At 52.3% G+C, this 54,306-nt stretch overlaps 2 protein-coding genes and 1 pseudogene across 22 annotated transcripts in view; 2 read left to right on the top strand and 1 right to left on the bottom strand.

The window, feature by feature from the left end:
• Nucleotides 1-414, top strand: part of FLYWCH2 (FLYWCH family member 2) — a 16,744-nt gene extending 16,330 nt beyond the window's left edge. For all 5 annotated transcript variants that reach the window (XM_054455534.2, XM_054455533.2, XM_054455532.2 and 2 more), the window contains exon 4: nt 95-414. In XM_054455534.2, coding sequence (XP_054311509.1) covers nt 95-195 — 101 coding nt within the window. In that variant the 3' untranslated portion in view covers nt 196-414. The remainder of the gene's footprint in view (nt 1-94) is intronic.
• Nucleotides 415-13,252: 12,838 nt separating this feature from the next.
• On the top strand, nt 13,253-52,283 carry FLYWCH1 (FLYWCH-type zinc finger 1). 17 transcript variants are annotated; one of them, XM_054452935.2, is made up of 13 exons: nt 13,259-13,477; nt 15,470-15,583; nt 16,466-16,535; nt 26,715-26,811; nt 30,934-31,027; nt 31,723-32,108; nt 32,491-32,970; nt 35,354-35,806; nt 35,941-36,204; nt 39,349-39,612; nt 40,410-40,682; nt 42,212-42,272; nt 51,161-52,283. In XM_054452935.2, the coding sequence occupies exons 6-13, from the start codon at nt 31,796-31,798 to the stop codon at nt 51,198-51,200; spliced, it is 2,148 nt and encodes a 715-aa protein (XP_054308910.2). In that variant the 5' UTR covers nt 13,259-13,477; nt 15,470-15,583; nt 16,466-16,535; nt 26,715-26,811; nt 30,934-31,027; nt 31,723-31,795; the 3' UTR covers nt 51,201-52,283. The 17 variants fall into 17 exon arrangements, with proteins under 17 accessions (XP_054308915.2, XP_054308918.2, XP_063511026.1 ...); XM_063654949.1 differs by having other exon boundaries at nt 16,486-16,535; XM_063654956.1 differs by lacking the exon at nt 26,715-26,811 and having other exon boundaries at nt 13,256-13,477; nt 32,494-32,970; nt 39,352-39,612.
• On the bottom strand, nt 24,498-25,123 carry LOC129015274 (large ribosomal subunit protein uL23-like; annotated as a pseudogene).
• Nucleotides 52,284-54,306: the final 2,023 nt, after the last annotated feature.

A 54,306-nucleotide genomic window follows, 5' to 3' on the forward strand; every position in this document is an offset into this window, starting at 1 on the left:
TGGGGTGAGAGTGAGGCCTGGTAGACCCCCAACAGCCAACCTGAGCCCTCCCTTCTCCATTGACACCAGCCTGATCCACCCTCTTCTCTTGTAGGCGCAGACAGAACAGAAGACAGTGGATTAGCAGCGGGGCCTCCTGAGGCTGCCGGGGAGAACTCTGCCCCCTGCTCTGTGGCACCTGGCAAGTCCCTGTAACCTTGACAACAGGTGCATCCTCCCAGGCCACCAAGCCAGCCATAGGCTTTTCTCTGTCCACAGGGCTTCTGGGGCCCAATCGGTGAATCTTTGCTTTCAACATTGTGTAATTGCTTTCTTCTTTTTTTTTTTTTTTTTTTTTAGATCAAGTATAAGTTACTTTTGTAAGCAGAAAAATACTTTCAAACAAGAATAAAAGAAGCTGTTCGCTAGACCCCATAATGGGCAGGTTTTAAACATTCCAGGCTTCTGGGTCCTTTGAGGCTCAGCTCTGATGCCACCACCCCTGGGTCTCCCCACCCCCCCACCCCAGCCCTTACTGGGCCCTTCCAAAGTACCCCTTAGTCACTGCCGTCGCTGACCCAAGTCTTGCTTCCTCCATGAAGCCTCCCAGACTGACAGCTCCCAGGCACTAAGGGAGCTCAGGCTTGCTAAGAATGGTAGCTCCAGGATTCTGCTGAGGGAGAGGTAGGCCTGCAGCTCATGGGTGGGTTCAGGGAGGAACCTGACAAAAGCACATGCGGCCTGCCTGTCACGTTCTTTCCAGGAGGTTTGTGGGTTGAGGGAACCTGAGTTCCTGCCCTGGCCCCCTGGGTGTGCCCCCTGCTGGAGGGGAGATGAAGGAAGCACAGCTACCCTACTTGAGCTCCCAAGTCAGCGAGCCTCCAAGAGGCTTCCCATGAGTCCTCATTCTTTGAAAACTGCCTCTGGGCTCAAGGCAATGTTAGGGTGTTTGTTTGTTTGTTTGTTTGTTTTGAGGCGGAGTTTCACTCTTGTCGCACAGGCTGGAGTGCAGTGGCACGATCTGGACTCACTGCAACCACCGCCTCCTGGGTTCAAGCGATTCTCTTGACTCAGCCTCCTGAGTAGCTGGGATTACAGGCGCCCGCCACCATGCCCGGCTAATTTTTATATATTTAGTAGAGATGGGGTTTCATCATGTTGGCCAGGCTGGTCTGGAACTCTGGAACTCAGGTGATCTGCCTGCCTCGGCCTCCCAAAGTGCTGGGATTACAGGTGTGAGCCACTGCTCCAGGCTTGTTCCCAAGTACTCTTGGCTATCTGTTCTTGTCAGATGTTAAGGACACCTGAGGATGTCAGGGCAGGACGTTTCGGGTGCAAACTCAAGAAGTGGGAGTGAGGACAAGGAGGCCGGGGTGGGTCAGAGGGCAGGGTCACTGTGGGGCGCCTCTGCCCTGTACTCAGTGTGGCACCATCGGGCCCCTCCTGCTGTTGCCTGGGAAGCCTTACCCGGCAGTGAGGGGTGGCTGTGGAGCAACAGGGCCGGGAGCGGGGGAGCATTTTTGGTGCCCCCTTAAGTGGAGTTGGGGGAACAACAAGGGTGCACCTGGGCCTGAGTCTTTCAGTGGCGCTGGCAGTCGGCCAGGAGGGAGATGCATACTGGGGAGCTGGAGCCTGCATGCTGGGCCTGGCCACATCACTGTTTTCCTCACCCTCTGGTTTTATTTTGAAACATTTGGAGCATAAAAGTTGCAGGAGCACTCAGTGCATACTGTGTAGCCCTGGCCTGGGTTCCCCGGCTCTCCTTCCCTCTCTCGCTCCTCTTTTTTCTGTCTCCCTCCCTCTGTCTCTCCTCCACACAATTCTCTTTTGCCAGACCATCCAAATGCAGGCAGCAGACTCCAAAACCATTCTGCCTCCACCTCTGAGCACACCCTTCCCAGTCATAGCCATGTTAACGCGAGTGTGCCTGAGAGGATCGCCGCTGGTTCCGTGGTGTCACCCAGCATCATCCACACCACATCCTAGTGAGCAGTGAGGACAAAAATGGCCAGGTTAGGACCCCATGTTGCCTTTTTTTGCCACCCATATCCCGGAGCCCCTCTCCTGTTCTTTATTTTTTATTTTTATTTATTTTTTTTTTTTTGAGACAGGGACAGGGTCCTGCTCTGTTGCCCAGGCTGTAGTGCACCAGAACTTCCAGGCTCAAGCAATCATCCTCCCACCTCAGCCTCCTGAGCAGCTGAGACTACAGGCAGGCACCACCAGGCTTGGCTACTTTTCTGAGTTTTTGAGGAGATGGGGTCTCGCTGTGTTGGCCAGGCTGGTCTGAAACTCTTGGGCTCAAGCGATCTTCCCATCTCGGCCTCCCAAAGTGCTGGGATTATACGTACAAGCCACCGTGCTCAGCCCAGTGTTAGCAATTTGATATTAAAATTGAAATAATAGGCCAGGTGCAGTGGTTCATGCCTGTAATCCCAGCCTTCAGGAGGCTGAGGCGGGCAGTCCAGCTGAGGTCAGGATTTCAAGACCAGCCTGGCCAACATGGCGAAACCCCATCTCTACTAAAAAAAATACAAAAATTAGCCAGGTGTGGTGGTGGGTGCCTCTAGTCCCAGCTACTCGGGAGACTGAGGCAGGAGAATGGCTTGAATCCGGGAGGTGGAGGTTGCAGTGAGCTGAGATCACACCACTGCACTCCAGCCTGAGTGACAGAGTGAGTCTCCATCTCAAAAAACAAATAACTGTTTAAAAAATTGCAATTATGGCCGGGCATGGTGGCTCACGCCTGTAATCCCAGTACTTTGGGAGGCCGAGGCAGGTGAATCACCTGAGGTCAGGGGTTGGGGACAAGCCTAGCCAACGTCTCTACTAAAAAATACAAAAAATTGGCCAGGCGTGGCAGTGGGCATCTGTAATCCCATCTACTCGGGAGGCTGAGGCAGGAGAATCACTTAAACACGGGAGGTGGAGGTTGCGGTAAGCTGAGATCATGCCATTGCACTCCAGCCTGGGCGACAGAGTGAGACCCCATCTCAAAAAAAAAAAAAAAAAAAGCAATTATGGATATCCATTCACATTTTAAATCCAAACATAAATTTAAAAACATTAATTTTTTAAATTAAATTGAAAATTTTAAAAATTCTGCCACTTTCTTGCTCCTTTACTTCCTGGGGACTTTGATGTACAGGCCCAAGCAGGGTTCCCGGGATCTAGTAGTAAACAGGTCACAACCCCATCCCCCGCAGAGCCACAGAGGAAACATACAAATCCCTGACTGATGAGTCTATGAACCTGAGGCTAAGGGCCACCGAGGAGTCTGGGTGCCCCAGGGTGTATGACAGAGGCCAACCCAGTGGGGGCCAGCCTGGGCAACATAGTGAGACCCTGACTTTACAAAAAAATACAAAAATTAGCTAGGTGTGGTGGTGCATGCCTGTAGTCCCAGCTACTGGGGAAGCTGAGCCAGGAGGATCACCTGAGCTCACCTATAGTCCAGCTACTCAGGAGGCTGAGGCTGGAGGATTGCTTGAGCCCAGGAAGTCAAGGCTGCAGTGAGCCATGATGGCACCACTGAGCTCCAGCTTGGGTGACATGATGAGACCCTGTCTAAAAAAATGTATAGAAAGTGGATTTTTGGAGGAGGGGGTTGCAATAGGAGCTTACTTAGTTCACTCCATGCATCGACCTGGTATTGCAGTAGCTCCAAGAACAGTGCACCCCTCCCATATGTGTGGTTGCTGAGTGTAGATGTCATTAATTTTAATTTTGAAAAGGAGAGAAAAATTACAAATTACCTCCAGTAATTCCACTACTTAGAGGTAAATTTAAAATATATATATATTTTAGAAAATTATTTTTTATAAAATATATTTTTTATAAAATTTAAAAATGTGTGTATATATTATATATAATATATATGTTATATATATTATATATGTATTATATATATAAAAAATATATACATATAAATTTATATATATATATTTAGCCAGAGTTTTGCTCTTGTTGCCCAAGCTGGAGTGCAATGGTGTGATCTTGGCTCACTACAAACTCTGCCTCCTGGGTCCAAGTGATTCTCCTGCCTCAGTCTCTCCAGTAGCTGGGATTACATGCATGCACCACTACACCTGGCTAATTTTGTATTTTTAATAGAGACGGGGTTTCTCCATGTTGATCAGGCTGGTCTCGAACTCCCGACCGCAGGTGATCCGCCCGCCTCAGCCTCCCAAAGTGCAAGGATTACAGGCGTGAGCCACCGCGCCCAGCCAAAAAATACATATTTTTAAAATTTTTTTATTTTCAGAAAATCAAGATGATGCCACACATTTGTTGAGACAGAGTCTCGCTCTGTCGTCCAGGCTGGAGTGCAGTGGGGAGATCTCGGCTCACTGCAACCTCCGCCTCCCGGGTTCAAGTGATTCTCCTGCCTCAGCCTCCCGAGTAGCTGAGACTACAGGCGCGCGCCAGCATGCCTGGCTAATTTTTGTATTTTTAGTAGAGACGGGGTTTCGCCATGTTGGCCAGGCTGGTCTTGAACTCCTCACCTCAAGTCATCCTCCTGCCTCGGCCTCCTAAAGTACTGGGATTACAGGCATGAGCCACCGTGCCTGGCCCACATATGTTTTTTCATAATGTGTTACAAATGTCCTCCCTCTTATGAATGCTGCACAACATTCTTTTTGCTGCTTGATGCCCACTGCAGGGATGCGTGAAATCCACCAGCTCCAATGGCCAGACACATCCCAGTTGCTTCCAGGTTGTAAGCAATCCTGAAATAGCCTCGTATGTTCCTAGGACAGAGTTCTAGAAGTGAGATTGCGCACTGGAAGAATGCAAGTTACATTCAACCCACGTCCTGCGAATGCCAAACTCTCAGGCATTTGTCAACACCTGGTTTTATCATCAAGAAGAAAACAGTAATAACGCATCCTCCGCTTGGCCCTTGCATGCACAGCCTCTGCGCTTTTCACCTCGAGGTCTCATTTTCCTTGGACAGCACCGAGCACTGGGCAGGGCCTCATCCGGGTTCAGGGCCGGAATCTGGAGACCTTCTGGCCGATGCTCCTGACTGCCGGGAGAGGGAGCGCGCGGACTCAGCGGCGGCCCAGCAGCCTCCTCAGGACCCAGGCAGTGCTGGCAGCCAGGAGTGCGGTTCCGCCCCGCAGCCTCAGTCCCGCTCCGCCCACCCGCCTGACCCCCACCCGGGCTCCTTACGGCCCAGACACCGGCTCTAAGGTGCCTTCTGCAGGGATGGGAGGTGGGCGACTGGGAGGGGTGGAGGGGGCCTGTGTGTTGACCCTGCGGGTGGCAGCCGTTGGGAAATTGCAATGGGGTCCACTCTGTCGCTGCCCAGGGCGCGAGCCGCAGCCTCTCCTCCCGTCTCGCCTCCTCCGACAGGCGCCCGACTCGGACACACGGCGTCCCTGTGGTTACCACATCCACTGCTTTTTCGTCTCCTCACCCCACCCCTTAACATAAACTCGACACCAGGGAAGGCATCTTGGACGATTTTGGTCCCCGAGGGTCCCAGTGCGAAGGGCAGGGAGAGAGGGAGCGGTGTGGTGCAGGGGGATACAGAACGCGGAGGACACCTGGGGGCTGAGGATGCGGGGACGAAGAGCGCGCGGAAGAGCCGAGGTTCCGGAGTTGCGGGGTGCGGATTTCAGAGGAACCGCAGGGGATGTGGACGGACTCAGGGAAGGAAGGGGTCCCAGAGAGGACGCGGGCGGTTGCAGGACTCAAGAGGTGCGGGACGCAGGAGGCCGTGGGTCGTGAGGGAGCCCAGGGCACCTCGACATGGACCCGCCAGACCTGTGGCTCCTCCAGCGGCCGCTTTAGAGCGAGAGGAGGTGGGCAGGCCGTGAGGCGGGTCTCCCAGGGAGGAGCGGCGCCCTCCCCGAGCCAGCCGAGGACGCGCAGCCAGAGGAGGGTCGGGCGGGGAGAAGGGTGCGGGCGGACCGGGGCGACCCCGGGGTGTTAAGAGAGCCGCAGTGAGCCCAGGGCACGGTGCTGGGACCGCTCTGGCCGCCGCCGCCAAGCGTCACAGGAAAACAGCAACCAGGACCCCGCGGCTCCTGGCGCTTGGAATCAGCCTGCTACCGCACCGCGTTGCTGGAGAATGTGTCCTCGGCGCGCCGAGAGCCAGGGAGGGACAGCGGGAAGGGCGGGGCCCGTGGGCAGGGGAGGGACCAGTGGGCGGGGACCGAATCAATTCGCGAGGGGTGAGCCAATGGTCGAGGGCTAAACCAATGGGCAAGGCCTGGACCAATGGGCGAGTGCTGGATATCAATGAACGGGGGCTGAACTAATGGGCGGGGCGGGGCCAAGGGGCGGGGCGGGGCCAGGGCTGGGCCAATGGGCGTGGCTGGACCAATGGGCGAGCGACGGCCTAATGGGCAGGGCGGGGCCAAAGGACGGGGTCTGAGCCAATGGAAGGGGGCGGTACCAATGGGCGGGGCTGAACCAATGGACGGGTTGGACCAATGGCAAGGGCTGGACCAATGGACGAGGGATGGGCCGGGGCTGGACCAATGGCCACGGGCTGGGCGGTGGCTGGACCAATGGGAAAAGGAGGATTTCGCCTCGTGGAATGCTCAGGGGATGAAAGGAGTATTCCTTTGTCCAGCTTCTGCTTTGACATAATTTCTCACCTACAGAAAAGTTGCAAGAATCCCAAAAGGAGGCTGACTGGGGTGGCTCACGTCTGTTTTCCAGTGCTTCGGGAGGCCAAGGCGAGAGAATTGCTTGAGCTCAGGAGTTTGAGACCAGCCTGGGGAACATAGGGAGACCACGTCTCTAGTAAAAATTAAAATTAAGACCGGGAGGGGTGGCTTACGTCTGTAATCTCAGCACTTTGGGAGGCCAAGGCGGGCGGATCACCTGAGGTCGGAAGTTAGAGAACAGCCTGACCAACATGGAGAAACTCCGTCGCTACTAAAAATACAAAACTAGCCGGGCGTGGTGGCGCATGCCTGTAATCCCAGCTACTCGGGAGGCTGAGGCAGGAGAATCGCTTGAATCTGAGAGGCAGAGTGCAGGGACCAGCCCCACAGGGTTGGTGGGTCTCTCCCCGTGTGCGGCGACGAGAGAGTGTCGAAATAAAGACACAAGACCAAGAGATAAAAGACAGCTGGGCCCGGGGGACCACCCCCACCAATGCGCGGAGACCGGTAGTGGCCCCGAATGTCTGGCTGCGCTGTTATTTATTGGATGCAAAGCTAAAGGGTCAGGGTAAAGAGTGTGAGTCATCTCCAATGATAGGTAAGGTCACGTGGGTCACGTGTCCACTGGACAGGGGGCCCTTCCCTGCCTGGCAGCCGAGGCAGAGAGAGAGAGGAGACAGAGAGAAAGACAGCTTACGCCATGATTTCTGCATATCAGAGACTTTTAGTACTTTCACTAATTTTCTACTGCTATCTAGAAGGCAGAGCCAGGTGTACAGGATGGAACATGAAGGCGGACTAGGAGCGTGACCACTGAAGTACAGCATCACAGGGAGACGGTTAGGCCTCCGGATAACTGCGGGCGAGTCTGACTGATGTCAGGCCCTCCACAAGAGGTGGAGCAGAGTCTTCTCTAAATTCCCCCGGGGAAAAGGAGACTTCCTTTCCCGGTCTGCTAAGTGTCCTTGACACTTTTCGCTACCGCTAGACCACGGTCCGCCTGGCGACGGGCGTCTTCCCAGACGCCGGCGTCACCGCTAGACCAAGGAGCCCTCTGGTGGCCCTGTCTGGGCATAACAGAAGGCTCACACTTGTCTTCTGGTGACTTCTCACCATGTCCCTCCAGCTCCTATCTCTGTATGGCCTGGTTTTTCCTAGGTTATGATTATAGAGCGAGGATTATTATAATATTGGAATAAAGTAATTACTACAAACTAATGATTAATGATATTCATATATAATCATATCTAAGATCTATATCTGGTATAACTATTCTTGTTTTATATTTTATTATACTGGAACAGCTCTTGTCCTCGGTCTCTTACCTCGGCGCCTGGGTGGCTTGCCGCCCACAGCAGAGGTTGCGGTGAGCTGACATCGCGCCATTGCACTCCAGCCTAGGCAAGAAGAGCGAAACTCCGTCTCAAAAAAAAAAAAAAAAAAAAAAAAAATTAAAAAATTAGCCGGGGTGGTGGTGCGCACCTGTAACCCCAGCTACTCGGGAGCCTAAGGCGGAAGAATCGCTTGAACCCAGAGGCAGATTTGCAGTGAGCCGAGATCGCACCATTGCACTCCAGCCTGGCAACAAAGCGAGAGTCCGCCTCAAAATAATTATAATAATAATAATTGCGGCCGGGCGCGGTGGCTCACGCCTGTAATCCCAGCACTTTGGGAGGCCGAGGCGGGTGGATCACAAGATCAGGAGATCGAGACCATCCTGGCTAACACGGTGAAACTCTGTCTCTACTAAAAATACAAAAAATTAGCCGGGCTTGGTGGCGGGCGCCTGTAGTCCCAGCTACTCGGGAGGCTGAGGCAGGAGAATGGCGTGAACCCTGGAGGTGGAGATGGCAGTGAGCCGAGATCACACCACTGCACTCCAGCCTGGGCGACAGAGCAAGACTCCGTCTCAAAAAAAAAAAAAAAAAAAAAAAAAATTGCGGTGGTCTCAATGATGTAAAATTAAAGATAGTCATTCATTTTCACAAAGATTGACAAGAAAGATGACAATTGGAAACTCAAGAGACCCAGAGGTGGCAGAAGAATATTGAAAAGGAATAACAGGCAGGACGCAGTGGTTCATGTCTGTAATCCTAGCACTTTGTGAGGCCGAGGCAGGTGGATCACCTGAGGTCAAGAGTTCGAGACCATCCTGGCCAACATGGTAAAACTCCGTCTCTACTAAAAATACAAAAATTAGCCGGGAGTGGTGGCGTGTACCTGTAATTCCAGCTACTTGGGAGGCTGAGCCAGGAGAATTGCTTGAACCAGGGAGTCGGAGGTTGCAGTGAGCCGAGGTGGCACCACTGCACTCCAGCCTGGTGAAAGAGCGAGACTCCGTCTCAAAAAAAAAAAGAAAAGAAAAGAAAAGAAAAGGAAGAACAAAATTGGAGGACTCCACTCTCGGATTTCAAAATTTACAAAGCAACAGCAATCAAGACAGTGTGGTACTGGCATAATAATAGATACATCTGGCTGGGCACGGTGGCTCACGCCTGTAATACCAGCACTTTGGGAGGCCGAGAGGGCAGATCACCTGAGGTCAGGAGTTCGAGACCAGCCTTGCCAACATGGTGAAACCCTGTCTCTACTAAAAATACAAAAATTTAGCCGGGCGTGATGGTGGGTGCCTGTAATCCCAGCTACTTGGGACCCTGGGGCAGGAGAATCACTTGAGCCCGGGAGGTAGAGTGCAGTGAGCCAAGATCGCACCATTGCACTCTAGCCTGGGCAAGAAGAGCAAGACTCCGTTTCTAAATAAATAAATAAGTAATAGATACCTCAATGGAATAGAATCAAGAATCCAGAAACAAACCACATTTATGATCAATTGGTTGTCAACAAGGGTGCCAAAGGTAGGGCGCGGTTGCTAGCACTTTGGGAGACTGCGGTGGGTGAATAACTTGAGTCTAGGAGTGTAAGACCAGCCTGGGCAGGATAGGGAAGCCCCGTCTCCACAAAAAATATACAAAAATTAGCCGGGTGCGGTGGTGTGCACCTGTAGTGCCAGCTCTTGGGAGGCTGAGACAAGAGGATCAATGGAACCCAGGAGTTTGATTGCGGCTGCAGTGAACTGTGATCTCACCACTGCACTCCAACCTGGACGACTGAGGGAGATTCTGTCTCAAAAACCAAACCAAACAAACGAAGAAACAAAAACAGCATCCTGGCCCGGCATGGTGACTCATGCCTGTAATCCCAGCACTTTGGGAGGCCAAGTCGGGCGGATCACCTGAGGTCAGGAGTTTGAGATCAGCCTGGACAACGTGGTGAAACCCCGTCTCTCCTAAAAGTACAAAAATCAGCCGGGCATGGTGGCGCACGCATGTAGTCCCAGCTATTGCGGAAGCTGAGGCGGACAATCGCTTGAACCGGAAAGCAAAGGTTGCAGTGAGCCAAGATAGCGCCGTTGCACTTCAGCCTGGGCATTGCAGTCAGACTCCTCTCAAAAAAAGCTGGGGAGGGGGCTGGGCGCGGTGGCTCACGCCTGTAATCCCAGCAATTTGGGAGGCCGAGGCGGGCGGATCACGAGGTCAGGAGATCGAGACCACGGTGAAACCCCGTCTCTACTAAAAATACAAAAAATTAGCTGGGCTCAGTGGCAGGTGCCTGTAGTCCCAGCTACTCCGGAGGCTAAGGCAGGAGAATGGCGTGAATTCGAAAGGCGGAGCTTGCAGTGAGCCGAGATGGCGCCACTGCACTCCAGCCTGGGAGACAGAGCGAGACTCCGTCTCAAAAAAAAAAAAAAAAAAAAAAAAAAAAAAAAAAAACCGGGCGTGGTGGCAAGTGCCTGTAATCCCAGCTGCTCAGGAGGCTGAGGCAGGAGAATCACTTGAACCCGGGAGGTGGAGGTTGCAGTGAGCTGAGATTGTGCCACTGCACTCCAGCCTGGGCGACAGAGCAAGACTCCATCTAAAGAAAAAAAAAAAAGTAATTAAGTTCTGCTACTTTTTTTTTTTTTGAACAGGGTCTTGCTCTGTCGCCCAGCCTGGAGTGCAGTGGCATGAGCGCAGCTCACTGCAGCCTCCAACTCCCAAGCTCAAGTGATCCTTCCACCTCAGCCTCCTGAGTAGCTGGGACTACAGCGCATCACCACATCCAGCTAATTTTTTCTTGTTCCTCTTTTCTTTTTTTCTGTAGAGAGAGTCTCACTATGTTGCCTAGGCTGATCTGAAACTCCTGGGCTCAAACGATGTTCCTGTCTCAGCTTCCCAAAGTGCTGGGATTACAAGCAAGAGTCACTGTACCCGGCCAACATGGATGAACTCTGAAAGTGCTATGCTAAGGCTAGGTGAAAGAAGTCAGTCAAAAGAGACCACATATTTGTTGCATGATTTCATTTATATGAAATGTGCGGAATACGCAAATCTATAAAGACAGAAAATAGATCATAATACTTAGGGCTGGGGTGATTAGCAAATTGGAGGGTGATGGCTAAAGGTTTCTTCTTGGAGTGATGAAGTTTTAAAACTGACTATGGTGCTGTTTGCACAACTCTGTGACTATACTAAATATCATTTATTTGTACACTTTAAATGGGAGAAATGCATGGTATATGAATTATATTTTTAAAGCTCTTGCCAAAAAAAAAAAGTAAACTGATTGTGTGTTAACATAGTTTTATGAAAAAGTACAATATTTTCCCAAAGAAATTTAGTGAGAAGAGTGACATAGTTATACATTTTTGCAAATATCTTTGTTGCTGGCTTAAAAGACTACTGGCTCTCATACCTGCTTCTACATTCAATGTGTTACATCACACGTCATGCAGACTTTGGAATACTATGTAATATTTCTGCCTTTTTTTTTTTTTAGACACAGTCTCACTCTGTCGCCCAGGCTGGAGTGCAGTGGCGCCATCTCAGCTCACTGCAACTTCCGCCTCTGGGGTTCAAGTTATTCTCCTGCCTCAGCCTCCCGAGTGTGGGTGGCATGCCACCCAGGCGCCGAGGCAAGAGACCGAGGACAAGAGCTGTTCCAGTATAATAAAATATAAAACAAGAATAGTTATACCAGATATAGATCTTAGATATGATTATATATGAATATCATTAATCATTAGTTTGTAGTAATTACTCTTTATCCCAATATTATAATAATCCTCGCTCTATAATCATAACCTAGGAAAAACCAGGCCATACAGAGATAGGAGCTGAGGGGACATAGTGAGGTGTGACCAGAAGACAAGAGTGCGAGCCTTCTGTTATGCCCGGACAGGGCCAGCAGAAGGGCTCCTTGGTCTAGCGGTAACGCCAGCGTCTGGGAAGACGCCCGTTGCCGAGCGGACGGTGGTCTAGCGGTAGCAAAAATTGTCAAGGAACAATACCCGCTACTTAGCAGACCGGGAAAGGGGGGCTCCCTTTCCCCGGGGGAGTTTAGAGAAGACTCTGCTCCTCCACCTCTTGTGGAGGGCCTGACATCAGTCAGACTCGCCCACAGTTATCCGGAGGCCTAACCGTCTCCCTGTGATGCTGTACTTCAGTGGTCACGCTCCTAGTCCGCCTTCATGTTCCATCCTGTACACCTGGCTCTGCCTTCTAGATAGCAGTAGAAAATTAGTGAAAGTACTAAAAGTCTCTGATATGCAGAAATCATGGCGTAAGCTGTCTTTCTCTCTGTCTCCTCTCTCTCTCTGCCTCGGCTGCCAGGCAGGGAAGGGCCCCCTGTCCAGTGGACACGTGACCCACGTGACCTTACCTATCATTGGAGATGACTCACACTCTTTACCCTGACCCTTTAGCTTTGCATCCAATAAATAACAGCGCAGCCAGACATTCGGGGCCACTACCGGTCTCCGCGCATTGGTGGGAGTGGTCCCCCGGGCCCAGCTGTCTTTTATCTCTTGGTCTTGTGTCTTTATTTCGACACTCTCTCGTCGCTGCGCACAGGGAGAGTCTCACTGACCCTGTGGGCTGGTCCCTACACCCGAGTAGCTGGGATTACAGGGATTACAGGCGCCCACCACCACGCCAGATTAATGTTTGTATTTTTAGTAGAAACGGGGTTTCACCATGTTGTCCACGCTGGTCTCGAACTCCTGACCTCAGGTGATCCACCCGCCTCGGCCTCCCAAAGTGCTGGGATTACAGGCGTGAGCCACCGCGCCCGGCCCAGGTATTTTTTTGTTGTTGTTGGCTTTCTGATGTAAGAAAGAACTGTCCCTTCTCCCCCGTTGACTTATTTCCATCAGTTTGGACTCGTATCGTAGTCAAGGTTATAATCCGTTGCTATCATTGTTTACTTGAATGTCACACTGGTTCCGCTCTGGGGTAGGGTCACTGGGGGCGTCAATGAGATGCATGAGAATCGCCTTCCCACGGGGTCAGGAAACTGACACGCCCAAGGGTGCATCTCAGCAAACGCTCCGCTTCCTGCGGGCAGCCTCACATACTGGGGACCGTCCTGAGGTCTCAATTAAGCGCCCCCTACTCCAGCCCCTTTACGCCAAGAGCGTCCTGTCCAGCTCCCCCATCCTAGCTCCGCCCCTGGACGCCTCCGTCCAGTCTCGGGATGGCCCCGCCTTTTCCGTGAGTTACGTCCCCGCCCCCATGCGCTGATAGGCCAGGCCTGCGGCTCGGCGCCGCGCAGGGAAGACCCGGAGGAGCGGATTTACCTAAGGAACGGGCCGCGCGGTCTTGTTGCGCATGCTCTGAAGGAGCCCGCCTGAGCGTTCCGCAAGGCCGGCTCCCCCGCGGGGTCGCGCGCGCGGTCACGGGGCTCGCTCCCGAGGGGCAGGTCGGGGCTGGGAGCGGGAGCCGGGGTCGGGGTGGCGGCGGCGGCCTGGGCCGCGAGGTCGACGCCCGCTGCTGCAGCGGCAGAGGCCGAAGGACCTGCCGCGGCTCTGTCGCCGGAGAGGGAGGGCCCCGCTGCCGTCGGTGAGGACAGGCCCCTGCGGGCGGGGAGAGTCCCGCGTCCCCGGCGTGGACGCGCCCCCAGCCCGGCTCTCCCGGGGGTCCCGAGGGCTGCGGGTGCCGGGGAGGGGGTCTGCGTCCCGGCCCTCAGGCAGCCTCCTGTGGGGTCTCCCGCGATTCCCTCCTTGCTCCTCGCCCCTCCATCCCCACCCCCCCGTCCCCTGGCCTAAGCCCGACACCCCCACATCAAGCATCCCCGCACTGGCCCGCGGTTCCCTGGCGGTGTCCGCCCCGCCCAGCGCTGCCTTCCTGGACCCGCAGCATCAGCCCCGTCCCACGGTTGCAGCTCAGGCGGTCCCAGTGACCTTGCAGTTTTGCGGCTCGGGACGCACCCCACTCCCGCTTCTGACCCGATAGATCTCCAGTGACGGCTTTCGAATTTTGTTGACCCACAGCCGACACTGAGAAATGCCTTTTACGCGTGTACTCTGTGCCTGTGGGTCTGGATGACTGAAGCACAAGTTTAAAGGGAGACGCTTGTTTAAGCTCACATGACGCAGCTGGATCTGTTCGGATTAAATTCCGTTCCATTCTCTTCCACCCCGTTCCAAAAGGCTGCTGCTAACCCATGGAGCCTGCACATAACGGGTCTGACGTAGTTGAAACCCTCGCTCTAAACCCTGCCTGTTGTTCCTTTATTCCTTGTACTGGGAGGAAGCTGGACTCCCATAGTCAGATAATCATGTGCAAACTCCAATTCCAAAGAAATGGCTTATTTTTATTTTCACATTTCTGCTTTCCAGGGCCAATATGATTTCCAGGGCTTGATCTAGATTTCCTCGTGTGAGTCTATCATGTTTGTCTTGTTCCTTTCCCAAGTGCTACTGGCGGGACGTGTGGAAGGAACGAGGCTGAGGTTGGGGCTAGATTGCGGAGCGTTTATGACGCCCAGCTGATGATGCACTAAGGCTGGAGATGGAGATGATTTAATTGGGGAGAGACATGCTGAAAGTTAAGCTTTAGGAAGAGTGGCTTGTCAGCACCCTATGTGGAGAATTGGAGTGGCTGCTTGCCAAAGCTGGCAAGATCGTTCAGAGGCTTTGGTTTAGGCTAAAGAGGTCGTGGTAAGGGATGATGTCCTGAGGTGGTGGGAGTGGAAAGGAGAGGGAAGATTGGTATATCAGGCATAAAGGGAGAGAGATTTGAGGACGTATTAGGCTATGGGAAGGAGTAAATAAACTTATATTATAATAGAGGGTGATTGGGGAATACCGGGCTGGGGGGGTCTCATTGGCCAAGCTCTCCCTTTCTTTGCCCTCTGATTTCTAAGTTGCTTTGGAGCTGTGGCTCTCGGGCAATTTTGTACCCCAGGGAACATGCTGCAGTGTTGATGGTCACAACGTGTGGTAGGGCATGACAGTGGGATCTGGCAGGTAGAGACCGGGGATGCTGCTGAACACTCCACGCTGGACAGGACAGCCGCCCACAGCAGAATCATCCGGCCCAAAATGTCAACGGTGCTGAGATTGTGAAGCTCATTTTCAGAGTAAATTTTAATTATCTGGGCATCTCTGCCACCTTCAACCTCTTGAGGAGGAATGTCTGTGTGCACCCACTGAGCGTGTGATGTCATTTTAGTGGTTCATGTCCGAGGCAAGTGAACCTCCAACGCTCATGGTTCAGTTGTGGGTAGGTGGGAGGTGGGTAGACATTGGAGTCATCCAGGAGCTTTTAAAAAAAAAAAATTGTAGAAATGGGGGGGCAGGTCTCAAACTCCTGGGCTCAAACAATTCTCTCACCTGAGCCTCCCAAACTGCTGAGATGACAGGTGTGAGCCACCGTGCTACCGGCCCATTCAGAAGCTTTTTAAACAGAGGGCCTTCCCTCCTCCCGCTCCTATCACTCAGGACCCCTACTGCACCTGGATGCAGAACGCCTTGTTCTTGTGTAATGGTCGACAGGTCATGGAATAATTTCACTTGCAGTATTTCATTTGCCACTTTTCTTTCTTCACAGGTGAAACCAGCCCAGAGAAGTTACGGGATTTGCCCCTGGGTCTCCTGCCCAGCAAGCCAGCGCTGTGACCCAGGTGTGGGGGATGATGGTGAAACCTCTCACTCACATGTGAAGGTAATTCTGTTGCTCCATCAGCTGCCGACAGAGCCTCCTGGTTTTCGAGCCTTAGTGAATAGAGTTTGGACCTCTTGGTGTCTGAGAGACACCTGACAGCTGCTAACAAGTGACCCTTAGGTCTACACTGAGCCCTTGTGGTCACCAGCAGGACTGCAGTGTCCCAGCAGGCCATCTGGCATTGCATTCAAATTGCTTCGCACCCTCAATTCTGGGAGAAGGGGAGAGAGGATAAGAGAGTGATGCACCATGAACTGAGACTTTGGAGCTTTCCATGCAAATCTGCCGGCCTGTGCTCCATTCACTTAAGAAATCTGTACTGAGTGCAGCCAGGCATGGTGGTTCACGTCTGTAATCCCAGCACTTTGGGAGACTGAGGTGGGCAGATCACCAGAGGTCAGGAGTTTGAGACCAGCCTGGCTAACATGGTGAAACCCTGTCTCTACTAAAAATACAAAAAATTTAGCTGGGTGTGGTGGTGCACACCTGTAATCCCAGCTACTCAGGACCCTGAGGAGCAGAATCGCTTGAACCTGGTTCAAGGATTCAGTGGAGGTTGCAGTGAGCCAGGATTGAGCCACTGCACTCCAGCCTGGGTGACAGAGTGAGACTCTGTCTCAAAAAAAAAAAAAAAAGAAATTTGTACTGAATGAAGATTGAACATTACAAAAGAAACACATTAGGGCCCCTGTATCTACTGCAAAACAATGGGTATCTGCTGTAAAAAAAAAAAAAAAAAAGCACTTAAACTAGAGTAACAAAAGTTTCTCATTTTTATTAAATGAGAAATTTATTAAATTTATTAAATATAATATAAATGTATTAAAATATACTCATTTTTATTACATGCACTGAAATTTTTTTTTTTTTTTCCTGAGACAGAGTCTCATTTTGTTGCCTAGGCTGGAGTACATTGGTGCGATCTTGGCTCACTGCAACCTCCATCTCCCAGGTAGGTTCAATCAGTTCTGCCTCAGCCTCCTGAGCAGCTGGAATTACAGGCATGCACCACACCCGACTAATTTTTTTGTATTTTTAGTAGAGACAGGGTTTTACCATGTTGGCCAGGCAGTAAACTGGGATTACAGGCCTGTGCCACCAAGCCCAGCTAATTCTTGTATTTTTAGTAGAGACAGGGTTTCACCACGTTGGCCAGGCTGGTCTCAAATTCCTGAGCTCCAGCTTACTGGCTGTCTAACGGTAAGTAAAATCTTTAACATGTGTTTGCTTTATATGGGTATAAAAGAGTTGTATTTCCTTTGTTTTTGTCTAGGGCACTGTTTTCCAAACTGCTTAGTCATTGGTCCTAAAATCATTAGGTTCCAGTCAGCAATTTTAAAATTACATGGGCTGGTCACGGTGGCTCACGCCTGTAATCGCAGCACTTTGAGAGGCCAAGGTGGGCAGATCACGGGAGGCAGAGGCAAGAGAATGGCTTGAGCCCGGTAATCGGAGGTTGCAGTGAGCTGACATCTAGCCACTGCTCTCCAGCCTGGGAGACAGAACAAGACTCTGTGTTGAGAGAAAAAAAAAAAAAGAGAATCCAAAGAAGAATCTAGAAGATTCTAGATCAGGAATATTGAAATGAATGTGCAAATGGAGGCAAAACTGGCCTCTTCTACAGTGGCCAAGGAAACATATCTTTGATTATAAGACTGATCTCATCATATTTGGCCTGATTATGTAGTGCAGCAATAGTGCTGATTCACCAGATAAGCCTACCTGAGTTTGCCTGCCTGGAAGTCTCCATAAGGAACCTTAGACTTTTTAAAGTCTGTTGTTTCCGCCAGGTGCCGTGGCTCACACCTGTAATCCCAGCATTTTGGGAGGCAAAGACGGGCTGATCACTTGAGGTCAGAAGTTCGAGACCAGCCTGGCCAACATGATGAAACCTCATCTCTACTAAAAACAAAAGTTAGCTGGGCGTGTTGGTGCGTGCCTGTAATCCCAGCTACTCAGGAAGCTGAGGCAGGATAATTATTTAACCTAGGAGGCAGAGGTTGCAGTGAGCTGAGATCATGCCACTGTACTCCAGCCTGGGCAACAGAGTGAGACTCCATCTCAAAACAAAAATAGAGGCCAGGTGTGGTGGCTCACACCTGTAATCCCGCACTTTGGGAGGCCGAGGCAGGCGGATCACAAGGTCAGGAGATAGAGACCATCCTGGCTAACATGGTGAAACCCCGTCTCTACTAACAAAATTCAAAAAATTATCCAGGCGTGGTGGCAGGTGCCTGTAGTCTCAGCTACTCGGGAGGCTGAGGCAGGAGAATGGCGTGAACCCAGGAGGCAGAGCTTGCAGAGAGCCGAGATCGCACCACTGCACTCCAGCCTGGGCTACAGAGCAAGACTGTGTCTCAGAAAAAAAAAAAAAAAAAAAGCAAAACAAACAAAAACGAAAAAAGAAATAAAAAAATCTGTTGTTTGATATCCTGAGACACAGAAGGCAAGTCCAAGATGCCTTCTTCATCAGATTTTACCTGTGGTACTTAAAATTTGGGCAAATTCCTCTCTTCTTGAGGTTCCCCAAAATACCCCTAAGGTTCCTGAAACTTGTTAAATTGCTAATACTTTCAAAAAAGAAGAAATTGGCCGGGCATGGTGGGTCACTCCTGTAATCCCAGCACTTTGGGAGGCCGAGGTGGGTGGATCATGAGGTCAGGAGTTCGAGATCAGCTTGGACAACACGGTGAAACCCCATCTCTAGTAAAAAAAAATACAAAAATTAGCCAGGTGTGGTAGCGTGCACCTGTAATCCCAGCTACTTGGGAGGCTGAGGCAGGAGAATCGCTTGAAACCAGAAGGCGGAGGTTGCAGTAAGCCGAGATCATGCCACTGCACTCCAGCCTAGGTGAAAGAGCAAAACTCTGTCTCAAAAATAAAAAAAGAAAAAAAAAATTTAAAAAAAAGCCATGACTTTCCCAATGATACAAAGTAAGCCTGTTAATAATTTTTTTTTTTTTTTTGAGATGGAGTTTCACTCTTGTCACCCAGGCTGGAGTGCAATGGTGGGATCTCCGCTCACTGCAACTTCCACCTCCCAGGTACAAGCGATTTTTCTCCCTCAGCCTCAGCCTCCTGAGTAGCTGGGGTTACAGGCATGTGCCACCACGCCCAGCTAGTTGTTGTTGTTGTTGTTGTTTTTTGAGACAGAGTCTTGCTCTGTCACCCAGGCTGGAGTGCAGTGGCGTGATCTCGGCTCACCGCAACCTCTGCCTCCTGCGTTCAAGTGATTCTCCTGCCTCAGCCTTCCGAGTAGCAGGGATTACAGGCGACTGCCACCACGCCCAGCTAATTTTTTGGTGTTTTTAGTAGAGACGCGGTTTCACCATGTTGGCCAGGCTGGTCTTGAACTGCTGACCTAGTGATCCACCCACCTCAGCCTCCCAAAGTGCTGGGATTACAGGTGTGAGCCACTGCGCCTGGCTAGTTTTTGTATTTTTAGTAGAGACGGGGTTTTGCCATATTGGCCTGGCTGGTCTCCAACTCCTGGCCTCAGGTGATCCACCTGCCTCCCAAAGTGCAAGGATTACAGGCATAAACTACCGCGTCTGACTTTTTTTTTTTCTTTTTGAGATGGAGTTTCACTTTTGTTGCCCAGGCTAGAGTGCAATGGTGGGATCTCGGCTCGCTGCAACCTCCACCGCCCGGGTACAAGCAATTCACCTGCCTCAGCCTCCCGAGTAGCTGGGATTACAGGCACCCACCACGACGCCCGGCTAATTTTGTATTTTTAGTAGAGACAGGGTTTTGCCATGTTGATCAGGCTGGTCTCGAACTTCTGTCCTCAGGTGATCTGCCTATCTCAGCCTCCGAAAGTGCTGGGATTACAGGTGTGAGCCACCATGCCTGGCTGTTAATGATTTTATGTGACATTAATGAGGAAACCTGTATGATATTAAAGATTAAATGAGATGATGTAGATAAAATACTTGAGGTATTTTAGTGCCCAGCACAAAGCAAACCTCAGGTGTTTCTTAGGTTCGTCACTTAGCTGCAGTCTTCTGTTTCCCAAGGGCATCTATTCTAGTGTTTGTCAAAGTCTAGTTCATAGGCTATCAGTATCAGGAGGATTTGTGAAAAATCTAGATTCTTGTTCCTCCCTCTTCTTTTGGCCTCCCTCTTCCCCTCCCCGATCCTCTTCCCACCCCCCAAAATCTGGAGTCTTTTTTTTCCCCCGAGAGATGGAGTCTCACTCTGTTGCCCAGGCTGGAGTACAGTGGCACGATCTTGGCTCACTGCAACCTCCACTTCCCGGGTTCAAGCAATTCTCCCTGCCTCAGCCTCCTGAGTAGCTGGGATTACAAGTGCCCGCCACCATGCCCAGGTAATTTTTGTATTTTTTAGAAGAGATGGGGTTTTGCCATGTTGGCCAGGCTTGTCTTGAACTCCTGACCTCAGGTGATCTACCCGCCTTGGCCTCCCAAAGTGCTGGAATTAGAGGCGTGTGCCACCATGCCTGGCTTTGGATTCTTTTTTTTTTTTTTGAGACGGAGTCTCACTCTGTCGCCCAGGCTGGAGTGCAGTGGTGCAATCTCGGCTCACTGCAAGCTCGCCTCCCAGGCTCACACCATTCTCCTGCCTCAACCTCCTGAGTATCTGGGACTACAGACACCCGCCACCGTGCCCGGCTAATTTTTTTGTATTTTTAGTAGAGACGGGGTTTCACAGTGTTAGCCAGGATGGTCTCGATCTCCTGATCTCATGATCCACCTGCCTCGGCCTCCCAAAGTGCTGGGATTACAGGCGTGAGTCACTGCGCCCGGCTTTTTTTTTTTTTTTTTTTTTTTTTTTTTTTTTTTGAGAGGGAGTTTTGCTCTTGTTGCCCAGGCTGGAGTGCAATGGCGCGATCTTGGCTTACTGCAACCTCCACCTCCCGGTTTCGAGCGATTCTCCTGCCTCAGCCTCCTGAATAGCTGGGATTACAGGCATGCACCACCATGCCCATCTAATTTTTGTATTTTTAGTAGAGACAGAGTTTCTCCATGTTAGTCAGGCTGGTCTCAAACTCCCGACCTCAGGTGATCCGCCTGCCTCGGCCTCCTAAAGTGCTGGGATTAGAGGCGTGAGCCACCATGCCTGGCCTTAAATGTTTTTAAGTTATAAACATGTAAAATAAAATTCACCAATGAATAACAGATATGACCAGAATAGAAAGGAAATAGGAGGAAAGACCAGTGGATTGAGGGCTAGAAGGTAGTGTCTTGTCCAAGTAATATTTTGGTCTTTTTTTGGAAACAAAAACTTGTTTAGAAAGATAGTCTTTACTGAATTTGTTAATTGGATTTTGCTTCTTTTTTTTTCTTTTTTGAGGCAGAGTCTCCCTCTTTTTCCCAGGCTGGAGTGCAGTGGCATGATCTCGGCTCACTGCAACCTCCAAAGCAATTCTTCTGCCTCAGCCTCCCAAGTAGCTGAGATTACAGGTGCTCACCATCACTCCTGACTAATCTTTTGTATTTTAGTAGATGTTAGCCAGGATGGTCTCAATCTCCTGACCTTGTGATCCACCCGCCTCAGCCTCCCAAAGTGCTGGGATTACAGGCGTGAGCCACTGCACCCAGCCGCTCTCTTATATATGATTTATTCATTTGTTTTAATTTTTTGTTTCTTTTTTTTTTTTTTTTTGAGACAGAGTCTTGCTCTGTCTCCCAGGCTGGAGTGCAGTGGTATGGTCTCGGCTCACTGCAACCTCTGCCCCCTCTGCCCCCTGGGTTCAAGCGATTCTCCTGCCTCAGCCTCCCGAGTAGCTGGAGTAGCTGGGACTACAGGCATGCGCCACCACACCCAGCTAATTTTTGTATTTTTAGTAGAGACGGGGTTTCACCATGTTTGCCAGGCAGGATGGTCTCGATCTCTTGATCTCGTGATCCGCCCGCCTTGGCCTCCCGAAATGCTGGGATTACAGGCGTGAGCCACCGCGCCTGGCCTATTTTTTGTTTCTTGAGATGGGTTCTTGTGATGTTGCTCAGATTGGCTTCAAACTCCTGGGCTCAAGCCATTTTCCTGCCACAACCTCCCAAGTAGCTGGGACTACAAATACGCACCACCACGCCCAACTCTAAGTACTACTTTTTGTAAATATAACATTTTGGAAGTCCTCTTGAATTTTTTTCCAACTTGGAAAAATTTCCAAACTCTTGTTTGAAAACATTGCCACCCGTGTAATTTTACCAAGGCAATAGGAACATTTCAGGAGCAACACCACCATCTTGTGGCCATGTCGAGTATTGCTTCTGAGGATTTAAATTTGCGCTTCCCCGTCCACGGGTGGTCCTGCCTTATGGAAAGACTCCAGGTGGCCTCTGGTGGGGGCTTCCTGCTATCCAGAGGGATACAGTAGCAGACATGATTGAACGCAGTGTGTGCTACAGAAAAGGAAGCGCCTTAAAGGCATTAATTCAACAATGGAAGTAGTTGTGCATTTGAGTGTCAGGATTGGGGTAATTTACTAGTATTATAGTCTTAACATTCTGAAATCGTTTCTATATATTTTTAGAATATGATATTAGAACTTAGAAAATTTCAAAACATATAATGCATGCCACCCCTTCTTTGATGAGTAAACCAAACCCAAGAACAAGAAGCTTTTGCTGTTTAGTAGAGCACCTGTAATCCCAGCACTTTAGGAGGCGGGTAGGTAACTAGAGGCCAGGAGTTCGAGAGCAGCCTGGCCAAAATGGTGAAACTCCGTCTCTACTAAAAATACAAAACAAAATTTAGCCATGTATGGTTTCAGGTGCCTATAATCCCAGCTACTCAGGAGGCTGTGGCCTGAGAATCGCTTGACCCAGGAGGCGGAGGTTGCAGTGAGCTAAGATCACGCCACTGCACTCCAGCCTGGGTGGCAGTGAGACTCTGTCTTAAAAAAAAAAAAAAAAAAAAAAAACTTTTTCACCAAGAGACCCTTGGAATCTGAGTCATTCCAACCATTGTTTTTTTTGTTTGTTTGTTTTTGTTTTTTCGAGATGGAGTTTTGCTCTTGTTGCCCAGGCTGGGAGGCCTCAGCCTCCCAAGTAGCTGGGATGACAGGCATGTGCCACCATGCCCAGCTAATTTTGTATTTTTAGTGGAGACGGGGTTTCTCCATGTTGGTCGGGCTGGTCTCAAACTCCCAACCTCAGGTGATCTGCCCGCCTTGGCCTCCCAAAGTGCTAGGATTACAGACGTGAGCCACCACGCCTGGCCTTTTTTTTTTTTTTTTTTTTCTTCGAGACAGAGTCTCACTCTGTCGCCCAGGCTGGAGTGCAGTGGCGCGATCTCAGCTCACTGCAGCCTCCGCCTCCTGGGTTCAAGTGATTCTTCTGCCTCAGCCTTCCGAGTAGCTGGGACTACAGGCGCCCGCCACCACGCCCAGCTAATTTTCTGTATTTTTAGTAGAGACGGGGTTTCACGGTGTTAGCCTGGATGGTCTCGCTCTGCTGACCTCGTGATCTGCCCACCTCGGCCTCCCAAAGTGCTGGGATTACAGGCATGAGCTACCGTGCCCAGACAGGGATTGTTTTTCAATAACTTTCCTGAGATATAATTCACATACCATATGATTTCTCCATCTAAAGTCTACAATTCATTGCTTTTAATATATTCAGAAAGCTGTCCAAGCATCACCACCATCAATTTTAGGACTTTTTTTTTTTTTTTTTCCGCTTCTAAAGCCAGAGGGAGGATGGATGCTCCCTTTCTCTGCACAGGGAAGAGGGTGAGAAGAGCTTATAGAGGCATCCATCCTGTGCTTGGCAGGCTGAGGTGGGAGGATCGCTTGATCCCAGGAGTTCAAAACCAACCTGGAAATATAGCAAGACCCTGTCGTTACCAAAAAAAATTTTTTTTATTTAATTAAAAAACCAGGCTGGGCAACCTGGCAAAACCCCGTCTCTACAAAGAATACAGAAATTAACCGGGCATGGTAGTGTGCGCCTGTGGTCCCAGCTACTCTGGAGGCTGAGGTGGGAAGATGGCTTGAGCAACCTGGGAGGCAGAGGCTGCAGTGATCACGCCCACCACACTCCGGTTCAGGCCATAGTGAAATCCTGCCACTAAAATAAAAAGTAAAAGATACTCATTCTGGCAGGGCGTGGTGGCTCACACCTGTAATCCCAGCACTTTGGGAGGCCAAGACAAGCAGATCATGAGGTCAGAAGTTTGAGACCATCCTGGCCAATATGGTGAAACCCCATCTCTACTAAAAAATACAAAAATTTGCTGGGTGTGGTGGCACACGCCTGTAGTCCCAGCTACTCAGGAGGCTGAGGCGGGAGAATCACTTGAACCTGGGAGGCAGAGGTTGCAGTGAACTGAGATTGTGCCACTGCACTCCTGCCTGGGCAACTGGGTGACAGAGTTAAAAAAAAAGTCCATCTTAAATGAGTACATTTGGAATCAGATAAAAATCATATTCTGAATCATGGCGGGATAACTTTAGCTACTAGAAAATCTACCTTGTAGGGAGAACCTTATTCACTGATAATATTAGGGAAATGGGGTGTTTTGTGTATAGTTTGTTACAGATGGCTCGTGTGTGTGTGTGTGTGGTTAAATATACATGACGTAAAATTTACCATATTCGTCATTCATGTAAATTGCATCCTACAACCCTTGGTCTTTGTGAGCAGCTGCTCTCCCTGAGCCTCGATGTTGAAGTATCCAGGTCAGCGGTTCACGTTCATTGTTCAGTCGTCCCCACCGTCCATCTCCAGAAACTTTTCATCTTCCCCAACGGCTGCTCTGTGCCCATGAAACACTGGCTCCTCATCCTCCGGCCCCTGGCATCCCCATTCTACTTTCTTTCCCCATGAGTTTGCCCTGGGGACCTCATACAAGTGGAATCAGACAGTGTCCTGGCATGTCGTATGTTGGAGATTTTTTTTTTATGGTGAAAAGATATACATATATTTTGAATTAGCCAGCCGGACTTGGTTTAGATTATCTCCATTTTGTTGGCAACACCCAAAGCATCGTGATCAGGAGCCGGTGGAACATGTGCCTTCTTCTCTCCATCAGGCCCAATCAGGGTGTTGACCTTGGCCACATCCATGTCACAGAGTTCTTCACAGCCTGTTTGATCTGATGCTTCTTGGCTTTAACATCCACAGTGAACACAAGTGTGTTGTTGTCCTCTGTCTTCTTCATGGCCGACTCAGTGGTCAGTGGAAAACTGATGATCGCATAGAGGTCAAGCTTGTTTCTCCTGGGGGCGCTCTTCCGAGGATATTGGGGCTGCCTCTGGAGTCGCAGTGTCTTGGGCTGCCAGAAGGCGGGTGACGTGCGGATCTTTTTTTTTTGTGGCTGTTGTGGGTTCTTTTTTTTTGTGGCTGTTGTGGGTTCTTTTTTTGTGTGGCTGTTGTGGGTTCTTTTTTTGTGTGGCTGTTGTGCGGTTCTTTTTTTGTGTGGCTGTGGACGCCTTTCAACTCTGCCTTCTTGGCCTTTAAAGCCTTTGCTTTGGCTTCAGCTTTACAAGGGGCAGGAACTCCCTTCTTCGCTTTCGGCGCCATCTTGTGAAGAGGCTGTTTTATGTTTATTTTTATTTTTGAGATGGAGCCTCGCTCTGTCGCCCAGGCTGGACGTGCAGTGGTGCGATCTCTGCTCACTGCAACCTCCGCCTTCTGGTTCAAGCGATTCTCCTGCCTCAGCCTCTCGAGTAGTTGGGATTAGAGGCGTCTGCCACCACGCCCAGCTAATTTTTGTATTTTTAGTAGAGATGGGCTTACCTATGTTGGCCAGGCTGGTCTTGAACTCCTGACCTCAGGTGATCCGCCCGCCTTGGCCTCCCAAAGTGCTGGGATGACAGGCGTGAGCCACAGCGCCCGGGCAGTGCAGATGTTTTAAAATGCGTAATTCTCCTTTGCTGTCCCTTTTACTTCATATTTTTGTTTCCCTCGTTACAATCCCTTTATATGCACCCATCTGGGGGATGTGGTGTTTGTGTGGCACAGCATATGGCACCCTGGAGATCACAAATGGTTTTATGTCAGATATTTCATAACCGTTTGCATTATTCCATCTATTAAAAAGCCAGAATCGGCCCGGCGTAGTGGCTCACACCTATAATCCCCGCACTTTGGAAGGCTGAGGCGAGTGGATCACTTGAGGTCACGAGTTCAAGACCAGCCTGACCAACATGGTGAAACCTCATCTCTACCAAAAAATACAAAAATTAGCCAGGCATGTTGGCAGGCACCTGTAATCGCAGCTACTTGGGAGTCTGAGGCAGGAGAATAGCTTGAAACTCAGGAGGTGGAGGTTGCATTGAGCTGAGATTGTGCCACTGCACTTAGCCTGGGCAACAGAGAGACCCTGTCTCAAAAAGGTAAAAAGCTGGCCGGGTGTGGTGACTCAAGCCTGTAATCCCAGCACTTTGGGAGGCCGAGGCAGGCAGATCACGAGGTCAGGAGATCAAGACCATCCTGGCTAACACCGTGAAACCCCGTCTCTACTAAAAATACAAAAAATTAGCCGCGTGTGGTGGCGGGTGCCTGTAGTCCCAGCTACTCGGGAGGCTGAGGCAGGAAAATGGCGTAAACACGGGAGGCAGAGCTTGCAGTGAGCTGAGATCCGAGCACTGCACTCCAGCCTGGGTGACAGAGCGAGACTCCATCTCAAAAAAAAAAAAAAAAAAAAAGTAAAAAGCCAGAACCCACTAGAGTCACTTACTTGCCAAGCTTATCAGCTATTGCTGTGTAGCATACGACCCATGATCTTACTGGCTTAAAATAATAGGAGTTCCCCAATGATCAGGGTTCTGTGGGGTTCCCAGGCTCCTTCATGTCTGCAGGCAGCTAAGAGACTGCTGGGCTGGAGGGTACAAGGTGGTTTCCCTGAACGTGGCCGTGCTCTGCACGTGGCCTCTCCTACAGCTGCCTTCCCTGCAGACTCAGGGCCCTGGCCCGTGAGGCATGGGAACGTGTACCCTGTGCTCCTGCCACGCTGTTGGTCACGCAACCCCCCCAGGCCAGTGAAGGTTCAGGCGGGTGGAGACAGAGCCCGGTTGCCAAGGGGCCTGTGGACTTTAACGGGCGGAGTGGTGGTGGGTCAGCATCTACTATCCAAGAGCCTAAACGGGCAAGAGTGGGAACGGGTCTTCAGCCTTCCACAAGCCGGCAGCCAGGGCCTTTTCTTGTATTGGAACTTCTTCCAGATCTGTTGAAGCACATGGGTCTTGGAAGCCCTTTAAACAGAAGTGGGAAGTGTTCGCCAGAGGACTGCGCTCTCTCCTGTCACCTCCTGTGACTCGGGTACAGCTCATGGGAATGTGGGGCTTTCCTTGTCAGGCCAAGCTTGACGCAGTCCCCACCTTCACTCGGACGGCCTGGGACGAGGCCCCTGCCCGCCTGCACTCCCATGGCACAGCAGCGTCCTGCAGGACCAGCTGGCGGGGTGAACAGTGTGCGAGTCACTGTGCCGGCCTGCATAGTCTGGGGGGGCCTCTGTCAGGAGCGACCTGGCGTCCCCATGCCTCGCCCTGGCTGGGAGGGAGTCCACAGGGAGGCTGGGAAGCACGGCAGTTCTCAGGGAGGTGCCTGACCTCCCCAGGAACAACGGGGACTTTCTCCAGAGGGTGGGGGCCTCGCGGGACCTGGGCTGGGGGGACCCGGGGAGGGTGCAGGGTCAGGGAACCGCCACGTCTATCGTCCATCCATTCCCATACATCCCCGTTCATCCTGTCCTGCCTCGTCCTGCCCTCATCCTCATCCTTCCTGGTTTAGCCTCACCTGGTCCCACCCAGTCCCATCCAGTCCCACCCAGTCCCACTCAGTCCCACCCAGTCCCACCCAGTCCCATCCAGTCCCACCCAGACCCACCCAGTCCCATTCAATCCCACTCAGTCCCACCCAGTCCCACCCAGTCCCATTCAATCCCACTCAGTCCCACCCAGACCCACCCAGTCCCATTCAATCCCACTCAATCCCACCCAGTCCCACCCAGTCCCACCCAGACCCACCCAGACCCACCCAGACCCACCCAGTCCCACCCAGTCCCATCCAGTCCCACCCAGTCCCATCCAGTCCCACTCAGTCCCATTCAGTCCCACTCATCCCCGTTCATCCCTGGAGCGCAGAGCGAGGGAGCGGGAGGGGCGGGCTGCCGGTAGAAGGACTTGCGCCCAGGCCAATCAGCACTCGCGGGGGTGGGGTGGGGGTACGGGGCTTCCCGCCCTAACCTTTTCCTGCCTGGAGCCGCTCTGCTCGGGAGGCGCCTGCGAAGTTAGCTGGGGTTGCCCCTGCACCTCGTGTCACCCTGTGGGGCGGCATGAGTAGGCCCAGAAGGACGGCATGGAGGAACAGGCTGGGCCGGGGCTGGGGGAGGTGTGGTGGGACTGGCCCTCCTGGTACCTGTGATTTCCTGGGGACCGGGCCTTAATGGAGTTAAGGAGCCGACCAGGCCTTCGGGAGTGGAATGTGGGGCCCCAGGCCAGGGAACTTTGGATCAAAGTGGGCGACCAGTGGGAATTGGAGCTGCAACATGTGAGGTGGGGGTGAGGACGCTAAAAATGTCAGGGACTGCAGTCTCGATTCCAGGCTGAGAGGTGGGAAAGACCCCACCATCTGCCCATACTCAGTTGCCCCAAGAAAGTCCCACCCCACACCATGACTGCCACTGACTGCCCCCAGGCCCCTGCCCCGGCCCTGCTGGGTTCCCGGTTATCTGCCCTTTCTGCCTCTCCAGGCTGGAACCCGTGGTGACCACAGGATTAAGTTAGAGCCTGTATAGAAAATTTAATTATGCTGTTTCAAACAATAGAACAATTCTGCCAATGGTTTCCAGAACAAGGAACTTTAGATCTAAAGGATTGGGAAAAAATTGGCAAAGAATTAAAACAAGCAAATAGGGAAGGTAAAATCATCCCACTTACAGTATGGAATGATTGGGCCTTTATTAAAGCAGCTTTAGAACCGTTTCAAACAGGAGAAGATAGCGTTTCAGTTTCTGATGCCCCTGAAAGCTGTGTAATAAATAGATTGTGAAGAAGAGGCAGGGACAGAATTCCAGAAAGGAACGGAAAGTTCACATTGTAAATACGTAGCAGAGCCTGTAATGGCTCGGTCAATGCAAAATGTTGACTTAAACAAGTAAGGATTATTTGCCTCAGGGCCTGGGAAAAAATTCATGGACCCCGGAACCACCTGCTCGTCTTTTAATTCAATTAGACATGGCTCTAAAGAGCCCTACCCTGACCTTGTGGCAAGATTGCAAGATGCTGCTCAAAAATCTATTACAGATGATAACACCCAAAAGGTTATTGTAGAATTAATGGCCTATGAAAATGCAAATCCGGAATGTCAACTGGCCATAAAGCCATGTTGAATACAATCAATTACAGGAGGTAATACATCCTGAATCATCAAAATTGGGGAGAAAAGCTCCAGAATTACTGGGGCCATCAGAGTCTAAACCACAATGGCCAGCTTCTCCTCCCGTGGTTCAGATACCTGTAACATTACAACCTCAAATGCAGGTTAGACAAGTACAAACCCCAAGAGAATATCAAATAGAAAAGGATAGTCTCTATCTCGGTAATGCCAATCCAGATACAGTATCCACAATATCAGCCAGTAGAAAATAAAACCCAACCGCCGTTAGCTTATCAATACTGGCTGCCAGCTGAGCTTCAGTATTGGCCGACTCCAGAGATCCAATACAGACCTCAAGTGGTGTGTCCCGTGCCAAATTGCACGGCATCGTACAAGCAACCCATGGCGGTGGTGGCTAATCCATCAGCACCACAGGGTGCGGTGCTATGTCCTCAGCCGCCCACTATGAGACTTAATCCAACAGCCCACCTAGTGGACAAGGTAGCACACTGGACGCGGTCATTGATGAAGCTAGAAAACAGGGAGATCTTGAGGCGTGGCAGTTCCCCATAATTTTACAACCGGTACTGGCCAGGGAAGGGGCTTCAGGAGGAGCACCTGCGGTGGCTAATGCTAGATATGAACACTTCACCATGAAAATGTTAAAAGACATGAAGGAAGGAGTTAAACAATATGGACCCAACTCACCTTATATGAGAACATTATTAGATTCCATTGCTCCAGCAGGAGTTGATGTAGCTACAGAATATGTGAAGGCTTGTAATCGGATTGGAGGAGCCATGCATAAAGCTATCCTAACGGCTCCAGCAATGACTGGGGTTGCTTTAGGAAGACAAGTTAGAACATTTGGGGGAAATGTTATAATTGTGGCCAAATTGGTCATCTAAAAAAGAATTGCCCGGCTAGCTCAGTCAGTAGATCATGAGACTCTTAATCTCAGGGTCGTGGGTTCACACCCCATATTGGGTGCCAGGTGAAGGAGGCCTGCCCCTCCACACCTATGGGTATTTCTCGTCAGGTGGAGATGAGACTGAGAAAAGAAGACACAGAGACAAAGTATATAGAAAACAGTGGGCCCAGGAGATGGGCACTCAGTGTGCGAGGACCCGCATTGGTACTGGTCTCTGAGTTCCCTCAGTATTTATTGATGACTATTTTTACTATCTTGGCAAGGGGAGTGTGGCAGTGCAACAGGGTGATGGTGGGGAGAAGGTCAGCAGGGAAACGTGAGCAAAGGAATCTGTATCATGAAAAAGTTCAAGGAAAGGTACTGTGTCTGGATGTGCATGTGGGCCAGATTTATGTTTCACTTTACACAAACATCTCAGTGTAGCAAAGAGTAACAGCAGTATTGCTGCCAGCATATCTTGCCTCCAGCCACAGGGCGGTTTTCTCCTATCTCAGAATAGAACGAATGGTTGGTTTTACACCAAGACATTCCATCCCCAGGGATGAGCAGGAGACAGAAACCTTCCTCTTACCTCAACTGCAAAGAGGTTTCCCTCTTTCACTACTCCTCAGCACAGACCCTTCACAGGTGGCAGGCTGGGAGATGTAAGGTTTTTCCTTTCCCATGAGGCCATATCTCAGGCTGTCTCAGTGGGGGGAGACCTCGGACAATACCTAGGCTTTCTTGGGCGGAGGTCCCTGCGGCTTTCCACAGTGCATTGTGTCCCTGGTTAATGGAGAATGGCGATGACTTTTACCAAGCATACTGTCTGTAAACATATTGTTCACAAGGCACATCCTGCACAGCCCTAAATCCATTAAACCTTGATTCAACACAGCACATGTTTCTGTGAGCACACTGTTGGGGTTAGTTACAGATTAACGGCATCTCAAAGCAGAACAATTTTTCTTAGTGCAGATCAAAATGGAGTTTCTTATGTCTTCCTTTCCTACATAGACGCAGTAACAATCTGATCTGTTTCTTTTCCCCACACGAAAAGCCGCACCCCACACCATGACTGCCACTGACTGCCCCCAGGCCCCCGCCCCAGCCCTGCGCTGGTTCCCCATTATCTGCCCTTTCTGCCTCTCCAGGCTGGAACCCGTGGTGACCTCAGGATTCTTCATACACCACCACAGCCCCGTCCCCGACCAGCCGAGGCAGCAACAGCAACAGCTCCAGCACAAGGTGGCTGCCACTGTGGGGCCCTGGCATCTCCTGAAGTGGGGGTGGCCTGGGGCCTCCAGGCTAGGATAGGGACTGGGTCTGCCTGAGCCCAGAAAGGGCTTTCTGCCTCCCAGGCCGTGATGTGGCGCTGTCCTCTGGAAAGGGCTCTGCGTGCCAGGCCCACGTGCCTGAGACAGGTGCCTGGCGTCCAGGCGAAGCACATGGTTTCCAAAAAGGTCGTGACAAGTCCCTGGGCATCTGAGCAGAAACGGGTCTCAGCTTCCCACCTCTTCAGCCTCAGGTGTATCACAGGTGTCTGTGCATCACTATCCTCATCTATAACTGGGTCAATAAGAACATCCTGCCATCATAATGTAGGGGCTGGAGGGGGGACTGGAAATGCAGGTGGAAACCCTTTGTCCGTGCTCAGCATGTAGCTGAGCTCTTAGTCCATTAGTCACTCTGATGGCCCCTTGTGGAGGGTGTTTATTGTGCACATTTTCCAGATGGGGAAAGTGGGGTTGGATGGGGGTGACGTACCCAAGGCTGCCAGGAGAGGAACTGGCAGAGCAGAAGCCTAGTTCCATCAGGCCCCCCGCCAGCCTTGGCCCCAGTGAGCAGTGAGGCAGCCCTATCTGCCCCACCTCCCTCCCAGATCCACATCTACAGCCCCCCAAGGGCTTCCTCCACTGACGGGATTTTGCTTCCTTCCTTAGGACGGAACCGCTGGACTCCAGATTCCTTGCTGGGTGCTGAGCGTGGCCTGAGGGACAGGCCCTGGGTCCCAGGATGCCCCTGCCCGGGCCCAGTGAGCAGGAGGGCGAGAGTGTAAAGGCCGGCCAGGAGCCATCCCCCGAGCCAGCCACAGACGTCCTGGCAGCCCCCAGGGAGTTCTCCAAACTGGTCCTGCTCACAGCCTCCAACCAAGATGAGGATGGGGTGGGATCCAAGCCCCAGGAAGTGCACTGCGTCCTGTCCCTGGAGATGGCTGGCCCCGCCACCCTCGCCACCACCTTGCAGATCCTGCCAGTTGAGGAGCAGGGAGGGGTGGTCCAGCCAGCCCTAGAGATGCCTGAACAGAAGTGCAGCAAGCTGGACACAGGTGAGGTGTGGCCTGCTGCCCCTGCCCAGCCACCCCGTGGGTTCCAGTGCTCCCAGCAGGCCCTGTACACCCCGCTTCGAGCATAGTGTCTTGTCCTTGCTCCAAGCTGAGCCTCTTGGTCTCTGATCCTGAGCCTGTCCCAGGCTGCTGTGATGATCACACTCAGGTACCAGGAGCTTATGGGAGTTGCAGTGATGTGCAGAATTCCTTCAGCTCCCTAAAAACATCCACTACCACCCCCAAAATCAAAACCAGCCCTGAGAGTCTGCAGGAGGAGAAGGCACCTGCCACACTCAGGACCACCACGCCCTCCCTGGCTCTCTGTGCCTGCGACCTTGAGCTTTGCTCTAGGTTAGCTAACCCAGCCTTCCCCTTCCCCCAGCAGCCCCTCAGTCCCTGGAGTTCCTGAGGACACCATTCGGGGGCCGCCTCCTGGTGCTGGAGTCCTTCCTGTACAAGCAGGAGAAGGCTGTTGGGGACAAGGTGTACTGGAAGTGCCGCCAGCATGCTGAGCTGGGTTGCCGGGGCCGGGCCATCACCCGAGGCCTGCGGGCCACCGTGATGCGGGGCCACTGCCACGCGCCTGATGAGCAAGGCCTGGAGGCCCGGCGCCAGAGGGAGAAACTGCCCAGCCTGGCCCTGCCGGAGCGCTTGGGAGAGCCCCAGGGTCCTGAGGGCCCTGGAGGCCGAGTGGAGGAGCCACTGGAGGGGGTGGGCCCGTGGCAGTGCCCTGATGAGGAGCCACAGCCAGAGCCCACTCCTGGGCTGGTGCTGAGCAAGCCAGCCCTGGGGGAGGATGAGGCACCCCGAGCCCTGTCACTGCTGAGCCTGCCGCCCAAGAAGCGCTCGATCCTGGGGCTGGGTGAGTACAATCCACTCCCCTGCCGCGTCCACTTGGGGCAGGGGACCCAAGGGCCCTTCCTGAGCCCAGATAGAAATGTGGAGTCCTACAGGGTCTTTTAAAATGTACTCGAAGCTAAAATGACTTTTAAAAATATAAATGTGGCCGGGCACAGTGGCTCACGCCTGTAATCCCAGCACTTTGGGAGGCCAAGGCGGACAGATCATGAGGTCAGGAGTTTGAGACCAGCCTGATCAACATGGTGAAACCCTGTGTCTACTAAAAATACAAAACTTAGCCAGGCATGCTGGCGCACACCTGTAATCCCAGCTACTCAAGAGGCTGAGGCAGGAGAATTGCTTGAACCCAGGAAGCAGAGGTTGCAGTGAGCCCAGATTGCTCCACTGTATTCCAGCCTGGTGACAGACCGAGACTCCATCTCAAAAAAAAAAAAAAAAAATTTATATATATATACACATATATATATGTATATATATAGTGGCTCACGCCTGTAATCCCAACACTTTGGGAGGCCAAGGCAGGTGGATCACCTGAGGTCAGGAGTTCAAGACCAGCCTGACCAACATGGTGAAACCCCACCTCTACTGAAAATAAAAAATTAGCCGGGCGTAGTGGCGGATGCCTGTAATCCCAGCTATTCGGGATGCTGAGGCAAGAGAATCGGCTGGACCCAGGAGGCAGAAGTTGCAGTGAGCCAAGATTGCGCCATTGCACTCCAGACTGGGCAACAGAGCAAGACTCTGTCTTGGTAAAAAAAAAAAAAAGAAAAAAAAATACATAAATGGGGGCTGGGCACAGTGGTCATGCCTATAATCCTAGCACTTTGGGAGGCTGGGGCAGGAGGATCGCTTGAGCCCAGGAGTTCAAGACCAGCCTGGCCAATATAGTGAGACCCCATATCTACAAAAAATCAGCCAGCTGTTGTGGTGTGTGCCTGTGGTCCCAACCACTTGGGAGACTGAGGTGGGAGGATCACTTAAGCTAGGGAGATTGAGGCTGCAGTGAGTTGGGATCATGCCACTGCCCTCCAGCCTGGACAAGAGACCTGGACCCTGTCTCAAAAAAAAAAAAATCAGAATTTTATCTGGTTCCCAGGCGATTCTGGTGTCCATTAAATTCAGTAAAGACACCTAGGCCGGGTGCAGTGGCTCACGCCTGTAATCTCAGCACTTTGGCAGGCTGAGGTGGGCGGATCATGAGGTCAGGAGTTCAAGGCCAGCCTGGCCAACATAGTGAAACCCTGTCTCTACTAAAGATACAAAAAACTAGCCGGGTGAGGCTGGGCGCGGTGGCTCACGCCTGTAATCCCAGCGCTTTGGGAGGCCGAGGCGGGCGGATCACGAGGTCAGCAGATTGAGACCCTCTTGGCTAACACAGTGAAACCCTGTCTCTACTAAAAAAAAAAAAAAAATTAGCCAGGCAGGGTGGCGGGCGCCTGTATGTAGTCCCAGCTACTCAGGAGGCTGAGGCAGGAGAATGGCGTGAACCTGGGAGGCAGAGCTTGAAGTGGGCCGAGATCGCGCCACCACACTCCAGCCTGGGCGACGGGGCGCGATCTGTCTCAAAAAATAAAAAAAATGGCTGGTGGGAGAGTCTTGGGGTTGGGGTCCTACGTTCAAATTTCAACCCTGCCTGATGGTAGCTCTGTAGCCTCAGAAAATTGGCTTCATTTCTGGAGTTTCAGGAGCTTTATCCTAAGGTGGCTGTGATAACCTGGATTGTTGTGTAAGTTGCACATTTGGGGCTTGGCAAGTGGCAGATGGGAGTTCTGGCTGTTTTATTACCAGTAACTAGGAGATGGGCTCGGGTTCGACGCCCTGACACAGGCTTAAGGATCTGAGGTGGCCCCTGCCCTGGGCACCTGGGGCGGGAAGCGAGTGGCAGGGAACAGGGAGACTTATTTTTCACTGTGATCTTTTGGAACCATTTGAGTGTATTATACCTTGGGTGTTTTATTCAAAAATGGGTAGATTTTTTAAACAAACCCTAAAAAAAATATGAGCAGGAATGACAGAAAACAGAGGCCACTGAGTCCGAGTCGAGGCTGGCCCCTCCAGGTGTGACCTCGCTGCAACATTGAGCAGGCCTGAGCCGGGGTGACTTCACTGACTGCTAGAAGAGGAATGAGACTCCCCGCCGGGGCCTGAGCCGGGGCGACCTCACTGACTGCTAGGAGAGGAATGAGACTCCCCGCCGGGTCGCTTGGTGGTAGGGGTTCAGTGGGAATGGGTTTGGGGCCTCTGACATATCTGGCTCAGGACGCCAGGGTAAATTTCAGCCTTAAAGGAGAAAGGCTCATGTCAGCCCCCAGAGTCTGCAGGGGCTGTCCCTCCTGGGCTCCTCTCCACCCCTGGTGATGTGACCACTTGGGTCCCTCCTCTAGGACAGGCCCGGCCCCTCGAGTTCCTGAGGACGTGCTACGGGGGCAGCTTCCTGGTACACGAGTCGTTCCTCTACAAGCGGGAGAAGGCTGTCGGGGACAAGGTGTATTGGACCTGCCGGGACCACGCACTGCACAGCTGCCGGAGCCGGGCCATCACCCAGGGACAGCGGGTGACCGTGATGCGTGGGCACTGCCACCAGCCCGATATGGAGGGCTTGGAAGCCCGGCGGCAGCAGGAGAAGGCCGTGGAGACGCTGCAGGCTGGGCAGGACGGCCCTGGGAGCCAAGTGGACACGCTGCTCCGAGGTGTAGATAGTCTGCTCTACCGCAGGGGTCCGGGTCCCCTGACTCTCACCCGGCCTCGGCCCAGAAAGCGAGCAAAGGTCGAAGACCAGGAGCTGCCAACCCAGCCCGAGGCCCCAGACGAGGACCAGGACATGAACGCAGACCCTGGTGAGCCGCCTTCCTTTGGGGCTCACCGGCCCTGCCTTGACTCTTGCCTCCAGAGGTCCAGGGAGGGAAGGGGGTGCAATCAGGCCTGCCCCAGCCCCTGCCCCCTCCCTTGACTGCCTCTTGAACCTCCCCAGGAGGCCCCGAGTTCCTGAAGACGCCCCTGGGGGGCAGCTTCCTGGTGTACGAATCCTTCCTCTACCGGCGGGAGAAGGCGGCCGGGGAGAAGGTGTATTGGACCTGCCGGGACCAGGCCCGCATGGGCTGCCGCAGCCGTGCCATCACCCAGGGCCGGCGAGTGACTGTGATGCGTGGTCACTGCCACCCGCCCGACCTGGGGGGCCTGGAGGCCCTGAGGCAGCGGGAGAAACGCCCCAACACGGTGCAGTGGGGGAGCCCAGGTACCTGGGGTTGGGCGGGGAGCTGGGTGCCAGGAAGCAGGCAGGAGCCCCACACTGCCTTTCCCTCTCCACCGTGCGGGTCCCGCTGGCAAACGTCCTCTTCCCCTCTGTGAACATCCTAGAAGGAGCTATGGCCCTGGCCTCCTACTCCTTGGCCCCCTCGATGCCGCTTTCAATGGGTCTCACCTTCCTGCTCGGCCCAGCCTCACCCTTCCAGCCTGACCTGCCCCACAGTAGCAGCAGCAGGCATAGACCTCCCTGCCCTCCTCTTCCTCCGTTTGTCTTAAGAGTTCACAGTAGTAATACAGGGTGTTGACTGCACATGGCCAGTCTCGTTGCTGTGGTGTGAGTCTGTCTTAAGGTCTGAGTGGTTAAGGATTGAGGACGTGATATTTACATGCAGCCGGTTTCTCCTCGGCCAGCGGTTCCATAGACACCCATAATGTCCTGAAACGCTGGCCCGAGGAGGGTCACGGCTGTCTCCATCTTTATCCACACGGTCGCCCCCCAGCAGCGCCTGGTGTTTTTTCACAACCACAGTTGCGTAAATGTCCCCATCCCGTCTGGCTCAGGAGCCATTTCATCGTGGCCTCCTCCACTCACCTGCTTGTCCTTCACGGCCCCGCGGCGCTGGCCTCGTTCCAGTGGCTCTTCTCCATCCTGCAGCTTTTGGGTCATGTGAGTTGCCTCATGGCCCTGAAGTTCTCTCAGACTTGAGAGCTGTGATTCTCTTTTTGTTCCATCTCCAGAGAGAAGTGCTGCAAGGTACGCAGCTGTCCCCGCCTCGTCCTCACCCCTGCTCCTGACCCCACAAATAACTGAGCAATTGTTTCTTAGGGTCTTGGCTGCCCTGTTTCCTAAAATGTGCCTCCACTACTATTAATCGGTTTTTCCATTTCCTTGTCGGCCACTCAGGGCACTTCTTGCACAGGCTTCTTTTTTTTTTTTTTTTTTTTTTGAGACGGAGTCTCGCTCTTTCACCCAGGCTGGAGTGCAGTGGTGTGATCTCGGCTCACTGCAACCTCTGCCTCCCGGGTTCAAGCAATTCTCCTGCCTCAGCCTCCTGAGTAGCTGGGATTACAGACACCCGCCACCTCGCCCAGTTATTTTTGTATTTTTAGTAGAGACAGGGTTTCACCATGTTGGCCAGGCTGGTCTCAAACTCCCGACCTCAAGTGATCTGCCTGCCTTGGCCTCCCAAAGTGCTGGGATTACAGGCGTGAGCCACCGTACCTGACCATGTTTGGTTTTACTTTAGCCTAGAAACCTGCTCGCAGCGACTTGGGGGGTGCTCTGTGGTCCCATCTTCCTAACACAGCTCTGTCTTCTCTGTGGGACGGCAGCTGCTGCGTTTGTTTGCCTGGTTTTGTGTGTCCAGGTCGACCCCACCTGGATCCAATCATCCACAACCGCAAGTTGCTGGAGCCGCCCAGTGCAGCCTGGCCTAGGGGCAGAGGCTGGGCCCAGCTGTCGCTCGGGGTTCACTGTGCCGACTCCCTGCTTCTGGGCCTGCCTTTCTCTTTCTTGGTTTTCTTCATGGTTTTGTGGTTTGGAGAAGTCCTGCCTCGGGTCGTTTCCTGAGCCATTCCGGGAGGTAGCACGTTGAGGCCTTTCTTGTCTGAAATGTCTGTTGCCTCTCTCTGCCGGAGGGGCAGCCGGGCAGCCTGGCCTCCGTGGCGTCACAGGTGCAGAGCCTGCCCTTGAACGTCACTGCAGCTTTTGCGTGACTAATCCTGTGTGTGCCGTCAGCTTTGCTTGAGGTTGTGGGGTCTTTGCTCCCTCCCAGCTGCACCTGGCTGTGCTGGGGGCACTAGGGGCCTTTTTAGGCTTCGGGCTTGTGTCCTTCATCGTGGGGTCATCCTCTCATGCTCTTCGTTAACTTCCCCCTCATCGTCCCTTTCTGTCGCTCCTGTTAATCAGATGTCGATCCTCCCAGATGAGGGGTCTTTTTTTTTTTTTTTGAGACAGTTTCACTCTTGTCGCCCAGGCTGGAGTGTAGGGGCGTGGTCTTGGCTCACTGCAACCTCTGTCTCCCGGGTTCAAGTGATTCTCCTGCCTCAGCCTTCTGAGTAGCTGGGATTACAGGTGCGAGCCACCACGCCCAGCTACTTTTTTGTATTTTTTTTTTTTTAGTAGGGATGGGGTTTCACCATGTTGGTCGGGCTGGTCTTGAACTCCTGACCTTGTGATCCGCCCGCCTCAGCCTCCCAAAGTGCTGGGATTACAGGCGTGAGCCACCGTGCACAGCCCCTTGCTGGATGTTTTCATCCGTGTGGAAGGGGACGAAGCGTGCCCCCTCCCGTGGCCTGGGGTCCCCACCTTCCTCCTGACCTGTTCTGTCTCGCGGTCCCCAGGCTCCTGTGCTGCTGTACCCTGCAGGGTCCTTCTGCCTCCCGAGCCTCCCCGCTCCACATGGCCCCTGCCCAGCCCTCTCCATCCCTCTTGAAGGTAGTTCCACAGCCAGACACCCTCCCGCCCCCGACCGGCCTCTCCTCTGGGGCTTGCTACCCATCTCCATCCCCTGCTTCCACTGCCACCTGATGTGTCCACGATGCCCCAGGCCGCCTCCCCACCTCTGTGGCCCCTGAGCCTGCACAGAGGAAAGGGCATCCTCTGGGCGAGGCACAGCCACCCGCCAGGGTCCTCCCTCTCACCACATCCAGGACAGTGGACGCTGCTCCCTGCCTCTTCCTCACAGTCCTGGGGTCACATCTCCACCCGCGCGGCTCTCAGGGGCCACCCCTCTCAGCCCCATCCAGCTCCTGAGCAGCTTTGTCCCCCGAGGGCCCTGGGTCATTCCTCTGACCAGCCAGGCATGGCACACCCTGCATGTGAGCCTGGGCGGGTGCTGGGGACAGACGAGTGACACAGCAGACACTGCCTCCCTGAAGGCATCGCAAGGTGGGACGCTTGGCCTCCACCTGCAGGGGCCTCACCTGACCAGTCCCTAGCCTCAGGAGGGGGACCCCAGCAGCTGGAGCCCCAGAGGAGTTGGGAGGATGGTGGCATCTGTGTCCTGGGCTCCGGGGCCACCTCACTGTGAGGAGGGGGTGTGGGCGTTGGGGGAGGTCTCATCTCGGGGCCATGCTGATCTTGGCTCTGAGAGCTGGTGTCCGCTGCTCCTCCCCTCCCATTTCTCAACAGTAGGCCCCGAGTTCCTGAAGACGCCCCTGGGGGGCAGCTTCCTGGTGTACGAGTCCTTCCTCTACCGGCGGGAGAAGGCAGCCGGGGAGAAGGTGTACTGGACCTGCCGGGACCAGGCCCGCATGGGCTGCCGCAGCCGCGCCATCACCCAGGGCCGGCGGGTCATGGTCATGCGCAGGCACTGCCACCCTCCGGACCTGGGCGGCCTGGAGGCCCTGCGGCAGCGGGAGCATTTCCCCAACCTGGCGCAGTGGGACAGCCCAGGTGCGTGTAGAGGGCGCTGGACCGGGTCTCCCTGGTCTCCCAGGACCTGTGCCCCACACGCTGGCTGGAGGCTGCCCGTGGGATGTTGTGTGTTGTGCATGGTGGTCTGACAGCCTGGGCCATAAACTCCCCAAGGGCAGGAGGCTCCATCTGCGGGCTCCGAGCTCCTGCAGCTGGTCCTCTGGGCAGTGGGGACTGGCTGTCGGGTAGAAACCCACTCAGCTCTCTAGAGGAAGAGGGCGGCGGCCAGGGGCGGCACTGGCAGCCACAGAGAGTGCTTGGCATCTGCTGACGGGCCTTACGGTGGATCCCGGACACTCTTGGTCTACCCCCACGCCACCCACACTGCTTCTAGTCTCATGGGGTTCTCTCTGGCCACCCCAACATCATGTGACCTTTTAGTTCAGCTTGTTAAAAGTCAGATTCCAGATGGCTGAGGGGTAGGTGGACAGGGAGCCAGGAGGCCCTGGTGCCCAGCCCAGTAACAGCTTGGCCCCTGCCCTGGGGGTTGCGCCTGCAAGCATGCGGTCTGAGGGGTCGGGAGAGTCCTTCAGGAGCATTCAGGTTCCAGTGCTTGCCAGGCCACCTGCCCAGGCATCCCCAGAGCCCCTGGAAAGGGCCAGCCAGCGTGGGAGTTGGGGCTGCAGGGCCCAGAGGGGAGGAGGGCAGGGACCACCATGCGGACTGCTAGGGGATTGCAGATTCCTGGTGGGGCCTGGCTGGGGGGACAAATCAGACCCCCAACCCTGACACCCAGGCCCCTGTGGCCCCACTCACAGTGTCACTTTCCCTTTCAGATCCTCTCCGGCCTCTGGAGTTCCTGAGGACTTCCCTGGGGGGCAGATTCCTGGTGCACGAGTCCTTCCTCTACAGGAAGGAGAAGGCGGCTGGGGAGAAGGTGTACTGGATGTGCCGGGACCAGGCTCGGCTGGGCTGCCGCAGCCGCGCCATCACCCAGGGCCACCGCATCATGGTCATGCGCAGCCACTGCCACCAGCCTGACCTGGCGGGCTTGGAGGCCTTGAGGCAACGGGAGCGGCTCCCCACCACGGCCCAGCAGGAGGACCCAGGTACAGACAGGGTGTGGGGCAGAGGCAGGGGTGTGGGCATCCTCATCTCTTCCAGCTCAGAACTGATGCCCCAGGCCAGGCACCCACTGAGGAGACTGTGCTTTTGTGCACACACAAATTATTCACATAAACAGAATGTAAAACCAGTCTTTGTTTTTTGTTTTTTGTTTTTTTTTGAGATGGAGTCTGGCTCTGTCACCCAGGCTGGAGTGCAGTGGCACGATCTCGGCTCACTGCAAGCTCCGCCTCCCGGGTACACACCATTCTCCTGCCTCAGCCTCCCGAGTAGCTGGGACTACAGGTGCCCACCACCATGCCCTACTAATTTTTTGTATTTTTAGTAGAGACAGGTTTCACCGTGTTAGCCAGGATGGTCTTGATCTTCTGACCTCGTGATCCACCCCTCTTGGCCTCCCAAAGTGCTGGGATTACAGGTGTGAGTCACCGCACCTGACTTTTTTTTTTCCCTTGAGTCAGAGTTTTGCTCTTGTTGCCCAGGCTGGAGTGCAATGGAGCCATCTCGGCTCGTTGCAACCTCTGCCTGCCGGGTTCAAGTGATTCTCCTGCCTCAGCCTCCCAAGTAACTGGGATTACAGGCGTGCACCACCACACCCAGCCAAAACCAATCTTTAGAAAGCATTGTGTGTCTCACTGTCATTCATGTGAATATTAAGGGCCGTGTCCTGTATAACAGTAACAAATCCAAGTTGGCCAGGCACAGTGGCTCACGCCTGTAATCCCAGCACTTTGGGAAGCTGAGGCAGGCCGATCACCTGAGGTCAGGAGTTCAAGACCATCCTGATCAACATGGAGAAACCCCATCTCTACTGAAAATACAAAATTAGCCGGGCATGGTGGCGCATGCCTGTAATCCCAGCTGCTTGGGAGGCAGGAGAATCACTTGAACCTGGGAGGTGGAGGTTGCGGTGAGCCAAGATCGCGCCACTGCCCTCCAGCCTGGGCAACAAGAGTGAAACTCCATCTCAAAAAAAAAAAAGAAGAAAAGAAAACAGCCTGGCCAACCAACATGGTGAAACCTTGTCTCTAAAAAAAAGTGTATAAATCAGCTGGGCGTAGTGGTGCACGCTTGTGGTCTGAGCTCCTCAGAAAAGGGGAGGATCACTCGAGCCCGGGAGGTTGAGGCTGCAGTGAGCCATGCACTGCAGTCCAGCCTGGGTGACAGAACAAGACCCGGTCTTTACAAAAAATTTTTTTGACAAAAGGATTTCTTTGAGAAAGTCACTATTTGGCTTACACAGAAAGTTGTGCTGGAGGCCTGGCCTCTCATCTTTGATGTCTAGTTGACCCCCAGTATTTTCCATGACAGCAGCTGAAGATCAACTCTTAGGAGCTCAAGTAGCTCCTGTTACCTGGGAAGGTAATTGATGCGTTGAATTCCCAGCGTTGCTTCACCCGGTTCTCTTTCTCCTCACAGCCTTGACGGCATCGTTAACAAGGTGTGTCCTTGGTTCTGTCACCTTCAACAAGAGAAGAGTTATTAATTGATGTTTTCAATTTTTTTTCCTCAGAAAAGATTCAAGTTCAGCTGTGCTTCAAGACGTGTTCTCCTGAAAGCCAGCCGATTTATGGGTAATTGTATTAGTTATCTAATGGTGCGTGACCAATTACAACAAAACGTAGTGGGCTTTAAACAACAAATATTTGCTGTCTCGGCTTTTGTGGGTCAACATTATGGGAGTGGTTGGGCTGGGTTGCTCTGACTCCTGAGGTTGAAGAGAATTTGTCAGCCAGGGCGGCAGTCATCTGAAGGCCCAAGTGAGGCTGGAGGCCCTGCTCCTCACCATAGGGACCCCTCCTTGGGCCCACTTGAGCATCCTTCACATGACAGCCATGGGACAGAGAGAGAACAGGAGGGAAGCTGCCAGCAGCAGAATTCAGGTTTTTCTCAACCACAGTCAGGCCATAAAGCAAGAGTCCATTATTTTATTTTTTGAGATGGAGTCTCTCTGTTGCCCAGGCTGGAGTACAGTGGCATGATTGCAGCTCACTGCAAACTCTACTCTTCCGGGTTCAAGCAATTCTCCTGCCTCAGCCCCCTGAGTAGCTGGGATTACAGGCATGTACCACCACGCCCAGCTGATTTTGGTATTTGTAGTAGAGATAGGGTTTTATCATGGTGCCCAGGCTGAGTCTCAAACTCCTGACCTCAAATGATCTGCCTGTCTCGGGTCTCCCAAGCCCTGGGATTACAGGCAAGAGCCACTGCACCCAGCCTTGTTATTGGTTTGTAATTACATCCCACTATGGTCAAAGAACATACTTTGTATGATTTCAGTCCTTTCAGGGCTGGATGCAGTGGCTCCTACCTGTAATTCCAGCACTTTGGGAGGCCAAGGCAGGCAGATCATTTGAGGTCGGGAGTTCGAGACCAGCCTGGCCAACATGGTGAAACCCCGTCTCTACTAAAAATACAAAAATTAGCCAGGCGTGGTGGTACATGCATGTAATCCCAGCTATTTGGGAGGCAGAGGTTGCAGTGAGCCAAGATTGTGCCACTGCACTCCAGCCTGGGTGACAAACAAAAACCAAATCAAAAACAGAGAAATTTGGGAAACTCAGAAACATGTAGAAATTAAACAACACACTTATAAGAAACCAGTGAGTCAGACTGGGCACGGTGGCTCACGCCTGTAATCTCAACACTCGGGGAGGCAGAGGCAGGAGGATCACTTGAGCCCAGGAGTTTGAAACCAGTTGGGGCAACAGAGCATGACCCTGTGTGTAATTTAAAACAAACAATGAGCCAAAGAAGATAATTATAAAATACTTTGAAATAAAACTTATGGGATGCACTGAAAGCCGTGCTTAGAGGGAAATCTATAGCTAAAAACACTTCTATTAAAAAGGAAGAAGCCTGGGCAACATGGTGAGACCTCATCTCTACCAAAAACTCAGCCAGACATGGTAGCATGTGCTGGTAGTATCGCTTGAACCTGGGAGATCGAGGCTGCAGTGAAGCGTGATTGTACCACTGCACTCCAGCCTGGGAGACAGAGCAATGTCCCGTCTCTAAATGAATAAACAGGGCCAAGCACGGTGGCTCACACCTGTAATCCTAGCATTTTGGGTGGCTAGGGTAGGAGGATCGCTTGAGCCCAGGAATTCCATACTAGCATGGGCAAGACCCCATCTCCACAAAAAATACAAAAATTAAAAAAAAAAGAACTAAAAGGCCAGGCGTGGTGGCTTACACCTGTAATCCCAGCACATTGGGAGGCCGAGGGAGGTGGATCACGAGACCAGGAGTATGAGATCAGGAGTTCGAGACCAGCCTGACCAACATGGTGAAATCCCATCTCTACTAAAAATACAAAAATTAGCCAGGCGTGGTGGTAGGTGCCTGTAGCAGGAGAATTGCTTGAACCCGGGAGGCTGGAGGTTGCAGTGAGTCGAGATTGCGCCACTGCACTCCAGCCTTGGCGACAGAGCAAGACTCATCTCGAAAAAAAAAAAACTAAAGCAGAAGGAAGGAAATAAATAATAAATAAAACCAAAAGTTGGTTCTATATAAGGATCAATAAAATTGACAAATATTTAGCTCTATCTAAAGATCAAAAAAATTGAAAAGCAAGAATACTGAAAATACTAAAATCAGGAATAAAGATGAGACCTTACTATGGACCTCATCCTGACAGAGTCTCGTTCTGACACCCGGGCTGGAGTGCAGTGGCGCCATCTCAGCTCACTGCAACCTCACCCTCCTGAGTAGCTGGGACTACACTCACGCACCACCACGCCTGGCTAATTTTTCTATTTTTAGTAGAAACGGGGTTTTGCCATGTTGTCCAGGCTCGTCTCCAACTCTTGGGCTCAATGAATCCACCTGCCTTGGCCTCCCAAAGTGCTGGAATTACAAGCATGAGCCACAATGCCTGGCCCCAGCTCATTCTCTAAGACCAGTATCACCCTGATACCAAAACCAAGCAAAGGAATCACAAAGAGAAAACTACAGACCAGTATTTCTTAGGAACACAGAATACCAGCAAACAGAATCCAGCAACATAAAAAAGGATTATATACCATGACCAAGTAAGATTTATCCCAGGAATGCATTAACATGCAAAACCAGTTAATGTAACACAGCATCTGTACAGATCAGCCTTAACATGGCAGGCCTAAGACTGCTGCCCTAAGAACAGCCTGTGTGCAAGGTTCACCCTTGGCTGGCATCTGGGAACTTTTTTTTTTTTTTTTTTTGAGACGGAGTCTCACTCTGTCGCCCAGGCTGGAGTGCAGTGGTGTGATCTTGGCTCACTGCAAGATCACAGTGAGTGATCAGCCTCCCAAGTAGGTGGGATTACAAGTGGCGCACCACCACGCCCAGCTAATTTTTGTATTTTTAGTGGAGACAGGGTTTTGCCATGTTGGCCAAGCTGGACACCAACTCCTGACCTCAAGTGATCCGCCCACCTCGGACTCCTAAAGTGCTGAGATTACAGGCGTGAGCCACCACGCCCAGCTGGCATCTGGGAACTTGACCGGTAAAGAGCTCCTATGTGGATACAATACTATCCCCAAATAACAATTGCTCACTCTTTTCTGTACAAATCATGTGATATTTGCTGAACACTTGCTTTTCTTCTGAGCCTGGCATTTCGGTGACCATATTCAGTCACGCAGGCACAACGTACCTACATGACCAGCCCCCAGTAAAAACCCTGGACTCCTAGAATCAGGCAGCCTTCCCTGGTAGAGAACACTTTGCATATGTCACAGCTCGAGGCTGGACGATTCAGCACATTCTGTGGGAGGCGGGAGGCGACTCGGGGGGAGGGGACCCCAGGGGAGGGGACTCTGGGGGCTTGTACCTGGTTTCCTCTGGCCCTCACCCCAAACGCATTTTCCCGTTGCTAATTCTGCATCGCATCTTTTCACCGTAGTAAATCTCAGCCGCTAGTATGATGGCAGCCTAAGTCCTGTGAGTCCTTCAAGTACAGTCACCAAGCCTAGTGTGTGATGGGGATGCCTGCACACCAGATCAGTAGAGAAAAGGACAACAGCCATGTGATCACTTAATAGACACAAAACATTTGACAACGTCCAACACCCTTTTCATGATAAAAACATTCAACAAACTAGGAATAAAAGGAGCTTCTTCAACCTGATCAAGAGCATCTGTAAAAACCCCCACAAGCAGGCCGGGCGCGGGGGTTCACGCCTGTAATCCCAGCACTTTGGGAGGTGGGTGGATCACCTGAGGTCAGGTGTTCGAGACCAGCCTGGCCAACATAGTGAAACTCTGTCTCTACTCAAAATACAAAAAATTAGCCAGGCATGGTGGTGAGCACCTGTAATCCCAGCTACTTGGAAGGCTGAGGCAGGAGAATCACTTGAACCCGGGAGGTGGAGGTTGCAGTGAGCCAAGATCATGACATTGCACTCCAGCCTGGGCAACATAGTGAGATCCCATCTCTACAAAAAATTTAAAAATTAGCTGTGTGTGGTGGTACATGCCCAGGTACTTGGGAGGCTGAGATGGAAGGGTCACCTGAGCCTGGGAGGTTGAGGCTGCAGTGAACTGTGATCATTCATCTCCACTCCAGCCTGGGGGACGGAGAGAGAACCTGTCTCAGAAATAAAAGTAGAGCACGACAGCTCCCGCCTGTCATCCCAGCACTTTGGGAGGCTGAGGCGTGCGGATCACCTGAGGTCAGGAATTCGAGACCAGCCTGGGGAACATGGAGAAACCCCATCTCTACTAAAAATACAATAGCCAGGCGTGGTGGTGCGCACCTGTAATCCCAGCTACTCGGGAGGCTGAGGCAGGAGAATCACTTGAAACTGGGAGGTGGAGGTTGTGGTGAGCTGAGATTGTGCCATTGCACTCCATCCAGCCTGGGTGACAAGAGCGAAACTCCGTCTCAAAAAAAAAAAAAAGATCACATACAATTATATATAGTACATAATATTTGATAATGATAATAAATGTTACTAGATTATTTACTATACTTTTTATCATTACTTTAGAATATACTCCTACTTATTTAAAAAGTCAACTGTAGGCCAGCCACAGCATTGGCTTACACTTATAATCCCAGTACTGTGGGAGGCTGAGGCAGGCAGATCACCTGAGGTCAGGAGTTCCAGACCAGCTTGGGAAACATGGTGAAACCCCGTCTCTACTAAAAATACAAAAATTAGCTAGGCATGGTGGCGCCAGCCTGTAATCCCAGCTACTTGGGAGGCTGAGGCATGAGAATCGCTTAACCTGGGAGGTGGAGGTTGCAGTGAGCTGAGATGGTGCCACTGCACTCCAGCCTGGGCAACAGAGTGAGACTGTCTCCAAAAAAAAAAAAAAAAGGTTAACTGTAAAACGGCCTCAGGCAGGTCCTTCAGGACTTTTTGGAGGTATCCAAAAGAAGCATCCAAAAGAACTCACTGTCATCGTAGGAGATGACAGCTCTAAGTGTATTATTGCCCCTGAAGACCTTCAGTGGGACAAGATGTGGAGGTGGAAGATGGTGACATGGATGACGATGACCCTGACCCTTTGCAGGCCTAGGCTAGTGTGTGTCTTAGTTTTTAAGCAAAAAATTCAAATCCTTGGCCAGGCACGGTGGCTCACACCTGTAATCCCAGCACTTTGGGAGGCTGAGGTGGGTGGATCACTTGAGGTCAGGAGTTCAAAACCAGCCTGGCCAACATGAAGAAACTCCATCTCTACTACTAAAAATACAAAAATTAGCCAGGCACAGTGGCTCACACCTGTAATCTCAGCACTTTTGGAGGCCGAGGCAGGCGGATCATGAGGTCAGGAGATGGAGACCATCCTGGCCAGCATGGTGAAATCCTATCTCTACTAAAAATACAAAAATCAGCTGGGCACGGTGGTGCGTGCCTGTAATCCCAGCTACTCAGGAGGCTGGGGTAGGAGAATCGCTTTAACCAGGGAGTTGGAGGTCGCAGTGAGCTGACATTCATGCCACTGCAGTCCAGCCTGGTGGCAGAGCGAGACTCCGTCTCAAAAAAAAAAAAAAAAAAAAAAAAAAAAAGCCAGGCATGGTGGCACACACCTATAATCCCAGCTACTTGGGAAGCTGAGGCTGCAGTGCACTGAGATCGTGCCACTGCACTCCAGCCTGGGAGACTCCATCTCAAAAAAAAAAAAAAAAAAAAATACTGCCTCAAAAAATTAAACTCCAACTTAAAAATTTAAAAATCCTTAAAAATAAAAGCTTATAGAGGCTGGGTGCGGTGGCTCATGCCTGTAATCCCAGCACTTTGGGAGGCCAAGGTGGGCAGATCACGAGATCAGGAGATCAAGACCATCCTGGCTAACATGGTGAAATCCCATCTCTACTAAAAATACAAAAAATTAGCCGGGTGTGGTGGCGGGCGCCTGTAGTCCCAGTTACTCGGGAGGCTGAGTCAGGAGAATGGCGTGAACCTGGGAGGCAGAGCTTGCAGTGAGCCAGGATGGCGCCACTGCAACTCCAGCCTGAGCGACTGAGCAAGACTCCATGTCAAAAAAATAAATAAATAACAGCTTGTAGAATGAGGTTCTAAAGAAAATATTTTTGCACAGCTGTACAATGTATTTGTGTTTTAAACCAAGTGTTATTAAAAAAAGAAGCAAAAAGTTTAAACATCAAGTTACAGTAAGCTTAGGTTAATTTATTACTGAAGAAAGTTTTTAAAAATGAGTGTAGCCTGAGTGTTGAGTGTTGTGCATTAAGTCTGCAGTGTATACAGTAATGCTTTAGGCCTCCACGTTCACTCACTCACCCACAGCAACTTCCCGCCCTGCAAGCTCCATTCATAATTCATGCCCTGTATAGGTGGACTGTACCTTTTTTTTTTTTTTTTTTTTTTTTTGAGACGGAGTCTCGCTCTGTCCCCCAGGCTGGACTGCAGTGGCGAGATCTCGGCTCACTGCAACCTCCGCCTCCCATGTTCAAGCGATCCTCCTGCCTCAGCCCCCCTAGTAGCTGGGATTGCAGGCACACACAACCATGCCCAGCTAATTTTTGTATTTTTAGTAGAGATGGGATTTCACCATGTTGGCCAGGCTGGTCTCGAATTCTTGACCTCAGGTGATCCACCTGCCTTGGCCTCCGAAAGTGCTGGGATTATAGGAGTGAGCCACTGTGCCTGGCCCAGAATTCTTAACAACAATGAAGAGACAACCCAATTAACAAATGGCCAAAGGACCTGAATATACAGTTTCCCACAGAACATTTGATTTCTGCAATGAATTCAAAGATATACAAATGGCCAATAGAGATAGATTCTCAACATCATCAGTCTCAGGGAAATGCAAAACAAGACCACTGTGACATACCACTTCACACCCACTGGGATGGCTATTTAAAAAGACAGCTAACAAGTGTTGGTGAGGACATGGAGAAACTGGAACCCCCATACTCTCCTGGTGATGACGCAAAATGGTGCAGCCACTTTGGAAAACACTCTGGGAGTTCTTAATGTTCAACAGAGTTACCCTATGACCCAGCAATTCCACTCCTAGGTATGTACCCAGGAGAACTGAAAACACATGTCCACACAAAAATATACACAAATGTTCATATCAACATTATTTCTAATAGGCAAAAATTGAAAGCCCAAAATGTCTATCAATGAAATACAGTCTATTTATACGATGAAATATTGTCCATAAAAAGGAACGAAGTACTGACGCATGCTACAATGAGGATGCATCTTGAAAACACCATCTTAAATGAAAGAAGCCAGTCACAAAGCACACAGAGTGTATGTAATACTGTTCATATGAAATGCCCAGAATAGGCACATTTAGATAGACAGAAAGATTAGTGGCTTCCTGGGGCAAGGGAAGCTGAGGAGTGACACTAAGGATTTGGGGTTTCTTTTGGTGGGAGGTGAAATGTTCTAAATGTGATTGCAGTGATGGTTGTACAACTCTGAATTGTACACTTAACAATGGATTTTATGGTATGTGAGTTATAGCTCAGTAGAGTTCTTAAACAAAAATCCCAGCCAGGTACAGTGGCTCATGCCTGTAATCCCAGCACTTTGGGAGGCTGAGGCAGGCAGATCACCTGAGTTCAGGAGTTTGAGACCAGCCTGGCCAACACGGTAAAACCCCATCTCTACTAAAAATACAAAAAATTAGCTGGGCGTGGTGGCACACACCTATAATCCCAGCTACTCATGAGGCTGAGGCAGGAGAATCGCTTGAACCTGGGAGGTACAGGTTGCAGTGAGCAGAGATTGCACCATTGCACTCCAGCTTGGGCAACAAGAGCAAAACTCCATCTCAAAAAAAAAAAAATCCCTTACAGTACTAGAAGAGAACCTGATCACATGAGTTCAGGAGTTCAAGACAAGCTTGAGCAACACAGGGAGAACCCCATCTCTACAAAAAAAAATTTTTTTTAATTAGCCAGACGTGGTGGCGTGTACCTGTGGTCCCAGCTACTTGGGAGGCTGAGGTGGGAGGATCACTGGAGCCCAGGAGGTCGAGGCTGCAGTGCGCTGTGATGGCACCACCGCACTCCAGCCTGAGTGACAGAGTGAGACCATATCTCAAAAAAGAAAATTATTAAAGGAGAACTTTGTGTTTCTTGATGAAGAAACTTGAGGCTTGGATGTGATACCCTGTGGCTTCCAGGGCAGGAATTGAAACTTTTTGGAAGTGTTGGGTGGTTCTCCCCCAAACATGCTGGTGTAGGAAGCAGGGAATTCCCCAAGTGTGTGTCACGAAGCAACCTCATGTTGTAAAGGAATCGATACGGATGGATGGATGGATGTGTGTGTAAAAATGATCAGCCAGGCAAGGTGGCTCATGCCTGTAATCCCAGCACTTTGGCAGGTAGAGGTGTGTGGATCACATGAGGTCAGGAGATCGAGACCATCCTGGCCAACATGGTGAAACCCCATCTCTAATAAAATAAAATAAAAAATTAGCTGGGCATGATGGCATGTACCTGTAGTCCCAGCTACTCAGGAGGCTGAGGTGGGAGAATCACTTGAACCCAGGAGGCAGAAGGTGCAGTGAGCCGAGATCGCACCACTGCACTCCAGCCTGGCGACAGAGTAAGACTCCATCTCAAAAAAAAAAAAAATTAGCTGGCCGGGCGTGGTGGCTCACGCCTGTAATCCTAGCACTTTGGGAGGCCAAGGTGGGTGCATCACTTGAGGTCAGGAGTTCGAGACCAGCCTTACTAACATGGCCAGACCCCGTCTCTACTAAAAATACAAGAAATTAGCTGGGTTTGATGGTAGGTGCCTGTCATCCCAGCTACCTGGGAGGCTGACGTGGGAGAATTGCTTGAACCTGGGAGGCCGAGGTTGCATTGAGCCAAGATCATGCCACTGCACTCCAGCCTGGGTGACAGAGCAAGATTCCGTCTCAAAAATAAATGATCTAGACTGTGGCATCCCCAGGAAAAAGGATTCCAGGAATCCTGAACTTTCTGTATTATCTATTTCCACCATGTTTTGATGTGTGCAATGAACATGTGTCTCTTTGTAATTAGGGACATCAAAGACGTCAGACTGGATGGCGAGTCCCAGTGAGGCGATGTGGGCAGAGGAGCTCTGAGCTGCCCACCCAAGGTGGCTTCACATCCACACAGGCGCTTCCCATCCACTTAGGTTTGGCTTGACAGAAACTTCTTTTCATTCTTCCAAAGCATCAATGGTCTTTGCGTCTCCTCAGGAGGTCTCCCAGGAGGAATTCTTGGATGGTGTCCTCGTGTCGGCGGAGAACAGTGCTCAGAGCTGGCGCTTGCAGACGCAGCTGTCGTGGGGCAGCGCACTGGCGCCTTCCTGACCTTTGGAAGACGTGACAAAGCTGCCTGGACACGGACGCCCCTGCTGTCTGGCCACAGCACCCCTGGGTTTGCAGAGCACGTAGTCTTCCCAGGGCTTTCCACCTGGCGAGGCCCCGCTCTGCTCAGCACGGAGCAGTGAATGCTGCTGTCTTGGAGCCTGGGCACGTTTGGGGAAGTTCCTGCTTCAAACTGAGCTGCCCCGCATAGGCCAGGTCAAGCCACGCCAATCTTTTCTGGATAGGTGCTGGGTAGGCCTTCCTGGTCTCTGGCCGCCTGCTGCCAGGGTGCAGCCATCCCCAGCAACCCGAGCTGGCCAAACCAGAGGCCTCGCTCCGCGCTCCACACTTTACTTTCTGTGCTCCTTCTGAGTTAAATTAAACCCCCTCTCCATGATTCCCACGGCAGGCGTCATTCCCCGAGATGGGAGCCAGCCCAGGGGTCAGCAGGAGCCAGTGCTGGGCACACGTGCCCTGGCTGAGGCCAGCGGCATCCTGGGTGGCCCAGGTCCATCCTGGGCAGCAGAGGCGTGTCCCCTTCTGTCAGGCAACTTCACAGAGTGTGGCTTCGCCAGTCAGAGGGAGCAGTCCGGAGAGGCAAGATGACCCCACCGGGACTGCAGAGCCTCCTGCTTACTAACAAGGACCTGTCCTCAGCCGTGAGGTCCTTCACTCCCACCCTGTAATTGTGGGCAGAATGCCAGCAACAGGGCTGTCCCCTGGCAAGGGGACACGGAGCCCACCATCCACTGCAAGGCTGTGACAACCCGGGCATCCCCGCTTCTCCTCTGCTTGTACGGTTCCCCCAATAAATCCTATTTTCCATCTCACCGTGTGGAGCTGGTACTTGTTCACATCCCCCTTGCCGCAACAGTTGGCCGCCGTGAAGCCACACTCTGTCATGTCTCCATGCCAGTGCCCAGGAGGAGACCCCTCCCCACACCTGGGCAGTTGCGGTCACCTGGCCCAGACGTAACCTGGACCAAGAGTGGACGGAGACACCTGGAGTTGGGGCCTCTGGAAGGGCTGCTGAGGGGCCGGCTTCAGCCTGTGGCCTCTCCCAGGCCCGGATATGGCAGGACATTTGCGTCACATGTTGCTGAAAGAGGCAGCATGCTCTGTTCTGGCCCTTAGCCTGCGTTACCCCTGGACTCATTTGCATAAGCCTGGGCAAGTGGCACCCGGGGCCAAGGGCAGACTTGCCCACCCGTCCATCCTTTGCCTATGGCAGAGGACACACGACACAGTGGCTGCGCTTCGGGCAGTGTTTTCGGCCCTGAAGCATCCTGCACCGAGGCTGACCAAACTGCCCCCAGCTGGACTCATGGCCAAGGCTACAGACCCAGTACTCCAATCCCGACTCCTGCTGTGTGGTACAAATGTGCACGCCCACGGGAGGCAGCCATGCCCGAGGAAGGTACCTGCTGAAAGATGGTCCAGTTCATGCCGCCACCAGCTGGACCTCTGGTCTGCTCCCTGCAGAGGGGGAAGCTCCACGTGCCCAAGATACGAGAGAAACGCCCGGGTCCCAGCAGCCTGAGTCACTGCAGCCCCTGCTACCTGCCAAGCCTGCGCCCTCTGCACCTGTGGGCTCCTTGCCTCTGTGATGGAGCCTCCACGGCCAGCATCTTCCCGCCATAGTCACATGATGCCATGCCCTGTCACCTCGGCTGGGCTCTGGGCACCCCTAAGCAGGTATGAGGCGAATCAGAGGAAGGATATCGGCTTCTCTTCCCTTTTGGACATTTGCGTCATTGACCAGGGCTGGCCCACTCTTCCTCTGCCTCACGCCTGCTTTGACCTTAGAGGACAGATGGCAGCCCACGTTGCTGGGCTGAGATTCTCCAATGGACGTGAATTTGGATGATGCTGTTGCCTTGGGTGGCTTCACGGCCACCAACCCGCACCCTGGTGGCCACTCAGCCATGAAAAGGGCCTGACAGCCACTAAGTGAGCTTCAGAGCCTTCCCCTTGGAAAGTTCCAGGACCACCAGATGTCCCCTGCCCAGTCACTGTCACAGAGTTAAAGCGTGTGGGTGAACGCTGGCCGCAGAGTGTGCAGCCCAGCAGCGGCTCAGCGGGGCAGCTTCTGCTTCCAGCCCCGGCTGTGCTGGTGCTTCACCCACAAACCCTGCTGTATGACATTTGCACCACGTGGTGTGTGTCCGTGCCCTTTGACATGACAGTGCCAACAACGTCTCATGAAATTTAAAATAAATCCCCAAGGCATCAGAAAGGTATCAACAAAGAACTCTAAGTTTGAAAATGGGGGTGGGGCAGTGGCCAGTTCTGGGAGCCCCTGGCCCCCCGGGACCTGACCCACAGTCATAAGGTGGGCCCCAACCCCCAGTGGTCCCAGCCTAGCCTCCTGTCCCACCTCGTCTGCCAAGACAGAGTGGCACAGAACCCCTGTCACAAAGGCCAGCAGGTATGTCTCTGAGCTGGCTGTGGGCACTGAACGCCCTCTCAGGTCCCCTCCAGTGCCAGCTCCTCTGGCTTCCCGTCCCAGCCCCTTTCATGAGCGCCTTGATCCAGCCCAACCTTGGAGTTGGGGTTGGTGATTTGGGGGCTGGACCTCAGCCCTCTTCTGCTCTGCCACGTTTGGGGTTCACGGTTTGTCAGTCAGCCCTCCATTCTGCAAATGAGACCTGGACGTCATGTCCAGCTGCCTCCTGGGCCCTGTCTGGCATCTCCCATGAGTACGATGCAGCGCAGGTGGAAGAGGGGATTGTCCCCCGTCCTCTTGTCTGAGGGAGGAGACCACGGATGAGTGAGACTGTCATCCTCGCTGCCCTGCCTATCCTGTGTCCCATCAGTCATCAGGGCCTGCCACCTGCCTGCTTTGTCTTTTTT

Source organism: Pongo pygmaeus, chromosome 18 (genome assembly GCF_028885625.2).
Source record: "Pongo pygmaeus isolate AG05252 chromosome 18, NHGRI_mPonPyg2-v2.0_pri, whole genome shotgun sequence".
NCBI lineage: Eukaryota > Metazoa > Chordata > Mammalia > Primates > Hominidae > Pongo > Pongo pygmaeus.

Coding starts and splice junctions, on each gene's coding strand:
- FLYWCH1 (XM_054452940.2), top strand. CDS start 31,796: ATGCCCCTGCCCGGGCCCAGTGAGCAGGAGGGCGAGAGTGTAAAGGCC. Junction 36,205..39,348: donor GGTGCAGTGGGGGAGCCCAG/GTACCTGGGGTT, acceptor ATTTCTCAACAG/TAGGCCCCGAGTTCCTGAAG. Junction 42,273..51,160: donor GAAAGCCAGCCGATTTATGG/GTAATTGTATTA, acceptor CTTTGTAATTAG/GGACATCAAAGACGTCAGAC.